Source organism: Microplitis demolitor, chromosome 2 (genome assembly GCF_026212275.2).
Source record: "Microplitis demolitor isolate Queensland-Clemson2020A chromosome 2, iyMicDemo2.1a, whole genome shotgun sequence".
In the NCBI taxonomy this organism is placed as follows: domain Eukaryota; kingdom Metazoa; phylum Arthropoda; class Insecta; order Hymenoptera; family Braconidae; genus Microplitis; species Microplitis demolitor.
In genome coordinates, this window is record NC_068546.1 from 16,503,289 (window position 1) to 16,575,377 (window position 72,089).

General features: G+C 33.6%; 3 protein-coding genes across 3 annotated transcripts; 2 read left to right on the forward strand and 1 right to left on the reverse strand.

Moving 5' to 3' along the window:
* Positions 1-28,021: 28,021 nt before the first annotated feature.
* LOC103572816 (uncharacterized) lies at positions 28,022-33,314 on the reverse strand. The gene is made up of 2 exons (XM_053737113.1): positions 33,089-33,314; positions 28,022-28,793 (listed from the first exon to the last, which is right to left on the reverse strand). The coding sequence occupies exons 1-2, from the start codon at positions 33,123-33,125 to the stop codon at positions 28,243-28,245; spliced, it is 588 nt and encodes a 195-aa protein (XP_053593088.1). The 5' UTR covers positions 33,126-33,314; the 3' UTR covers positions 28,022-28,242.
* A 6,089-nt stretch (positions 33,315-39,403) lies between these two features.
* On the forward strand, positions 39,404-40,847 carry LOC128667356 (E3 SUMO-protein ligase ZBED1-like). Its single transcript, XM_053737024.1, has 2 exons — positions 39,404-39,462; positions 39,908-40,847. The coding sequence occupies exon 2, from the start codon at positions 39,921-39,923 to the stop codon at positions 40,845-40,847; it is 927 nt and encodes a 308-aa protein (XP_053592999.1). The 5' UTR covers positions 39,404-39,462; positions 39,908-39,920.
* Positions 40,848-40,971: 124 nt separating this feature from the next.
* LOC128667357 (zinc finger BED domain-containing protein 4-like) lies at positions 40,972-41,823 on the forward strand. Its single transcript, XM_053737025.1, has one exon. It carries the CDS (start codon positions 40,972-40,974, stop codon positions 41,821-41,823), a length of 852 nt encoding a protein of 283 aa, XP_053593000.1.
* The last annotated feature ends 30,266 nt before the right edge of the window (positions 41,824-72,089 follow it).

Genomic DNA, 72,089 nt, shown 5'->3' on the forward strand with positions numbered 1-72,089 from the left:
TTCCATTTTTATAGCTTGTATCTCGGCAACAGTCAAAAATGAACTGAAGTATTAAAAAGTTCAGCTCAACTATTTTTTTATTATCTCCCCACCACTCTATTTTTTAATTAATTTGATTGGCTTAAAAAATTCCTTTGTTCTATTTTTTAACTGCGCAGTAGAATATTCCAGAGAGTTTATTTTTCGATGATGACTCACTCGATTCTATTTTTAGATCATGAATCATACAGTTAAATTTGTAACTGCGTAATAGATGACGTCAAACCTTCCGTCGCGCCATCTAGATCTTAGGTTATGGTGATGCAATATAGGGAATTTTTATTCTTTTCTAGGGAATTATTGACATTTTCTAGGGGATTTTTTCAAGTTTCGGGTGATTTTATTTTATAAGGTCGGTACTTTTGAGAACTAGAAACTTTCTACTGCGCAATTGATGAGTCATCCCCCATCTATAAAAGCACCGCGCGAGAGCATACTTCACAAAAAAGAAGTACGAGTTCCATCAATGAAGTGCGAATTTCTGCTCAAAATATCTCCAACGATTTGAAGTTCTTTGTGTGTGCGTTTTAAAATTTTTTTTCTAAAAATTTTTTTATAATAATGAAATTTCTATAAACAATGTTTTAAGTGACTATTTGAACAATGTATAAATAATTTCAGTGATAAATTTTTAAATGAACAATTGTAGTGATTTTTTAAAAATATATTAATTTATATATAATACTAATGTAGTGATTAACAATTTATAAGTAGTTATTTGAACAATATATAAATAATTTAAGTGTTTTAGTGATAAATTTTAAATGAACAATCGTAGTGATTTTTAAAAATTTTTTTCACTAAACTAATTAATTTATACATAAAAACTACTTAATAAACAATACTAGTGATAAACTTTCAAGTGTAATTATAAACATTAACTTAGTGATGAACTTTTAAAAAAATTAATCACAAAACGATTTTATTGTGGCGCTTCAGCGTCCAGTAGATTCAATAATTAAATCATTTAATGATTTACATGATCAGCTATTAGCTGAAGAACATTGTCAAAAGTGTTATCAAGTGTGCACTGATAAAATTGATTACTTCAATGAGATCTTGCTATATGCGCAAATAAATGTTCAAGTCAGAAGAAGTGTACGTGCAAATATTGTACTTTTATACTGGTATGCAGATCAATTTGCACAATTGAGTGGAGAAGTAACTGGTGGTGACTTACGTACAAACCGACGTCTCATCAAGTGGCAAGATCTTGAAAACGCACTCTCAAATAATATTAGATCAGGATGTGTGGTGAATCAAGCTCATACAGATCTTTGTGCTTTTCTTGATGATGCTCAAGACGTTACCATTGAAAAAGTTGAAAATATGCTCAGAGATGTTGCTGGGTTTAAAGTAAATGTTGAATTAATTTGTAAATTCAGAAATGTAAAAGCTGAAAATGTCATTGAAGTAACAAAGTCATTTAACACCAAGAGCCGAGACATTTTACCTGCAACATCTCTTGCTACTTGGTATGAGGATCATGTGAATGATAAATTGCTGAAGAAAGTCGAGGAATTCAATCAAAAGGATTCTGGATGGTCTTTAACTGAAATCCACAATTTGATAATTACAATGTCAAAATATACGCCTCTTCAAGCTAGAGATTCAACGTTCGTAAAGCTACCCAAGGACATACAAGCGAAAAAAGCAGTATTAAACATTGAAAATTTTGATGAACACTGTTTTTTATGGAGCGCAGTTGCAGCATCACATCCAGCTAATATTAATTCTGTGAGAAAAACATCATACCCTCACTTCAGCTCAATATTAGAATATGCAGGTATAAATTTTCCAATAACTTTAAATGATATACCGAAATTTGAAAAATTAAATAATTTATCAATCAATGTCTATGGTATCGAGTTGGAATTTCGCAACAGAAAATCTGATAAAAGTACAATAATTCCATTATACTTAAGTTTACTCATAAAGTCTGGTAAAAAAGTTATTCATCTCTTAATGGTACAGCAAAATATTAAATTGAATAAATCAGATTTTGATATTAAAAATTTTCAACCGAAATTTTACTTTGCTTTAATCAAAGATCTTTCACGGTTAGTTAAAACCCAAATTACAATGTCAAAATGCAAACTATTTTTTTGTGATAAATGTTTGAATCATTTTAGATTTGATTATTCATATGAAAATCACAAAGCTGATTGTTTTAAGATGAATAAAGTCCATATGACATTTCCAAAGGAAAAAGATTAAATTTAAAAATTCAAAAACTATCAATATAAAAATACCGTGCCTTTTGTTGTATATGCAGACTTGGAATGTACACTAGAAAAAACGCACGGAGATGATGAAACTCAGAAGCATGTTCCACATAGTGTAGCATTCTATCAACATTGTACTTATAATAATGAATTATCTAAATTTGAATTAAATCGTTCAACATCTTGTATTGATTGGTTTATTTGAAAGTTAGAAAAATTAGCTATTGAGTTTGAAGGATATTTGAAAAATCCTATACCAATGAAGCCACTTACTAAACAGCAGCAAGAGTCACATGATCAGGCAACTGTTTGCCATATTTGCGAAAAAATAATTACTACTAATACTGATAAGTGTTATGATCACTGTCATTTCACTGGTGATTATGGCGGCCCAGCTCATATATCTTGTAATGTTAATTATCCAAAGTCTCATGTTATACCCATAGTCTTTCACAATTTATCTGGTTACGATTCACATTTTTTAATTAAAAGTTTAGCTACATTCATTAAAGGTGATGTAACTTTACTACTAATTAATAAAAAAAAATATATATCTTTTACAAAATCAATAGAAAATACTTCAGTGTCATTATGTTTCATAGACTCATTCAGATTTATGGCATCCAGCCTTAAAAAATTAGCTTCTTATCTTGGTGATGATGAAAAGCTTATAACAAAACTTCACTATCCTGATCCAGATGAATTAAAATTAGTTACTCGCAAAGGCATATTTCCATATGAATATATTTCAAGTACTGATAAACTTAATGACAAATAATTGCCTGATCAAGTATCATTCTTCTCAAAATTAACAAATGAAAGTGTCTCTGATGAGGATTATTTTTTTGCTCAGCTAATCTGAAATAAATTCGACATCAAAACACTAGGAGAGTACTCAGATTTATATCTTAAAACTGATGTACTTCTTCTAGCAGATGTCGTTGGTAATTTTAGACAAAGCTGCTTCAAAACTTATAATCTAGATCCATTACATTACTATACTGCTCCTGATCTGTCCAATGATGCTATGCTAAAATACACGTGTGTGGAACTTCAGCTTCTGACTGATCCTGAAATGGTACTTTTTATTGAAAAAGGCATCAGAGGTGGGGTATCTTAGTGTACAAACCGTTATGCTGCTGCTAATAATCGGTACATGGGTGAAGACTTTGATTCAAGTAAAGCTGAATCCTATTTAATGTACTATCATGTAAATAACTTGTATGGTGCAGCAATGAGTATGCCACTGTCGACTGGTTCATTTGAGTGGGTGGAAAATGTTGATGATAATGTAAATAAATTTTTAAATGATAATGATGATACAGGATATATATTAGAAGTAGATTTAGAGTATCCTGAAGACTTACACGAGCTTCACAAGGACTTGCTCTTGTGCCCTGAGCACTTTGTACCGCCAGGATTCTAGCACTCGAAATTATCATCTACTCTGTACGATAAAAAAAATTATATAATACATTATAAAAATTTAAAAGAATGTCTAGAGTTAGAATTAATGTTAACAAAAATACACAGAGTATTACATTTCAAACAATCACTTTGGCTCAAAACTTATGCAGATAAAAATACTGACTGTAGAAAATTAGCAAAGAATGAGTTTGAAAAAAATTTTTATAAACTAATGAACAACGCTGTATTTGGTAAGACTATGGAAAATGTAAGAAAGCACAAAGATGTACAATTAAAAACTGAATGGGATGGTAGATATGGAGTCGAAAAAATGATATGTAAGCCAAATTTCCATAGTCTTACCATATTTGATAAAGATATGGTAATTGTTAAGATGAAGAAAGTAAAAATCTGTTTCAATAAACCGATCTTTGTAGGCTTTTGTATTTTAGATTTATCCAAAACATTTATTTACGATTTTCATTAAAATTATGTAAAAAAGAACTTTAAAAACGATGAGTCTAAATTAATGTACACAGACACAGACAGCCTCATCTATCATTTCACTGTACTATACATCTATAAAATCATCAAACGTGCAGGGTTGCCAGATGAGGCGATTTGTCGCCATTTAGGCTACACAGCAACTGATTTGGCGACTTAACTTTATCATTTGGCTCCCGGTAGCCAATTAGGCTACTTCGATTTTACAAAACAATTTTTTTTTTGCGTTACTAAAACTTGGTAACGTGAGACAAGGTCCAATGAATTGACCGAAAATAATTTTTTTTTATTTCCCGCTATTTAACAGTGCCACCATGAGTATATTTATTATACTAATAAATTTTGTATAACATATAACCCGTATAACATATATGATCTGTTCTTATTTAATAATTTATATAATAAATATTAAATTGATAAAAATTAAAAATGGGAAAAGTGATTATTACAAAAAAAAAAAAAAAAAATATCGGGAAGAATGGGAAAAAGAAGATTTTTTTAAAGGTGCGTTGATCCCTACATTTATTAATTATTATGGAATTTTTTGTATTTTGTAGTTGAGTATGTTTAACCTTTACTCTTCGTAAATTTCTACGACTAACAATTTAATAATTTACTTATTTTAGGATGGCTGTGTAAGGCTCCAGAAAGTTTAATCAGCTCTGCTCGAGGTGACGCCTATTGTAAAGTCTGCCGTATTCCGTTACGAGCTCAGAAGCATGATTTAAAAAAACATCTTGGTACTCAAGCTCAGACCAGTAAAATAAATGCTTTCAATATAAAAAAACAATCAACTTTAACTGGCATTGGTAAAATTTAAAACAGTGTCTATAACATTAATATTTTATATATGTTCTTATAAACGTTAATGTTAATAATCTTTTGATTATTTTAGGAGTATCTAATGTAAATGATGCATTAAAATTAGCAGAATTAAAATTAGTTTTGGATAATGCTGCTCATGGCTCTTTGAAAAGTGTCGATCACTTGTGTGAAATGCTAAAAGAAGTAGGTAAAGGAAGCCAGCTTACCAAATTAAGATTACATCGAACAAAATGTTCAAAACTTATTCTAAATGTCATTGCGCCTGGTATGTTAAGAGAGCTACTCGAAGATTTGGGTGAGGAAATTTATTCTTTGTTGCTGGATGAATTCACAGACGTGTCAACAATGAAATATATGGCCTATTGTATCAGATACTTTAGTAAAAAACAAAAGAAAATGTTAACATACTTTTTGGGCTTTAATGAAGTCACTGTAGCTACAGCAGACTAATTGTTTCTCGATTTCGAAGAATTTACAAATAAACTTGGATTAAATATGGAGAAACTTGTAGGCATTGGTACTGACGGTGCGAGTAATCTTTTTGGTGTGAACCACAGTTTGTATGTGTTGATTAAAAAAAAGTATCCACGAGTGCAGCTACTTAAATGTAGTTGTCATTCTTTGAACTTAGTTGCAGCTAAAGCATCAGAACAGTTACCCTCAAACTTAGAATTTCTTCTTCAAAATTCGAAAAACTGGTTTGCGAATAGTTCATTGCACTTGAATACATATCAAGATTTATACTCAAAAATGAATCCTGGGAAGAAACCTTCAAAACTGATACAATTAGCACCTACTCGTTGGTTGTCATTGACTGGATCTGTAACATCTAATTTAAAACAATGGGAAGAATTAAAAAGTTATTTCAATGTAATTAAAAATTCATCGACTAACAAGTCATACATTGCTAAAAGTCTTGCAGAAATGTACAACGACGATAGAAATCGTTTATACCTACTGTTTTTGGACCAAGTATTGCGTGAGGTAACGACGATGAATTTAGCATTCCAAGCTGCTGATGCTGATGTGACTAAATTATACGCGGATTTACGTTCTTTGTTATTATCTTTTTCCAGGCGTATATTCAAACCTAGTTTTCTTAGGCCATTGACATCTGATAAGTCTGCTACAATGCTTCATCAAGCAGATATTATAGCAGTACAACGTGCTTTATCAAATTCAAAGCATGCGATCGGAAATTCTTTATTGCATATTGATTCGGTTGATTTCGGTATACGGTTTGCAGCTTTGGCTAAAAAAAAAAACTATGCCCGAAAATCACTTACACGAAGTAAAACTACGATCGCTTCAATTTATTATAGTTTTATGTGAAGAGCTAGTCAAAAGATTGCCGTCTAATCTTGTTGTTATTGATAATCTAAAATATTTTATACCAAAGAATTGTTTAAGCTTATCAAATGATGTGATTGAGAATTTACCATGGGACTTGTCATCTGAAGATATAGATAAAGATGCAATTGAAAGACAGTGGAGGTTATTAAACACGTTAAGGATGCATGATATATCTGAAAAATTTGATGAAAATGTTAAGCCGATTGACTTTTGGATTGCTGTTCTGAGCATAACAAATAGTCAAGGTGAACAAAGTTTTAAAGATTTAGCATCCTTTGCACTTCGTGCGTTGTCTTTACCAATAAGCAATGCTGATGTGGAACGAACGTTTAGTATTATGAGCATTATTAAAAGTAAAACACGAAATCGTTTGCTGTTACCCATGCTAACGGCACTTATGAGAATTCGTATACATATGAGAGTAATGGGAGTCTGTTGTACCAAATATGCACCTCCAGAATATATGCTTAAGTTATTTAATAGTAAGATGTATGAGAGCTCTATCAAAACAATAGACATAGCTAATCGAGTTGAAACTGATGACGGCCTACTGGAGTCTATTACTTTGATTGCGAGTATTGATAATGATGATGAGAATAATGAGTATTGTACCGAATAACTTATTTAAGTTGATAACAAAGTGCTATATATTAGTTATAAGTATGTATTAGCATCGAAAATTTGTGATACTGAGCGTAATAACTTGTAATAGATTAATCAAACGTATTTTTTATATTCAAAAAATGTAATGACTGCAGTGAGAATTCTGCTTTGCTGATAGAATATTTACAATTGATTAATCATAGGTATTTTTTACTTTTAATAATAACGATAATTACTTGGCCAAGTCAATTAGATTTTTGCTGTGAATTGACCATAATTATATTTATAACTTTGTGATAGTAATAATAATTGTTTTACTATATCACTTAAATGAATATATAATACTAAGGATTTAACGTTTCCAAAAATTTATTAAATTATAATGGTACTAATATAAGAAATCTTTAATTATTAATAAACAACTATAGTTTGAGAAACCTTTATCAAATATAAAAAGATAAAAGTACAAATGCCATATGTAAATCTTATAGATTATTGAATAAAAGAAAAATTATTATTTTTTAAGATATGAAATTATTATTCTTTTACGATAAATGAAAACCTCTAATTTAATCATTTGTTTATTAATTATACAATTATTTTATACTTATATTCAATACTTCACAAAATTGACACACAATGAATTTGAATATTGGCGCTTATTTTAAGTTTCAACTTCAGCGCCACACTGTGTTTTTTTTAGTAACTCGATGAGCTCTGTGGCTCGGCTACTTTGAAAAAAAATTTTCTGGCAACCCTGCAAACGTGATGTCTCAAAGTTCGATACCTCTGACTACCCCGAAGATAATGTTTATAATATGCCATTAGCTAATAAAAAAGTCCTGGGTCTAATGAAGGATGAAAATAATGGTGAAATTATGACTGAATTCACTGAACTCGGGGCTAAATTATATGCATTCAGGACTTATAAGAACGAAAAAGATAAGAAACGTGCAAAGGGAGTCAAGGTTCCTACTCTGAGGACAATCATGTTTGATGATTTTATGCAATGTTTAGATAATCATGTAAATTTAACTAAGAAACAATACCTAATAAAATCAAACAAACATAATGTAAAGACAATTGTGCAAAATAAAATTGCATTGAGTTGGGCTGATAATAAGCGCCAGCTCATTGATGGCAGCCACGACACCCTACCATGGGGTTATAAAAATACGAAAATAATTGTAGATGATGATGATGATGATGATGATAGGATAATAATTATAAAAAAAAACCTTATGTAATTAAAAAAATAGAACTTATGTAAATTAAAAAAAAAGAACTTATGGAAATTAGTTTTATGGTTTGAAAATAAAAAAAAATGTATATATACAATTAAAAATATTGTTTTTATTTATTAGAATACAATATAAGTTTTATAGATCTGATTTATCAATCCAGGTGTTGTGAGAGCTGTCGAAGCCAAGCCACTTTACATATAATTTATTTCCACTTTTTTTTATAATTTTTTCTATTAGATAGACATCTGGATGCTTGACTTGGCTGAGTTCTTCAACATAAAATCCACCTTCAATTGGCTTATCCTGATAGTCTACAAGTTTGTATGTTGTTGAATTTGTATTCTGCACTGTCTTGATTGTAAAAATTTCAGTGGTCCAGTTGGGTGTGTAGCCTTTTTCAAACACATGTTTGTACTTGCTGATTCGAACTTTGTCTCCAACTTCGAATTTATTTTTTCGTGCTTGCCGCTGAGCTTAAAGAGGTTTGTATATTTTTTCAAATATCTGCTTCTCATTTTTAGCAGATACATCAATAGGTTTCAGTTGAAGAGTACGATGTTTTCTAGTATTATATTTATGTACTAAATCTTCCAATATATCAATCCACTTATAATTGCCATGAGCGGTGAATTGATGCCACATGTTAGTCTTGAGTGTTCGATTAAAATGTTCATATATTGATGCCTTCAAGTTGCTGAATGTTGAGTACATGTTGATATTTTTACGTTTCATAAGTTCTTGAAATTTTTTGTTATAAAATTCTTTGCCTTAGTCAACATGCAGATTTTTTGGTACACGTCCTTGTTGAAATATATATTTCATTGCACTAGTGACATCACTGCCACTTTTACTTTTAATTGGTACAGCCCAAGCATACTTTGAAAAAATATCTATGACAGTCAGCAGATATTTGTTTCCTTTATTTACTGTTGCATAAGGAATCATTTCAACTAGATCAGCTTGCCAAGTTTCATCAAGTGCTCGTATGTCAACATGATGACGTTGGTAATTTCTAGGTGCTGGTCTGTGCAGCTCATATGCTATTACCGATTTTTTGTCCTTCATTGTCAACAAAAATTCGAGCTTCCAATTCTTTTATTCGCTGTTTATTTCTATTAATTAATTCTTTTCGTGACTTTATACGTTTTATTATATTTTTTAATTCTTGATTTTCTTTTTTTAAAAGCGTCACAGCAGAGTCCAGTGTTACCACTTGAGAGTGCAAGTGTGAAATGATCTCTGACTGATCATTCCTCATACTATCATACAATAGAGACAGCTCTTTGTGCACAAGATCACGTGTAAATTTTACAGTTACCGCATTACTGTCTTCAGCTGGTTTACCAACATGACACAGTCTTTTGCTCTCAACATCATACTGACCATCAACAGTTATTTGAAATCTTCGTACAGGTGGCCCTGGTGGTCCACTGATTGCAGCACTAGTTGGTAGTGAACGTTAAAAAATATCGATAGTCATTTTTGCTCATTTCCATTTTTGCCATTGGTAAACGAAGACGGTCGACTTGCTTATTTGGATCATCCCAGTAGACATAATCCATACGTGCTTTTTTCTTTTTCGCAATCATAAAATCAGGTAATCCTTTACCTCTTGATAAGTTTGCATTTTTAGCAAGAAAATCAGCAATATAATTATTATACGTGATTGTCGAGTCTTCATAAAAACTACCATCTGGCTTATAATTTTTTCTATGAGCGTTTGTCATCTTTATAATTTCAAGATATTTATTTTTATCATTTTGTGTGACTTTCGAATCATCAGGTGATTTTTTAAATAATAATTCCAATAAACCAGGAGTCATTGAGTAAGTTTCATTTTTTATATTGATCTCAGTATCATCAAAAATTATTTCAGAATCACCAATGTAAAAATCATTGAAACGTCGACGGATGCTATATCTCATATCTATATCTTTACTTCTTTTGTAAACTTTAGCTAAATGAGACTTTATTTCACTGCTAACTGACTTAGCAGGGTTACTTGATGCAGCAGGCGATATTTGTGTTTCTTCCAGAGTTCCGCTTCTATCTTTAGAGATAATACTATCATAATTACTTGCATCATCAAGTTTTGTATCATTATTCACAGTTGAATTATTTTTTTTAACTTCTTGCTTGACTTCTTGTTTGATTTTAGATGATTCGACTAAACTCCACAGAGGTGTAACAATAGGCTTGAACATTTCACTCATTGCTTTCTCAGCTGTGTTTTTACCCAACTTTAGCATTCTGTGCTTCCGTAGGATAGCATCACTAGCCTGAGATATCTGACGTAAGACATCTCGTTGCTTTGAAAGCTCCTCGATCTTCATGTTGATGCCTTAGAGTTCACTTAATCTCTGACTACTATTTATCAAGTACAAGTTAATTTATACTAATAAAACAATCAAATCCTTTTCTATATCTTCCACTGTTCAGTTCACTGTCTTTGTCAATCACTACTAAACCATATTTACAATTCCAACATGTTGAACACAAGTCTTTGAATAAGTTGTATGACATGTCAGTATTTACCTGATCATCATACACATGTTTCAAGTTCATCTCATCTTGTCAAAAGAGAACTATAAGATTTGCATTGTCGCGTATCAAATGTTTAGGGATACGTGTATAAGTCTGACAGAGATAAAAACTGTCAACATCTTTATGACGACCCATACAAAAATATGCTTTGATATGATCTTGTTTTTCACAAGCGACATCATCAAATATCATCAATGAGTTTGGTTTTGCATCTTCCGGTTTCAGTACTTCTTCGTGCTCGTTGAATGTAAAAATCCAATACCTTCTATTGGTTTAAGTAGTGATTCTAAAAATTTATATTTCGGCTGGTTCAGAGATTTTGAGTAGAGATAGATATTATCAAATCTCAAAACGTTGGGGTGTATGATGAGTGAGAGCAGAGCATTTGTTTTTCCACAATTTGATGAACCACAAAATATAGCACGTACATTCTTTGGTAATAAAGCACCGTGTCTCTTGATTTTTTTCACTCCTGTACCTTGAACAATTTGATCAAAATTTATTACTGGCAACTTGGCCTTTTGACTTTTAAATTCCACATTGATAGTTTGCGATTACAACAACAACTCACTCAGCGAGCTATAAACACCAGGTTTTATATCATTTTAAGTTAGTCATGATGCTGCTACTATGGAGAGCAGACGTGTAGAGACCAGTGGTAGAGGTTTCGTAAACAGTATAATCAATCAGCTACCATTTAAACTACATATACCTGGATACCAGTACTGTGGACCAGGTACAAAGCTAGCCAAGATATTAGCTCGTGGTGATCCCGGAATTAATCCTCTAGACGCTGCGTGTAAAGAACACGATATCGCATACTCGTACAATCGTGAAAATTTGGCGGCACGTCACGAGGCTGATCGAATACTTGCTGAGAAGGCGTGGCAACGTTATCAAGCAAAAGACGCTGGTATTGGTGAAAAAGCTGTTGCGTGGAGTGTAAATCAAATCATAAAGATGAAAAAAAGATTCGGAATGGAGTTGGATAAGAGAACAGCTGGCAAGAGAAAGCCTAGTGTAAAGAAACAAGTAGCACTAAGACAAGTTGTCACAGCTGCTAAAAAGTCCATGACTTCTGGTGGTGATCCAATCAAAACAGCGTCGAAAGGAGCTCGTCAGGCAGTTACAAAATCTGGTGGGAAAAAAAATATCAAGCTGCCACGAATTTTACCAGCTTCATCTAAAGTTGGTGGTGTACTGCCATTTTTAATACTACTTTTTGCCGGCCTGAGTGCAACAGGAGCTTTGGCTGGAGGTACAGCTGGTATAGCAAAAGCTGTAAATGATGCAAGTGCAGCTAAACATCGATTGGAGGAGAGCAAACGACATAATTTAAAAATGGAACAAATATCCATGGGTAAAGGTTTATACTTGAGACCAGGATAGGCAGAGGATGCAAGTCAAAAAAACAAGTAGAGCTACCACATCAAGCACTCACAAACATCGATTTACTGAAATATGCTAAAGCTCTAAAAATTCCAAACTTTCGTGGTGCTTTTATGAGAAATGATTTACCTGAAACTGGACCAAGAAAAAATGAATCAGCTATTATTAATCTTGATGATAAACTCGGACCTGGTACACATTCGGTTGCATACAAGAAAAATAATGATAAAGTGGTTTACTTTGACAGTTTTCGTAATTTACAACCACCGCAAGATCTTATGGAATATCTGGTTGGTGGTAGCGTAAAATATAATCACAAAAGATACCAGGATTTTGATACGATTATATGTGGACATTTGTGTCTCAAATTTCTCACTGGACAACTATAAATTGAAGTGACTCTGTGTACAACACATCAGTCATGCCTGAGTCGTTCACATTAACACTGACAGTATCCACATCCGTGTTGAACGCCAACTACTTCCCTCCAATTGAATTATCACCAGCTAAAAATTATGTTCTGGGACTTGTAGAGTTATTAACATTTAAGTCAATACCCAATATTGATGTTGATGCTAATGAATTCTATGTCTCTTATCTTGTGGATAATATGGATATCGAAAAAGTTGATACAAATAATATTGATGAGAAAAAAGTAGTCAAGAAAAAAAGAGTCAAAAGAAATGCCATAATAATTGTAAAGTTTGATGACAATATCTCAGTGGCGGAAAATGAGTCAGTGAGTGAAAATATAGAAGCTGAACAATATGAAACTGTTGAAGAGAGAGTCTTGACGATACCAACAGGAAGTTACAAAATATCTGAAATTGAAAAATACATTCAAAAGAAATTACACAGAGTCAGCATCAGCATAAGTGCCAATAATAATGAATTGAGAAGTAAAATTAAGTGTGATCAATTTGTAAATTTTACACCTCAAGATTCTATTGGTAGACTACTGGGATTTACAAATCGAAAGCTGACACCACATAAAACTCACTCATTTACCAGTGGAGATATTAAAACTCAATGCTCTGATAGTTGAGTGCAACATCACATCAGACGCTTATATAAATGAACACAAAGTTCACACTATTCATGAATTTTTTCCAAGTGTACCACCAGGATATAAGATTGTTGAATTGCCATCACACGTCATTTATCTGCCGATCGCCGTACAAGCAATACAAAATCTTAGACTGAGAATTGTTGATCAAGACGGAAAACTGGCTAATTTCAGAGGTGAGACGATAACCATAAAACTGCATATAAAGTCTATAAAATAATGGGTATCGTGTATGAGACAAAAAGTGGTGCTGGGTATAAAACGACAGCAACATGGTCGAGCAACATCAGTCACCGAGTACCTCAAAAGGTGTTAACACATCAGAACGCTCAGTTTCTGCAAAGCCTAGGACTAAAATTACGTGGAAAATTAAGAAAGTAAACATTTATTTTTGTTGTTTGACGTGTACACGACCACGGCGGCAGAAATCTTAAACATTCAACGACAAATCATTTTTGATGAATCGATTGCACACTACGAAGCACATGCTCATCTCCCGTATGCTTCATCAACATTCAACAACAGTGATGAAATAAGAATTGCCGTTCAACATCAAGATTTGTGTCTACTTCCAAGTAAAAGTACACTACATGTGTACAGAAAATTCACAAAATCTGATGGTACAGCTGTATGTGCAACTACTCACATGGAAAACATGACAGTATGGCATATGTTTGACGAAATACGCTACGAGCTCAATGGTGTTGAGATTGATCGTAATAAAAATGTCGGTATCATAAGTCTCATGAAAGAATATACATCACTGAGTCTAGCTCAACAAAATACGCTAGAAAATTCAGGCTGAATTGTGGATGAAGCTGTAAAAAAATTGCAAAATGACAATGGCTACTTTGATGTATCTATACCATTGAGTTTCCTGCTTGGCTTTGCTGAAGACTACCATAAAGTTGTCATCAATGCAAAGCATGAATTAATTTTAATAAGATCAAATTCGGATTTGAATGCATACATTGTAGCCACACCTGCTGCTGGAGCTCATGCTGAAGCTGTTAAAATTACGCTGCAGAAAATCGAGTAGATTGTACCATATGTGACTATGGCTGATAAACAAAAAATTGAAGCTTTGAATTATATCACAAGTGATCCAGCTATCTTAATCAGTTTCCGGGCTTGGGAGCTGTACGAGTATCCACTATTATCTAATACTTCGAAGCATATTTGGGCTGTCAAAACATCTACGCAGCTCGAAAAACCACGTTTTGTAATCCTTGGATTTCAAACAGCAAGAAAAAATAATGCAACTAAAAATGCCAGCATATTTGATCATTGCAACATCAGAGACATAAAATTATTTTTAAACTCTCAGAGTTATCCTTATGGGAATTTAAACCTCAACATTGCAAACAATCAATATGCTCTGTTGTATGACATGTATATAAATTTCCAAATTTTATACTACAACAAAGAACCTGAGCCACTGTTGACGAAGAAGAAATTTTTGGAACAAACACCACTGTATGTTATCGATTGCTCGAAACAAAACGAATCGATAAAATCTGGACCAGTGGACATTCGTCTGGAATTTGAATCTACAAATCGATTTTCTGCGCAGACATCAGCTTATTGCCTCATTATACATGATCGCATAGTCGAGTATAATCCTATAAGCAGCATCGTACGAAAACTAATATGAAGACTGTTAAATTTAATCCAACGCCAACCATACATTACATGTATGTATGGAGATTTGCACACGAGCAAGACAAGGCGAATGTGAATAAGCAGCAAGAGATCGAGAACGATTTAAACAAAGAATTAATAAATTAAATATAATTATTGAACCTGTATTGATTAAAAAACTTAAATTTATAAATAAATAAAATTTATTATATTGATATATATTGTTTTTTATTACTTATAATCTAAAAATACATTTAAGTCTCATATAACCTTAAATATTCCTCATAACCTCAAATACAATAAAATATAGATATTTTTCTTAACCTAAAAATATACATTTAAGTTTTACATAACCTTAAATATTTTTTTATTCCACATAATTTCATATACATTATAGATATTTTTCTTAACCTAAAAATATACATTTTAGTGGAACATAATCTCAAATGTATAATAAAGTATAGATATTTTTCTTAACCTAAAATATACATTTGAGTTTTACATAACCTCAAATACATAATGAAGTATTGATATTCTTTTCTTTACCTAAAATATACATTTTAGTCTTACATAGCCTTAAATACATAATAAAGTATAGATATTTTTTATTTTACATAATTTCAAATATATAATAAACTATAGTTTTTTCTCAAACTAAAAATATACAGTTAGAGCAATCTTTTTTGAATGGATATGCAAAGCTATCAGGAATATCATCACGGAAAATATAATGACCCCGACATCTTTGATAGCCAATCAATTTTCACTATTTTTTAATCCTTCTGGTCGTTTATGCCAAGTGAATTCAATCTGTTGAGTTGCATTTTCAAGGATAAATGTATCATCAAAGCATGCGATATCTCGATCATCCATACACAGTTAATTCCTCAATTGATTGAAGATCTGAACTGACTTCTCGTAGGTTAGTTGAATTCCATAAAAATGCCAGAACCATCTTTTAAACTCTTGGACATTTTGAAATGCACAAAAAGTATCCAATTTCTTCAAGTGATAAGCATAATATAAACATTAATATTTCAAGAAATCGTTCTTTTCATAAAGTGAGAAAAATTCCATTTTTTCTAAATCAATAATTGGTGCAGCAGTGTCAATTAGATCTTCAAGCCATTTCTTCTTCTGTTCACCTTGTACGTAAAAGTATCGTGTATGTTTGACCATAATTTCAAGAATTTCTTTTAATAATTCATATTGTAGCAAATCGGCTATCCATGATCTTGAATGGTGATGCTTATGATAATCAACACTTTTCTGCATTACAACAACATCAACTTGATCCAAAGGTGGTTCAAACAACCAATGTTCACATCGTGCAAGTCCATATGTACCCACTTTATCACAAATATTAGTAGCGCAAAGTTCTTTTATCACAAATCTGCCATCAGGCATCTCGTAACCCACGAAATTATTAGTTCCATTATCACTGTTTGTTTGCTTTAAACAATAACTTAGTTGATATAAATGTGATTTCATGACACGCTTCTTCATCATTTTTGCGATCTTTAAAGTTTAATAATGATTCTTTCCAATAAGAAAGTTATAAGTCGATTCCTTGCCGTCGAATAGCTAATTCTTTGATTTTTTTCTCACTCGCGTTTCTATAATAATAGGAATTTGGAATAGCATCGCCCTCGAAAATATCACTTCCTTCGCTTATGTCTTCGAACTCAATTTGGGCCTCGTGGTTACACTCATCCGGGCATACGTGAAGTCTATAAAAAAAGTTAATAATTAAATAAATATTCATAGCTAAATTAATGAAACATATAATAAATCTTTACATACCTTGAACCTTGACGAGCCATTTTTATGACTTTCCGAGCATACGTAATTGCAGTTTTTCCGTTTTTTCAGTAATTTCATATAGATTCTTTGCCAACTTTCTTTTTTCGGCACAGCCTGGACACGATACTTCTCGCGCGCTTTCAATAATTTCAATATTTTCTGCAAACGCAATTATATCATTTAAAAATTTATCAATTTCCTCCGGAAGCACGTCACCAAATAACGATTCAATAATATTATCCAGGTTATCAGTGTATGGCCGGTTATGGAGGAAAAAAATTCTTTTACTTTCACTGAACTTATCCATTAGTACAGGCTGTTAACTGAAACGTTTCTCGATGTAGACTGGCTGCTGCGAGCTCTCGAGCTCAGCGCTCAGCTCAGTATCCCCACTTTAGGCTGAAAACACATTCAGACTTGTCGGATGACGTCATCATCTAGAACATTCTACTGCGCAGTTAAAAAATGTTACTACACAGTTAGAAATAGAAAAAAACCAGTTCAGACTTGTCGGATAACGTCATCAATGACGCATCAGCAAAAAAGAGGGGAGAGAAACTATACCACTAGATGGCATGCTCTTGCATGCTTCTCGTATGTACCCTTACATATCCCAGTTTCAATATATAAAACTTCGAATCATACATTTACGTGTAAATATTGCATTAATCAGAGTAGGCTACGGTAGTGTCAGCTCTGGGGTTAAGCACAAACATGATGCCAGAACCTGTAACCTGATAGGCAATCCAAGAACTCATTCTAGTCATTAATGAAATTGTACATAATTGTACATAAATTCTACATTATTAAAAATTGTATACATATGTTTTTCAAAAATTTCCGCTTATAATATACAAAAGGCGCCATCTATCATAACACGAGCTCCAAATGGCGGATAAGAACTCGGAGTGGCTGACAATTAGCATCAAACGGGTCCCAGATAAGCGTAACTCGGTCAGTAAGAAAGAATTGCTTATAACACGAAGCAGGTGCAAATTAGCATCACAACAACGCCAATTAGCCTCAAAATGATGTCAAAAAGGACCCAGATAAGCAAATCAACACATTATCATCAGTAGACAACTTACCACAAGTCGGCAAAACAGAACACACCAACAGCAGGTATATTAGCATCCAAGTAATGTCAAAAGGGCCCTAGAAAACTCAAAAAGATGTCAATTAGCTTCAAAATGATGTCAAAAAGGCCCTAGATAAGCACCCCAACAGCCGACACGTTATCAATAATCAGTAAGTTACCCCCAGTCCGTGAAAAAGAACACATCAACAGCTGGCGTATTATTGTCCGTCGGTACAACAGATTATTACCATCTTGCCCCAACTGATTCAGAAACCCTCTTGCCTACCTACTGGTTATTAAATTTATTATCTCTTTTTTTTATAAAAAAATTATGAATCTAATTGATCTATGGAAATTCTATTATCTACCGAAGTTATCACATTGTATAAAATGTTAAAGTATAATTTTTTTACTTTCTTTTCATTCAAAAATCGAAAAAATTACTGATAAATACTTAATAAATATCTATGAACAGTTAAAAAATATTTATTAACTATGAATAAATAGTTGTAAACTGTTAATAAATATTTATCAACCATTCATGAATAATATTTAAGAAATTATTTATTTACTGTAAATAAATATTTACTAAATCATCAAATGTTTAAAAATTGATTCATCAACAATTAATAAAAATTATTAAATATGAACAAATACATTTATCAGTGCATTCAATGGGATTCAAAAATTTATCAATGGGTTTATAATAATTTAAACCTTAATTGATATTTATAAAATTGTTTTTTCTCCTCACACTAAAGTCCTCTTTACACTCAATTATTTTTAGACGACATTGATTCAGAAACACTTGAAGAAAATGCGGATCGTGAATTCGTGTGTGATGATAAAGAGTCTTCTATTGATCACATCGGCCTTAATATGGATAACGTTGGAATAATTACCAACAATACTTATACATTACCGAGACATTTTCGTTGCGCAAGTCACACCCTCAATCTTATAGCGACCACAGATATATAAAGAATTATGAAAAATTCTAAAGAGTTAATTAAAATACACACAATTAGTGTGAATAAATGTACAGAGCTTTGGAAAATGTTGCGATCACCAAAAAAAAATGAATATTTAAGAACGCATCTAGGTGTTTGTTTGAAAAAACCTGTCGCTACCAGATAGTATTTTTTCTACGGCTGTATTGTTCAAACAGTAAGCATTCGAAGTAAAATTCAAGATAAATCTAATTATTTAACGGAAAAATGTTCGATGACTCTGATTTTGAATATTTAAATGTATTTAAAATGTCTATGAAAGACTTACCTGAAACTATTGACAAATTACAGGCCGACGACTGTCATTATGGAGTTCTATTTCCCGCCATTGTAAAATTGAAACACAATGTTGATGTTTTATATAACGATTCTAAAATTACATTTTGTAAACCTATCCTTCAATGTATCAGTGGAAGTATTGTAAAAAGGTTTAATTACTTATTCAAGCTAGAACCTGCTAGTGTTGATGCAGCTACTGTAGCCATTAGTCACCCTGCGTACAAAGGAACCTTGGTCAGTCATTTTAGTCAGAAAGATAAAAAAATTCTGTACGATTTTTTCATCGGCGCACTGAAGGAAAAAGCTAAAAAAAACTACTGCGTTAGATGAACCAGATAATACTTCAAGTGGATTGAAATTTGGAAATAATTCAATTATTCCTGAATTTAAAATTACCAACACCACCGGTGAAGTAAATATTGGGTAAAAGCCGGATAGTTGCCACACTTTTTAAAATGCTCCTTCAAAAAATGTGTACCAATGCATTTTTTATTCAAAGTGTATTCTCAAACATAGTTTATTAATCTTCTATTATACCCTATCTATAAAAAAATTATAAATATTATAAATTTTGAGTAAATCCAGATTACTATGACCTCTACAAAAGAGGATAGTTGCCTACTATAGTGGATACTAGCCTAATGTTAAAAATGGTCGGGGGGATACTTGCCTAATGTGAGGATAGATGCCCGTCTGTTTTTTTTCAAATAAAAATGAACTTATATTAATTTAAATAATCAATTTTTATTGTTAAATACACTCTTTTATTAAGTATTAATTAAACTTAAATTATAATTATAAAATTATGACAATAATAGACTCCAAAATAGTAAATAAGAGTCCAAAATAAAAATGCAATGTTATTATCTATTTTGAAAATAGAACAATAAACAAAATTAGAATTTACTTTGGCATTAGCCTCTATTAAATAAGTATTCAGTCCTTATAACTTACTGAGATCCTTTATTATGTAGTAAGTACTAAATTATTACCAAATTAAAACTTAAAAATACTAAGGTTTTAATTTGTAAGTTAGTGAACATGTATTTTTTTAATTAAATATTAGTATTTATCTTAAATATTAAAAATATGGTAATCAACTTTGGCATTAGGATTGATTCGGGATATTTCGTTGATACTTTTTTGTTTTTTATTTAATTCTTCGAACGCAAGTGTTAAACTATCTTCTGTCCAGTTGATGTGGCGCGGCACTACGCCTGGCTTTCGTTCATACTTGCGAGGCATTTTGCTGTTGAGTATTTATTTTATTTAAGATAAACTATAGTAAAACCAAATAAAAAATCACCAAGAAAAAATAGTAAAAGCAAATGAAAAAAATAACTAAGAAAAAAACATCTGTCTTTGCTTGTAAAAAATGTATAGTTACGGAAAGTTTCCGCAGGGCAACAATCCGCAAAAGACAGTAGGGCAACTATCCGATTTGATACGGATACTTGCCGAAAAAGAGATTACTTACCAATATAATTCTGGCGCTCGTCAAAGTATCGCCGCGAAAGATGTTTTCTCACACGGACAGAACACGTGCGCCTACTTCAACGGCTTATGCGGCACTGAGGCCTGCGCGGGGGACGCTTTTAATTATGATCAAGAAGAAACACTGTCAATACGTCTAACATAGAGCATTTGAAACTGAGGCATGTATCCGTCCGAGGCAACTATCCGGCTTTTACCCTACAAGCAATTAACTATTTAGGGTGCTTAAATCAAGATATCAAAGTTTTAAAGGATTTTCCTTTGATACAAAAAGTTTTTTTAAAATATAATACTCCACTGCCTTCATCAGCACCTGTCGAGAGAATGTTCAGTTTCGCGACAATGCTAAATCTACCGAAATTCAATCGATTGACAGATGAACATTTCGAACAACGAGTACTCGGCAGGGCAAATGAGTGAAAGTCATATGTTTAACTTCGTCTAAAACTTGTTCAAATGGTTTGAAAATAGTTAATTGATATCTCGATTTGTTTGCAATAAATCTGAAAAATTTGCAAAATTTTTCAATTGAATATTTCGCAACCCTGGACAGCAGTAGTTGGTATGAATATGAAGAATCCGGGAAAGAATAATCAGACTTGATCAGATATGAGTCTTCAGGCCTGATCAGACATGGAAAATGATCGGGGATGATCAGGTCTGTTCATATCTGATCAGTTATGGTTATGTCTGTTTATGCCCACCCAGGTAAAAAAATTATATATGAAAAATGACCCTACATAATTTTGTATAACTATATATATAATTTTTCCTATAAAAAAAAAAAAATCGGGCGTGTACAGATACCCGTCAAAAATGAACCACACATGGCCGAATCTGAATGCTCCAAACATGGCCATGTATCTAAATTGGCCAGGTATGGTCATACATAGCTTGATACGGCCATATATGACTTGATATGACTATGTATAGAAATTTTAACTAATTTAAAGAAAAAAGTTTTTTTTTCTAAATTATATTGGCGACGCAGATATTATCAGATATGCGAATAATTTAATTCCTAATCGAATTAGGAATTTTTAATTCAGAAAAAAAAAAACACTAGACTTATTAATGATCGCACCCGCTTTATAGAATTTGAACCCGAGTCAAAATATAACCATCAATATGCTGTTACTGATATTAAAAAAATATCCTACTTTTAAATCTACAACATGCTGTTTATAAGTAAGTGTAATAGTCAGCTTAAATGTTTTATATAAAATATCTGTACGTCTATATATTACAATATATGCCCATGTATGGGCATATATGATACATAAGATAGTATTAAAACAGATAGTGCGCTATCAAATATGATAATAGGCAACCACACGTTAGAAGTATGCGAACAGTTCGAACTCACAAGTTATTTATTTTGCATCGAATCAAGCTATTCATATTTGAAAATTATTCGAATCTTTTGAATGGTATGTGCACTAGACTGTGTCAGAAAAAAATATTATTTTTTATTTTCATTAAATACATCTAGACTTTAATTATAATTGGCATAAAATCGCCTAAAATTCAGAATTTATTAGTTTTACGCAACAAATTTAAACAAAATTTTTGTATATAGTTCATACATGCCCATGTATGAACTATACATGACTGTGTGTGGCCATATATAATTCATTAATTATGGGCATACATGATCATATATAGTCATACATAACTATGCATGGCCATAAATGGCCTTGTTTGATTCATATATAGACATGCACAATTTTATTAGAAAGGCTATGCATGGCCATTTATATTTCATTTTCACGGGTAAACATATAATTGAAATTGGATTCAATTTAGTTTAACAGATTCCCATTTTAAGAAATATACATTATACACGGAGAAACAATATAGCAACTCTCTGGGTTTTACGCAGGAAGATTCTGTTGCCAGTGCCTTGAGCAACACTTCTGGTCACTAGTGTCTTTTTCTATGTATGGGTCTTGCGCAAGATTATGTGACAAGAAATCGTCATCAAGACTTGTGCATTACTTGCTCAAGGTGTTGTACAATACACAAACAGTATTGAAAATATCTTAGATACGGTGCAGTTGAAAAATTTTGCCATGCGCAACTATTTTCAACTATAGTCTTGCTCCAGAATCGATTTATAATCTGACATGAATTTCTTGTGTAAGGCCTGCACTAGACTTGCTATTAGAATCTAGACACAAGTATCTGCAGCAAAACACATTCGTAGAAAAAGACATTAGCAACTATCAATTTTGATACCAGATTTGCTCAAGCCTCGAACAAGATTGTGTTATGGGTATCGTCAAAATAAAAATAAATTTATAATTATTCAAACTTTTATAGGAAAATATTTGATTATCCTCGATTAAAAACTTCGATTAAGTCCGATTGAAGCTGGATCGTATTAAGAGTTATTACTCAAATTATTATTAAAAATATATATATTTTAAACTTGTGACAAACAAATAGCTCAAATTAAACTTGTTTGACTCAAATTTTACTCAATTAAGCCAAAATAAGGTTAAATTTGTCTTAAGTGGATGCTAATTAAGTTGAGATATCCAAAAGCAAGTTTAAAATAAATGATAAATACATTTTAATATTACTGCTTAAAAAGAAATCGAAAGACTTTGATAGCTGCTTCTACAAAAGCAAAACAATATTGAAACTGAAAAAAGTTACTTTTGTCGATTTTTTTATCAAAATACTGTATCTTTAATTCTAACAAATTTAAATATAAAAAATATAGTGATGTGAGGGAATAGTTATTTTGCAACTCGAACTGTTACGTTCTGGCTCAAATTAAATTTAAATAAAAATTTTAGAAAAATTTTTTTTTTGAAGTATCGAATTAGTCATTCGCCACAATAGGCGAATAAACGGTTTGACTCTTCTTAGAATCATAAATAAATAATAAATTAGTAAATCGTTACTTTGTTGGCGAAATTATTTCTTTTCACCGCCAACAATGTAACGGAAATCTCTTGCGACAAGAGAGTCGCCGTGGCTCGCGAATATTCTAAACAGATGACGATGCATGAGATCCGGGCCACGACGATTCTCTCATAGGAAACCTGAGATGCAACATTAACATTTTGATAATGTATTAAACCAAAGAGCGACAGAATCAAGGCAGTCGATCACAAGATCTAGTAGAGCCAAGAACTCTGCACAAACCAGCAGGGCTTGATCCTGTCACTCGGACTTTAAGGCAAAATATATATCCGTATTTTATTAAAATACACACTCCTTATTTAACTTTGGGCGCTGCTACCGGCAGCCCAAAAATCACATACCTCGTATTGGGCACTGCTACCGGCAGCCTGAACGCTTCCTTCCCGAATCCAAAATTCACGTCGAGAAGCACGAAGTCAGAATGGGCACTACAGCTTGGTCGCGGGATTCAAGTTCATCGCGGACCTCATCAAAGGTCGTCCGAGAATTAAGTTCTTGTTGAGCCATCAAGCTTATGTGTTGTTGAGCTTTCGAGCTCGTGTGTTGTTGAGCCGCCGAGCTCATGTGGTGTTGAGCCTTCGAGCTCTTGTGTTGTTGACCCTTCGAGCTCTGGTGGTTTGATCGACCAATTGAAATAGCTTTCCTCTACGAAGGAACCGAGTCTTCGAGGCTCGTCTTGTTCACGCTCAAAGGAAGCATCAAAAGGATTATTTAGGCTGATTTATGGGGCCCATCGTCTCCACCATGGTGAGTAAATAATTCTTTTTTACATAAAATAAAAGAAGGTCAACAGCTGACGCACCTGGGGTTTATTGACACCCTTACGACGTCAACCTGGTCAAATTAAAAATATGTCTGATTAACAGATAAGCCAGAATGTGACATCAAACTCATAAAAGTTACCTATTCCCAAAAGCTGGTAAAACCAGGGTTGTTGAATAATTTAAATTTCCTTATTCATAGTTATTTATTTCTTTTCACACAAAGTACAAATTAACTCAAGAAAATGATATAATAAAATTATAGTTACAGTACTATCCATCGTTCAGTACAGTACAATACGTCGTTGAAAATATCTTATGTAAATCAGTCAATGTATGTCTTATATATACTTTAGGGTGGGTCATTTCGAAGCAACATTTTTTTTTTAAGTGCATATAGAAAAAAATCATATTTCAACACAAAAAAAATTTTTCACGCTAGAAAAAAAATTATAGTTCGATTACATTCCTAGCTCATTGAAAAATTTGATTTCTCATTTAAATAACACGGGAAAATTTTTTTTTAAGCTCTGAGCGTTTTTAACTTGTTAACAAATTAATAAATCGAATTGACTAATACATGTTCTTATAGTGAATTCAGCGCTCTAATACGAAAAAGTTATATTATCATTTTTTGATAAACCAATCTGTTCAAAAGTTATTGGAGCTCGAAATTAAGTTATAGTAAGTTTCGAGATCTTTTCACTTTTCCGGCAAAAATATCAGACTTATCACAAAATGTTAAGGGATCCTTTTTGGTGACAATTTTATTCTCTACAAATTATTTTTCCTAAAGTTTTCTCAAATTCTGCATTGCCTTCTAGCAAATTTCCTTTTAATGTCAAACACTTAAGAAAAATAGTGTTCCGATTGATTTCAGAAGCTCGGCATTCAAATGAAAATAACTAGACAACAATGAACCTCTATGTATGCTCAATGATTATCACTGGTCTTGTCATAACGATAGCACCCACAGTTTTTTTTGGTTCTTAATGAAATTTTCTAAACTTATTCTATAGGCGATTATCTTGATCAAATTCAAAGATGAGCTTAGTCGGTCGATTATGAAACACACTGAAACTACTAAAATTCATCGGTAAATGTATGGATATAGCAAAAAACGTGAAATTTTGACATAAAATCATCATCATCTAAGAAATTTCCAATTTGAAATGATATTTTCAGAGGTCCTTTTTTGTAGATAATTAAATTTTCAATAAGAAACATGCACACGTTACTATAATTCATCGTTACAAAGTATAAAAAACGTGAAATTTTGATATAAAATCGTCATTATCCCAAAAACCATTAATTCTTCATAATTTTGTAAGAGAACCTTTTTTGTAGAGAATAAAATTTCCTATCCAAGTAAGGACTTAAATGAATTTTTTTTGACTTTGGACTTTCACCTCATTTGGCGAGCCTAACATATATGCATAAAATTTTTGCCTTTCACACACATTTTTTTTAAGTAGATTTTTCAATTAATCGATATAATAAGTTAGTTTTATACATACACATCTTATAACGTTCCCTACTATTTTACGCGTCCCACGGCGGAGTGTGGTGGGCGCTCAATAGCCGTTATGGCTCTCCGTTGGTTGAATGAACTGAAAATAAAATAAGAACCAAACCCAAAAATGTCCCACCTGGAGATATCCTGAATCTCCCTGGACTCGCGACTCTGTTCAGGCGGGGTTAGATAACCTACTTGGGCGCCAGTTCGTGTGCCCCACAAACAAAATCAACTCAAAAAAAAAATCACAACGGAGAAAAATGAAAATGAAAATAAAAGAAATAACAGGATAGCGATTTCAGAGTTAGGAATAAGAATAGCAAGAAAAGATAGCAGTAATTAAAATAATAAAGTTAAATAAATACCGGGTTGATGACCATTTGTTTTTAATTATCAATTAATTAATTAATTAAGCAACTATATCGCATATTCACATAAATAATAATTGGAAAAATAATAGTAGCTCACTGACAAAAACAATAATAATAATAATATGCGTATATAAAATTCAAAAAGTGATAATACTACATAAACAATAAATGTCTTGGAAAACAAACGCACATATGGTAATAATTAATATTTCACTCGCACGTAAATATACGTACATTCATTTAAATTATCTCCAGTAACACTTCCCAGTAAATTCCACTGGTGAATTTACGGTATTTCAAAATAATAGTATTTTGGACGCAAATAATAAAATAAATACCACCTATTGGGTATAATAATTATGACTGGTATTTATACCTTGATCACTCTCACGTGATAATTAAATAATAACTTGATGATTCATATTCAAATTAAATATAATAATAACTCAAATTAACAATAATTAATAACTCAAATTAACAATAATCAATACGCAAATTAATAATAATTCATAATCAATATTCAGTTAAATAATAAATAATAACTCAAATCATCAATACTCAATACGCAGATTAATAATAATTCATAACCAATATTCAATTAAATAATAATTAATTACTCAAATTATTAATACTCAATACACAAATCAATAATACTCAATAACAAATTAATAATCAGCGCTTTGTAATGTATATATATATATATATATATATATATATATATATATATATATATATATATATCAGACTATCGAGACCCAGTCGCATATGATTGTCATCACGTGACATAAAATAATAATAATAGCAAAATATTTTCCCAAAAATAAATATTCACTGTTCAAATAATAATAAATATTTGCGATTAAAATTTAATCATCCACTGGGCTCGATCACTACTAATTTTATCATATGCTTGTAGAAGTCTAGCAATAAATAACTTTCATCTACGTGATATTCGCACGCTTGGAAATGGCCACCAACGCGGGAAAGCAAAGTTACACGCCAATGAATTTACCAAAGGTACTTACAGTCATCGTTGTAGAATAACCGGCGAACAGGCTCCATTGTTATTTTTATTATCCAATAAATTCAAGAAAATTAATTATCACTCTTCGACAATAACAATGCCGAGTTCGATGGCAATTTTTAATTACTATTTGTACACTTACTTAAATAGCGTTTGGAAATAAATTTTATTATGCAGCAGCACACCTTGCCCGTACAAATGTTTATCCACGTCTCACCATGGCAGCACGTGAGTTTCATGCTGGCCCCTCGACCAGCCATATTGTATATCTGCATCTCAGTTTAACCCAATGGAGAACTATCTCTGTCACATGTTAATTTCAAATAATACCAACGATAACGTACCCGATGTCAATTGTGTAACTTTGCCAATTCCCGACGTCAAATGCCCAATTACTCCTCATATTAATAATTAACAGTAATTTAAATTGCCAAACCAATTAATGATTTATGCATGATAATTATAAATTTCATTCATAATATAATAAATTTGTTGATGACAACTGTTGCGTCGCCGCGCATGCGCCGACCAACCACAATAACTACAAGCATATAAATAAAATGAATAATTATCTCCCAGCCTCATAAAATATACTTGTAACATCAACAGGATCAGTAATTTTTGCTGCCTTCAGCGCAGTTTTCACCTAATCAATCAATTAAGTACAAGTAGCGTAATAATTAAAATAAAATCTTACATATAAACAAAATAATCATAATAGTAATGAGTGAAGAGACGTGTGAGCAGCGTGTGCTGCTATCTGTTGCTCACCGACCCGATGTGAGACTGCCGTGATATTTAAATATCGTGACACCCCCCCCCTCCCCCACTAGACCGGTCTTAGCCCTATGCAAGACTTCTGGCCGAGACAACAGCAGTCTCTACATCCATTGGCGTGTAGATCAATGTAATTTAGCACTTACCTCCTCTTGCTAACTCTAGGTATAGGAAAGGTAAATATATGAGTATGATACAGGACCATTAGGTGTGTAGCGTTTAATAGTGATAAATACCAAATACAGGACACCAAGGATTAACACAGTATAATTGGCATCCTACCGACACGCTCAAACAAACAATAACATAAATTCGAAAAAAGAAAAATCCAATGGGAACACTCGGGGTCTAGCCCTCAATTCAGTCCATAACACTGAATAACCTCTGGGTCCCAAGTGAATTTCGGAACTTTGGCCAATGCCCACAACTGCTCGTATCCTGTGCGCTGGCATTTCGGACACCGCGTTATTCCGTGAGGAGTGTATGGGGTGGGGTAAACCCGTACGCTGCAGCACACCATACACCGCTCTCTAACGACTAATCTTGCACGTCCATGGGGTCCATGGCAAACATCCGTGCCGTCGAAAAAGGCGACGCATTCGTCGCAGAAAGGTTTCAGCTCGGCCGGTGGTTTGTCGCACTCCCGTGCGGTGTGGGTCCATGAGCAACATCGTGCGCAACCAATGGGGACTACTCGGGCTGCCCACTGCCGTTTCCAGGCCTCCACCTGGGTGAAGAACAGCCCCCCTACGACTGCCTTCCACTCCTCCGTCCATGGTTGACGTTCGCGTTCCCTCTGTTTCCGCAACTCGGCTCTCAGCCGCTTCCAACCGGTGTCTTTTTGCTCTGCCGTCAAAACCGGGGCCGCCACCCCGTAATGCACCCAGTTCCTGGCACACATCAAGTCTGAAAAAAACATTTGATTAAGTTGGTTATCCTAACCCCACTAGAGGTATCGCAACAAAGCAACAGAAGTAAGCAGTAACCAATGGTAAAACCAGAGTATAGCATGAAGTAAGCGAAAGACAGAAACACACACAGAAGCTAGTTAAACATAAACAAACCACTGAAGATACATCACGCGACCGCCACCAAATTCATGAACGCCAGAGCGGTTGTACCTTCAACCTCTTGTGCCACATTCTCAGCCCGCTTGAACAACTTCAGAAATTTTATGTGACTACGACCCACCGATTTACCATCCAGAGTTATCAATTCAACAATCACTGGTGTGACCACCTTATCAACCACCAATGGACCGACAAACCTTGGAGCCAGCCTCCGAACCACTTGGTCGCTTTTCCTAGATAACACCTTGTTTGGCCGATACACATGATCCCCAACTTCAAAAACCCCCACTCGGAGAGTTTGATTGTAGTACCTGGCATAACGTTCCGAAGCCCGACGGATGTTCTGGTTGACCACGTCTCTCAGCTCTACCATTCGATCCATACGTGCGATCCAAGATGATCGGTCTACCTCAACCTCGAGTTGAACGGCATCATTCTTTTGCCCATAGCATCTCATGGGACATGGATCTCGCCCAAAGTTGAGGAAAGCTGGGCTCACTCCCAGGCTTTCGTGATTGGCCGTGTTGTACGCGAATTGAAACTCATATATATGCTTATCCTACTCCTGATGGTCGTCTTCCAAATAGCTCATTATCATGGTCTTGATGTTGCGATTGACGCGTTCCACTGGGTTGGCCTGAGCATGAAACGGTGGCGTGGTCATGTGTTGTATCCCACACTCTTCAATAACGGCTTGCACATCTTTGTTCTCATACTCTCATCCGTTATCTGTCCAAAACACCTTTGGAGTCCCCCAACGGTTCAGAATTGCTTGTCTGAGCCCATGGGCCACTGTTTTTCCGTTGGCTGCCCGTACTGGAACACACTCAATCCAGCGTGTATACAAATCCTCAAAAATTATCAGATAAGCGAACCCTGACTTTGAACGTGTGAAAGACATGGTGTCTGCAGCCACCACTTCCCATGGTTCCATTGGCGTGCGAGTTTCCATCAATCCCATAGGCTTCTGTTGGACCGGATTAGCCTCGATACATGTTTCACACTCCGATACGTACTGACGAATGTCTTTGGCCATACCTGGCCAATAATACCGTAACTTGATACGCTCCCGGGTCTTTCGAATGCCCAGATGGCCTGATTGAGGATGGTCATGGGCCTGTTGAAGCACCCACCCTTTATCCGCAGGTGGTACTACCAACTTCCAACTCTCGTCACCCTCACCAATCACACTCTCCATTGGCGCAGACACTCGTTTATACATTCGTCCATTTTCCAGGCGATATCCCACTATCGCGTTGGGATCGGCTTCCAAAATTTGACACTTCTCCGCGTACCAGTCATCCTCAGCGTCATCTTCCAGGACATCTAACTCGTCCACCAGGTTTTCATCCCCCTCGAATCGTCGAGATAATGCGTCTGGGGCCTCATTATCCGACCCACGGCGATACTCAATGCGCATGTCGTATTCAGATAATTCCAGGGTCCATCTGGCCAATTTACCTGTGGGGTCCCGTGTATTCATCAACCACCGGAGACTGGAGTGATCTGTCACCACCGTGAATGTGTAGCCCTCCAGGTATGGACGAAGTTTCCTCACTGCCCACACCACAGCAAGGCACTCCTTTTCTGTGGTACTATAGTTGGCTTCCGCTGGGGTTAACGATTTGCTGGCACAGGTGATCAGTCGTTCTTTATCAGCCTCTCGCTGAACCAGTACTGCCCCCAATCCCGATTGACTGGCGTCTGTGTATAACACAAATGGTAAAGAGTAGTCAGGCGTACTCAAAACTGGTGCCTCCACCAGGGCCTGTTTCAACGTCTGGAATGAAGCCTCCTCGACTTCCGTCCACCTCCATTGGGTATTCTTGCGGGTTAACCTGAATAGGGGTCCAGCTACGCAGGCAACATTCTTCAGGTGACAGTGATACCAATTTATCATTCCACTGAATCGTCGAACTTGTCTCACCGTCTTTGGTGTGGGATAATTTACTATGGGCTCGATCTTTTCACGAATGACCTCGTCTGACCCATGATGGTTCAACCATCGGCTACGCAAATATTCCCGAAGAGCTGGCACGTCCACGTATTCAGGAATAGTATTTGAATCCGCTGGGATCTCGTCAATTGATGGACTCCGTCTTACGTTCAGAGCCCCTAACGCCCTCTGGTGGTACTGATTCAAGCGATTCCTTAGAATTTGTGGTGACTCAAATGTCGATAGCCCAAAAGTGGACAATAACATTTTGAGTTTGGACGGTGGCTGATCCATTAACCAAGTCAGCTCTGACGGGGGAAGTGTATCATCCCCATCATGGTCTTCACCGTCCTCCAAATCCAGAGTCACATTCTCTGGGCGTCTGTCCACCGCTGCCAACTCAGCTGCCAATGGAATAGGTGCAGGCTGCTGTTCCAAATTCTGTTGACCCGTTGGGGAATCATCCCCATTGCCGCCGCGCATTCTCTTACACGCCTCCAATAATGCACATGATTGGTCCTAAATGTCGCGCCACGATTCCATTTTACGTCCGAATTAATAACCAAATTAATAAATAAATGTGAAAATATTACCCAACAAAATAAACAAGCGTTCGGAAAGCACAGCTCGAAGTAACAAGTAAATACAATAAGATCAACCCTCTGGTGAAAATATTAAACAACAAAATATAAATACACAATGGAAAAAACACAACCCGAAGTAGTCTCTTGGAATCCGATTCTCCGCACCTAAATCTGAAATTCAAAATAAAAATCGACCCGTACGATTTAATGGCTCCCTGGCCCCACGTTGGGCACCATATAACGATCCCTACTATTTTACGCGTCCCACGGCGGAGTGTGGTGGGCGCTCAATAGCCGTTATGGCTCTCCGTTGGTTGAATGAACTGAAAATAAAATAAGAACCAAACCCAAAAATGTCCCACCTGGAGATATCCTGAATCTCCCTGGACTCGCGACTCTGTTCAGGCGGGGTTAGATAACCTACTTGGGCGCCAGTTCGTGTGCCCCACAAACAAAATCAACTCAAAAAAAAAATCACAACGGAGAAAAATGAAAATGAAAATAAAAGAAATAACAGGATAGCGATTTCAGAGTTAGGAATAAGAATAGCAAGAAAAGATAGCAGTAATTAAAATAATAAAGTTAAATAAATACCGGGTTGATGACCATTTGTTTTTAATTATCAATTAATTAATTAATTAAGCAACTATATCGCATATTCACATAAATAATAATTGGAAAAATAATAGTAGCTCACTGACAAAAACAATCATAATAATAATATGCGTATATAAAATTCAAAAAGTGATAATACTACATAAACAATAAATGTCTTGGAAAACAAACGCACATATGGTAATAATTAATATTTCACTCGCACGTAAATATACGTACATTCATTTAAATTATCTCCAGTAACACTTCCCAGTAAATTCCACTGGTGAATTTACGGTATTTCAAAATAATAGTATTTTGGACGCAAATAATAAAATAAATACCACCTATTGGGTATAATAATTATGACTGGTATTTATACCTTGATCACTCTCACGTGATAATTAAATAATAACTTGATGATTCATATTCAAATTAAATATAATAATAACTCAAATTAACAATAATTAATAACTCAAATTAACAATAATCAATACGCAAATTAATAATAATTCATAATCAATATTCAGTTAAATAATAAATAATAACTCAAATCATCAATACTCAATACGCAGATTAATAATAATTCATAACCAATATTCAATTAAATAATAATTAATTACTCAAATTATTAATACTCAATACACAAATCAATAATACTCAATAACAAATTAATAATCAGCGCTTTGTAATGTATATATATATATATATATATATATATATATATATATATCAGACTATCGAGACCCAGTCGCATATGATTGTCATCACGTGACATAAAATAATAATAATAGCAAAATATTTTCCCAAAAATAAATATTCACTGTTCAAATAATAATAAATATTTGCGATTAAAATTTAATCATCCACTGGGCTCGATCACTACTAATTTTATCATATGCTTGTAGAAGTCTAGCAATAAATAACTTTCATCTACGTGATATTCGCACGCTTGGAAATGGCCACCAACGCGGGAAAGCAAAGTTACACGCCAATGAATTTACCAAAGGTACTTACAGTCATCGTTGTAGAATAACCGGCGAACAGGCTCCATTGTTATTTTTATTATCCAATAAATTCAAGAAAATTAATTATCACTCTTCGACAATAACAATGCCGAGTTCGATGGCAATTTTCAATTACTATTTGTACACTTACTTAAATAGCGTTTGGAAATAAATTTTATTATGCAGCAGCACACCTTGCCCGTACAAATGTTTATCCACGTCTCACCATGGCAGCACGTGAGTTTCATGCCGGCCCCTCGACCAGCCATATTGTATATCTGCATCTCAGTTTAACCCAATGGAGAACTATCGCTGTCGCATGTTAATTTCAAATAATACCAACGATAACGTACCCGATGTCAATTGTGTAACTTTGCCAATTCCCGACGTCAAATGCCCAATTACTCCTCATATTAATAATTAACAGTAATTTAAATTGCCAAACCAATTAATGATTTATGCATGATAATTATAAATTTCATTTATAATATAATAAATTTGTTGATGACAACTGTTGCGTCGCCGCGCATGCGCCGACCAACCACAATAACTACAAGCATATAAATAAAATGAATAATTATCTCCCAGCCTCATAAAATATACTTGTAACATCAACAGGAGCAGTGATTTTTGCTGCCTTCAGCGCAGTTTTCACCTAATCAATCAATTAAGTACAAGTAGCGTAATAATTAAAATAAAATCTTACATATAAACAAAATAATCATAATAGTAATGAGTGAAGAGACGTGTGAGCAGCGTGTGCTGCTATCTGTTGCTCACCGACCCGATGCGAGACTGCCGTGATATTTAAATATCCTGACAATCTTGTAATATATGTTAGTGTATAGTCATGACATGAAATTAAACTCATTTTCTAAAAGTAAGGGTAAACAAGGACAACGATTATTTTCGATAGAGAACTTTAGATAGTTGATTTCACGTAATATTATATAGGTAATGTACCAATTTAACCTTCACATAAATATGGTATTGAAAACTTGATTAGTATGAGATCATGATTGTAATCCCTGTTACAATGGCAAGACCAGTTATAGTTATAGGACGTACAGGTACGATTGAAACATCATAAATAATAAAAGAAATACTATTAAAACATAGAATAGCTATGAAATTTACAGGTTATTTCGTTCACAATACAATACACGTGGCAAAATTGTATTATAATGGGAAATGCATAAATTATGTGGTATGAAAACCATATTTTTAACATTTTTTGATTTCATTGAAATTTTCAAGGCTATCAAATTACTGGAAACAATAGTCAAAACATAAAGTTTAAGGTCATAAATTAAAGATTATTAGACATGCTTCCAGATACTTTTTACGGAAATCGTCTGTGAATGTTAGCTTTTAAGTTCTATAAGCTTTAACAGTGATAAAAAACTGAATTTTACGAAAAATCATGAAAATTTCAAACAGCCATAATTTCAAAATTATTTGAACGATTCAGCCCATCTTTAATTTTAATCAAGGTAATCGCCTATAGAAAAACTGTAAAAAATTTTATTAAGGTCTGATAAGAACTGTGGACGCTATCGTAATGAGAAGACCAGTGATAATCATCGGGATTAGAGATGCATTTGATGCATCATGAATAATAAAAGAAATACTTTTAGAATATAAAATAGCAGTGAAATATACAGGTTATTTTGTGCACAATAAAATACAACTGACGAAACTGGATTATAATGGAACAAGCATAAGTTATGTCGAATGAAAACCATATTTCCAACATTTTTTGATTCCATTAAAATTTTCAAGGCTATCAAATGATTGGCAGAAATGGTGTAAATATAAAGTTCAAAGTCATGAATTGAAGCTTATAAGGCAAGCTTTAAAATGTATCTTACAGAAATTATCTATGAGTTTTAGTTTTGAAGTTATATGGACTATAAAAGTAATTAAAAACTGATTTTTTCAAAAAGTCGTTAAAATTTCGAACAGCCATAACTTCTAAACTAATCGACTGATTCAGCCCATCTTCGAACTCAACGGTGGTAATTACATATAAAATAAGTGTAGTTACAAAGTTCTAGAGCGTTCGACACACACACACACACACACACACACACACACACACACACACACACGCGCGCGCGCGCACACAAACACACACAATTATAGATACATGCAGACACTTGGGCATCGTTCTGAAAATCGTCAGAATAGCTTCCTAAGACCTCTAAACGACGACATCTAATAAAAACTTGATTTTCGAAAATCGAGATGAAAACAACAACTTCCCAAATTTTTTTAAAATCATCGATTTTTTTAGCGGGAAGTTAAAAAATTATTTGCTCGTTAACTGTGAGAGTTTCTTCCATCGCGTCAGTTATGTCGGGCACAAAAAAATGGCTCTTTGTTTGATTTCGTTTCATTTTGGCTGTTTCCGTCATTTCTAGAGGCCATTTTTAATGTATATAGATCTACAAATAAATAGTGTTCTAAAAGTTGTTTGCAAGTGTAACCGTATACTTATAGCTTAATTAAAATAAAATAATGTAATAATCTATAAATAATTATTCATAAAGAATATTTATAAAAAAAAATTTATGAAGAATTACTATTTAATTCTTCGTATTCAAATAAATAATATTTTATGTTAAATTTAACTTGATATATAAGGGTCATTGCATGCCAAATCGACCAATGGTTGGAATCGACCCCTATTGATTTGGATAAATTTTGATCGGAAGTTTCTTATTACTATATGATGCATTTCTGCCAAAGGAAAAAAAATTAAAAATTCTTCTTCAAAGTTATGGAAAATTCAAAACTTCGCGATTTTTCCAGTTTTTCAACTTTATTTATCGATATCTTGAAAACTATGATAGTTATCATAACGATCCAAAGCTTCTTTTGAAAGGGATATTCGAGGCTATGAAAAAATGAATATTCCAAAAAAAATTCTGAAAAATGACAAATTTGTCAAATTTTGAATTCTTGAAATTCGTCAAAAATCACGATCGACATTAAATTTTTAGCTCAATTTTATTTGTCTAACACCTTGTACTTTTTTAAAACATTCTGAAATTTTCAAAACTGTGTTTTTTGTTTTTGCAAAAATATGAACTTTTGAATTTAAAAAACATAAATTTATTTTTTTTCTCGATTTTTTTGTTAAGTAAAGTTAAGCAATCACGTAATTGAGTAAATTTCAGCAATAAAAATTTCACTTATTGTCATAATAATGTGAAAAAGGCCATCATTGACGGTTATATTCTTATTTATTTGATAGATTTCAAGAAATAAGAATATATCTGTCACTCACGGTCATTTTTCACACTAATATGAAATATAATAATTATATTTGATAGATATGAAATAAATTAGAATATAACCATCAGTAATGGTCTTTTTTTACATTATTATGTCAATAAACGAGATTCTTACTGCTGAAATTCACAAAATTAATTGATTTCTCAACTTGACTTAACTAAAAATAAAAAATAAAAGTTATTCGATAAAGTTCAAAAATTCATATTTTTTAATAACCAAAAAATACAGTCGATAGATATCAAATAAGTGAGAATATAACCGTCAATAATGGCCTTTTTCATATTATTATGACAATAAGTGAAATTTTTACTGCTGAAATTCACTCAATTACGTGATTGCTTAACTTTACTTAACAAAATAAATTTATGTTTTTTAAATTCAAAAGTTCATATTTTTGCAAAAACAAAAAACACAGTTTTGAAAATTTCAGAATCTTTTAAAATAAGTACAAGGTCTTAGACAAAAAAAAATTGAACCAAAAATTTAATGTTGATCGTCATTTTTGACGAATTTCAAGAATTCAAAGTTTGACGAATTTGTCATTTTTCAGAATTTTTTTTTTTGGAATATTCATTTTTTCATAGCCTCAAATATCCCTTTCAAATAAAGCTTTGGATCGTTATAATAACTATCATAGTTTTCAAAATAATAAAGGAATAAAGTTAAAAAACTGGAAAAATCGCGAAATCTTGCATAGCTTTTGAAGAACAATTTTCAAATTTTTTTCCTTTGGCAGAATTGCGTTATATGGTAATACGAAACTTCTGACCTAAATTCATCCAAATCAAAAGGGGTCGATTCCAACTATTGGTCGATTTGACCCATGGAATGACCCATATATATGTGTATATATATATATATATATATATATATATATTTATTTATTTATTTGATAATTATTCATTAATTCTAAAATTTGTAGTTAAAACACTTAAAGTAGAGATCATTATTTTAAAGATACATTGAGAGAAAAAAGTGTATATTTCCAAGTAAAGTTTTTTAATTTAAGTATTAGCTTACTTAAATAGTGCCAAGAAAATATTCTCTTAATTTTAGTAAAAATCCATTGCCTGTAGAAATTCATGAGCAGATCTAAACAATTTTTATAAAGATAAGAAATATTATACTTCGATGTAGTAAATTTTTTCTGGTTTTTAGTATTGTGAGTTAAGTAACGATGTTTACTCAAATTTAATTTTTTTTCTCTCAGTATAGAAGAACTGTTGCTACTTAAATAATAAATTAACATATTGTTTTTTTTTTATTGAATAAACAAATACACCTTATTGAATTTTTATAAATTGAATTTATAGATATTATGAGTAGTTTTTTCAATTTTTAAAATAACAATAAATTTTAGTTTTAATCATTATTTTGGTGGGTAATATTTTTCATTTCTTCATCATTTTTTCTTCTCATATCGTTTAGCATATTATTTGTTGCTCTCACAAATAGTATATTACATACCTCGGCCAGTAAAATAAGAAAAGTCTCAGATTACATGTTATTTGTTAGGCGTTAATTGTTGACCGTTTACTTGTTGGCCGAGGCGAAGCCGACCTATTTTTCTGCTCGACGGAGCCGGAAAGTTGCAACTTTGTTCAGAGCAGAGGTCCGAAAGTTGCAACTTTCCAGCCGGAGGACAGAAAAATTGATTTCTTAAAATCCGGAAACTTATTTATTTTCCAGTTTCTGATTTAGATATGAATAATAATTAGGTTTTTGTAAAAAATTCGATAACGTATACGGGGCATTCCACGCCAAATCAGACGGTTTTAAGAATTCCAATTTCTAATTTCCGTTATTTTTTGATATTTTTTAGTACTCATCAATAAACGCATTCTTCTAAATTTTGAGATTTTTTTGATCATGGGTACAAAAGATATGATATTTTCAAAAAAACCGCTCTTTTCATGGTTTTTTGCTCACAACTTTTTTAAATATATTCCATTCCATTCTGATTAGTCCTACTGTGACGAATACTCTCCAGATAGCGAGCAAGGCTATCAGCGATTTAGAATAAATATTCAAGCGAGCAAGGCTTGAATATTTCTCCAGCTTCATCTCTACACCATCAGTTCTTTTCAGAACTATCTCGTTAAGTTCTGACTAGCTCGTCTCCGGGCTAGTCTCACAAGAACTTGTCAACTCACGAGACCTCCGGGTCTCCAGCTAGACTTCTCTAGCAAACCAAACGGTTCTTGTAAGAACCAGTAGTCAATTCAGTACAAAGTTCTACCGGCAGACTACTCGTCGAACATTTTTTGATACTCCGTGCTCCGCAATGCGTTGAGTCTAGACTGATCGATCACTCGTGGATAAGTTGGCCTCTTGACGATGTGGTTGAATTCAACTTCAATACAAAGAAATCCGGCTCGAAGGACCAAAAAATGTTCGACGAGTAGTCTGCCGGTAGAACTTTGTACTGAAGCGAATTCTCACGTTGATATTTGGTGGCCTTGAAAAAGGCCGTTGGGGTCTTGAGAAAGACCGTTTGAAAAAGAGACGTTGGAGCTGGAGACGACGATGTAAATTGACTACTGGTTCTTACAAGAACCGTTTGGTTTGCTAGAGAAGTCTAGCTGGAGACCCGGAGGTCTCGTGAGTTGACAAGTTCTTGTGAGACTAGCCCGGAGACGAGCTAGTCAGAACTTAACGAGATAGTTCTGAAAAGAACTGATGGTGTAGAGATGAAGCTGGAGAAATATTCAAGCCTTGCTCGCTTGAATATTTATTCTAAATCGCTGATAGCCTTGCTCGCTATCTGGAGAGTATTCGTCACAGTAGGACTAATCAGAATGGAATGTAGTCTTGGGTAGTTCGCGAACGACCTAGGTCGGAAGAGCGCTCCTTTAGGTGAACTATGCGAACTAGTTCGCCGATGATCTCGCTCTTAGTTGTTTTTATATTTTTTTTAGCGTCGGTTTTACCAGACACTGGCGCTATGTGACCAACCGAGTTATTTACTTTTTCTGTGCGCGCCTTGATATTTCGATATCGATTCTAAACAACTTCACACCCACATCTAATATATAACGGACTTTGAGTAAATTTTTTGAACTAACAAATAAATCTGATTTTATGGTAAGTTTAATTAAAATTAATATTTTACTCTTCTATTTCCATTAATTGTTATAAATAATTGTTATTATTATATATCACGTTAACTAGCGACATATAACCTATAAATTTCGGTTGTATTATTTTCATTGTTTTGATTCATTCAAAAAATATGAAAACTTTTTTAGTTAGTTTTCTTTTATATTATTTCATTTCAATTTCCATATCATCAAATAGTCTTCAATACTTAGTTTCATAAAAAAATAAACTTGGGTATTTTTGCAAAATAAAATCAATTTTTATTGAATGACATTTATTTAACTCATCTTAATTTTGATTATTCAATATGATATTTCCGTAAGAAAATATCTAGTACTAATTATGCTTTATTTTCACTAATATCTATAAACATAATAAAAGTTCTATTAATTAAAATTATAATTCAATCAATAAAATTTATTTGTTTCAGATTGATTGTAATAATGACATCAAGAAGAAAACACAGTTTTTTATGGATGCATTTCACTGAAGAAACTGAGAGTAAGAAAGCAAAATGTAAATATTGTTCGTCGTATATTAGCTTTGCTGGTGGTTCAAATGGCAATCTTACCCGACATATGAAAACAAAGCATCCTACAATTCCTTTAGCTCCGGAACGGCAAGATTTTATAGATTTATCTGATTCAGATCCTCCTCAAACAAGTCAAACTGCATCAAGGAATAGTAATTCTCAATCCTTAGCAATTTCATCATCGTCATCGATATCAGCAGTATCATCGCTTCAAAATTCAATAATTCAATATATTCATAAGAAACCACCCATTCGAAAAGTTCAAGAAATCGACCGACAAGTTGTCAAGATGATTGCTAAGGGACATCATGCTTTAAGAATAGTTGAAGAACCTGAAATGCGTAAACTAATTCAACTAGTTTCAAATTGTCCTGGGTATCAACTTCCCTCTAGAAAAACAGTATCAACTAATTTAATGTCTAATGTCCATCAAGAACTACAAAGCGAGGCTCGAATAAAGATTAAAGCTGCAGTTGCACTATCTCTGACTACTGATGGTTGGACGTCTAGTAATAATGAAAGCTATATAGCTGTAACAGCCCATTTTATAGATGATGAAACCAAGCTTTGTTCTATATTACTCACTTGTGAAGCATTTAATGATAGACATACAAGCGAGAATTTATGTGACTTTTTGAGGAATGTCATGATAGATTGGGATATTTTGCATAAAGTTACTGCTGTTGTTAGTGATAATGCATCGAACATTATAAATGCTGTTAAACTTGGAAAGTGGCGATCAATTGGTTGCTTCGCTCACACTTTAAATCTTATCGTCCAAACTGCTACTAAAGAAATATCTGATGTTTTAGTGCAAGTTAAAAGTATTGTTGAATAAATCTATATACTTTAATCGAAGTACCCAAGGACAAAACAAATTAGCCACCACGCAAAAACAACTCAATTTACCCGTTCTAAAATTGAAACAAGATGTCCCAACTCGCTGGAACTCGACTTACGACATGCTTCAGCGAATAATACAGGTGAAGGATGCTGTGATTACTACGATTGCTCTATTACGTCCCGATTTAAATATAAAGCAAGAAGACTGGGAGGTCATAGAGGAAGTTTTACCTTTGCTTAAGCCATTTTATGAAGTAACAATTGAAATAAGTGCCGAAAAAAATGTAACCTTATCTAAAGTAATAGTATTTAACAATTTAATTCAAGATTTCTTGAGGAAATATTTTTCCCAGAATCAAAAAATTATTTCAGTGCAATCAGCCTTGAAGAAAGGTATGGAGACTCGATTTAAAGAGTTGGAAAATAATATTTTATATGCTGAGAGTACAATTTTGGATCCTAGATTCAAAGCAAGATCATTGAAAAATCAAGACTATCGTGAGCGCGCAATCGAAGGTCTTAAAAATAAAGTCGGTAAAACACCATTGCAGTCGTTGCAATATAATAATCGAGAAAATTCTTCTAACACCACAACTGCTCTTGTGCCGGTATCATCAGTAGATGAAAATGGAAATAAAAAAGATTGTGTGAGCATATGGGATGAATATGATAGTGAAATAAGTAGAATAACAAGACCTGAAAACAAAACTGTGGCTAGTATTCGTGAAATTGATAAGTATCTGAATGAGGAGTACTTGGATCGTAAGATGGATCCTCTGCAATGGTGGCACGAAAGACGTCATACATATCCTCACTTATATGCATATATTTTAAAAAGATTTTGTATCGTCGCAACATCTGTGCCTTGTGAACGAGTTTTCTCAGGGGCAGGACAAATTATTACTCAACGACGCAAATTATTGAAACCGAATAAAGTTTCGACACTCTTATTTTTACATAGTAATATGTAGAAAATAGTCTTTAAAGTTCCTAACATGTGATGGCTATCGTGATATTTTTAATCTGATACTATGAATACGACGGATTTTTATCTAATTATTAATATAAATTATTTAATTTATTCATTTTTACTTAAGAAAGAAATCTTATGTGATATAAAAAAATGTCAACTTTAATTGTAATGATTCGCACTTTTCAAGTACTGTAATATAATTACGCATTATACTAGGAATAAGACTAGCTGTTGACTAATGATTAACATAAATTATTTAATTTATTCATTTTTACTTAAGTAAAAGATCTTATGTGCCATAAAAAAATGTCAACATTGATTGTAATAATTTGCACTTTTTAAGTATTGTAATATAATTACGTACTATACTAGGAACGAGACTAGCTGTTGACTAATCATTAATATAAATTATTTAATTTTTTCATTCTTATTTAAATAAAAAATTTTATGTTCTATAAATAAACAGAACCTGCAATAATCATAAATATATTTTTTTCTCTATTTATTGTTTTTATTAAATTATTTAAAAAAAAAAGAACTAATGAACTAAAAGAACGAACTAGTTCGCCATTGGATTATGAACTAAATTGAGCGCTCTTAGTGGTGACCGATTAAGCCCAAGACTAATGGAATGAACGCCGCTCTCAGATCACCTTGTTTTATACCCGAGAGTCCGGCTTCTAGAATGTTCTCGACGGAGTGGGAGACATCGGTATCTGCGCTCCAATGAGATGCCTGGCTTTCAAGGAGAAGGGGAAAAGTTAAGCGCTGGCCAATGAGATGTCTTAGTTGAGTGTGGAGGGGGTCGAGTTAACTCCTATTGGTCGCTCGCGTACTGAGAGCGAGCAGTCTCTCTCATGGTCCGTGCGAAGTTAATAAGCCATGGAATCTCTCCATGGTCCGCGTAACGTCGATGACTTAATTTCGAACATATTCAAAATGAAAAAACTCAAAGAATAAAAAAGTTTCGTTATTCCATGTAATTTTAGAAGGAAAATACGAATAATTTTTTAATTTAATAAATGTTTTGATTTATTGAGAAGCAACTATTTCGAAACAAAAGAAACATTAGATTTGCTATATAATTCAACTAAGGCCATTACAGAAGCTCTAAAATATCATATAATTATACGATAAAGCGATAGAGCTATATTAACTAAGGAGTACTCTAGTTCAGAAAACAATTGTTAATGTAAAATTTTTAAAAGAATATGGAAACAATTTAAAACGTTTGAAATACATTTTCGTCGCTTTTTCGAATAATTATATGATATTTTAGAGCTCCTGTTATGGTTTTAGCTGAATTGTAGGAGAGAGTGGGGTCAATTGAACCAAAAATACTTTGACATTTTTTTTTTTATATGAATAAAAGCAAAAAGATATTTTTTTTTTTTGACGAAATTAAAATTCATTATATAGACTATCATTTCTCGTAAGCACATAACTTGACAAATGATAAAAATTTTCAATAAATACGAAATTGTACAACTGCATCAAATGGTTCAATCGTCCCCTTTGCGGGGGCAATTGAACCACTTGTCGGGGACAATTGAACCAAGAGTATTAGAACCACAAACGAATGACTTTAATGAATAATTTACTATTCATTACAGCTTAAAACTAAAATTACAACACTTCTAATAATATTTATTATTTTATATAACATTATATGTTAAAACAATCACTTTAAAAACTTCTGTCAATATAATTATTTTTTTTCTTGGTTAGTTTAGCTTGTTTTCACATTCTGTCAAGATGCGCGCGCATGTCTGCTGCTCACAGTGTGATTCGTGTAGTTCAACCGTCCCCGAGAGTACTGGTTCAATTGACCCCATATGATTTTATTGAAATAATTAGTTTAAAAAAAAAATATTCAAGAACTATTTTACTAGAAGTAAAGTTTGAAATTTATGACTAATATATGTAAGAAGCTATTACAAAAAAATTTTTAAGATAACATTTGAAAATTAAAAAATTATTAAACAATTTGTCAAGAGCTGAAAAACAAAGTTCAGATGCCTAAAAACACAAAAACTCGAATTTTTTAAAAGTAAATCATCATATTGGTTCAAAATTTTGGTCAGACTGAGGTTTAGTGTATTGAAATATAATTCCATGAGGATGACTTATTTTTATATTTTTTTCGATTTTTTAAGCTTACTGGTTCAATTGCCCCGTGGTTTAATTGACCCCACTCTCCCCTATAGCAAATGTAATGTTTCTTTTGCTTCGAAATAGTTGCTTTTCGATAAATCAAAACATTTATCATAACTGCTCATAAATAGCATTAACTTTTGTTTACTGCTTTTAAATCTCTACTAAGAATAAAAAAATATCGGAATCAATTTTTAATATGTAAGAAAAGCAAGTGTACAGTGTCAAAAATCGGTACGGACATTAATTTATAGCGAAAAAAAAAATTTTTAATTTTCAATAATCGAAAAAAAATAGTGAACACGGAGGTCCCACGACCGGAATGGTCTTTAAAGTTGTGGAATAGATAGTAGTTTGTTGACACAAATTTTCAGGAAAATCAAAATATGCATGATTTTCAGAAAACGACTTTAAAATTTTAAAACTCGAAAATAACGCAGAAAAATTTTTCTAAAAAATTATTTGTATTTTTTTTCGAAAAGTACATGGGATAACGAAACTTTTTTATACTATAAGTTTTTTCGTTTAAAATATTTTTCAAAAAGTTATGAGCAAAAAACCATGAAAAGAGCGGTTTCTTTGAAAATTTTATATCTTTTGAACCAATGATGAATAAAATCTCAAAATTTTGGAGGATAAGGTTTTTGATGAGCAATAAAAAATATCAAAAAATGACGGAAATTAAAAATTAAAATTCTTAAAACCATACGATTTGGCGTAGAATGACCCATACATTCAATTATGTCAAAATAAAAGATATATTTTTTTCTTATTTTTGTGACTTGAAAATTTGATAATTAGAAAATTGAACTGACGTATAGGAAATACTTTTTTTCCATTCAAAATGCAACCTGGTTCATTTATGGATTTATAAAGTTTCCGTGTTTATATTAAATTTTCTTCCCGAAATCTGAGCTTTATAACTTTTTATATATTAACTCTATACAAATTATATTTCAAACCATTTTTGTAGATATTGTTATGTTTTCTAAGAGCTGTTATTAAAAAAAGAAAATATAATGTTAAAATTTTTTTAAGATTTTTAACGAAAAAACTGAAAAGAAAAAAAAATTGAGTTGATTTTATTTAAAATGTAAAAATGGATTGTTCATATACTAGCTCAACTTTAAAGATCTGAAAATAAAATCGTTAAAGGATTGTTTTTTTAATAAAAGTAATTTTCTAACGTTAATAACACCGGCCGACAAATAATGACTTTTTGAAAGTTGTTTTAATATGAGTGATAAATATCACTAATTTATGGTGTTTTAAATACAAAATCACCTACACAATTACTCTATCACATCAGATTTTTTTACAAATAAGAAAACCGTTTTTTTTTTGTAATTTTAAGAAAAAAATCAATTATTATATTATAAATACATATATTTGAAAACTTTTACAGAAAATATAGTGTACAATAGTTGCTATGAAGCTATTTTGAGTGACATCTTTTGCGTTTAGCTGTAAAATTACGCCTAGGAGTAATTTTTTTATGGAAATCGTCAATAATATCACGTTTTACTGACCAGCAGTAATCAGCCATCATATTCACATTCCATCGCCCTTGGTACCTTGTTTCCATAGTTTTAATGTCTTGGTGAAACCTTTCACCCTGTTCTTCACTGTAATCACCAAGATTATCCGGGAAAAAATCCAAATGAGAATCTAAAAAATGGAGTTTTATGCTCATATTACACCCCCATTTTTGATACTTATTTAATAAATTTGCTACGATATTTTTATAGTCAGGGTGTTTGTGATTTCCTAGAAAATTGTTGACAACATCTTTGAACGCCAGCCAAGCTTCCAACTCAGTTGTATTTAATGTTTCATCGAATTTTTCATCGGTCATCAAAGATCTTATTTGTGGTCCATCAAACACTCCTTCTTTTATTTTTTGCATCTGATAACCTTGAAAATTTTTAACTCAAGTATTTAAAACTGTCATTCTCTTTATTTAATGCCTTAACGAACTGTTTCATCATACCAAGTTTAATATGAAGCGGAGGTAACAAAATTTTCTTAGGATCAATTAAATTTTCTCGTATAACATTTTTGGTTCCCGGTTTCAGAGTTGTACGAGGATTCCATTGTTTTTGGACGTAATGTTTTGTTCGTGCCCTGCTGTCCCACTCGCACAAAAAACAAGGATATTTCATGTATCCTGACTGCTGACCTAACAGCATAGTTATTATTTTCAGATCTCCACAAAGCTGCCAACCATGTTCTTCATATTTAATTTTAATTAGTACTGTTTCTAAATTTTCATAAGTTTCTTTTAAATAAACAGAATGAGCAACGGGAACAAAAGCATACTGATTAGTGTTGTGTGATAGAACACCTTTTAAACTCCGTTTTGAAGAATCTATAAAAAGTCTCCATTCTCCAGGAACGTATCCGGCACCTAACTTCTTAATGAGATCAGGAATATTATGACAATAAACTAATGATTCTTCTTGATTAAAAAACGGTTTAAATTCCTCTTCACGTTTTCTGTACCAAGCAAAATGTGTATTAGGAGCTAATAAATTTTTCGCATTAAGTCTAGATCCCAGAAGTTGAGCGGATTCTTTAGAAAGATTTAAATCTCTAACTAAATCATTTAATTCACCCTGTGTGAATTTTTGAGGCTGATTTAAAATGGGTTCAAAAACTTCATTAGATTCTTGACGCCCTATATTTTGTTCTGATGATGTTGAGCTAAGATCAGATCTTGAACTTGGAAGAGGCACTGGTATTTCTGGGCCGTGCGGAACAGGACGTGTTACTGAGGGTACGTTTGCGTAGACTATTTTATTTTTGTTTTTAGCATTGAAACCTTTTACATTGGTACAGCAAAAATAACAGTCATCAAAATGATTAACTTGCTCTCTCCATATCATCGGTCTGCCAAAAGGTAGAGATAGTTTTTTGCGGTATGTCCACTGCCTTAATAGTTCAACACAAATAGTACACACAAAGTTCGGAGTCCACGGTCTGAGTTGAATTTTGAAGCCAAAATAAGAATTATAAGTGTTTTCCACAAATTCAGTAATTTTCAACTTCTGCTTTGAAATCATAAAACTTCCACAAATGTAACAAAATGTATCCGGACTATTACGAGACGTTCTCGAAGACATTATAATTTTTCGACGTTTTTCAACCAAAAATCAAGAATTAAATATTTTGAACACCAAAAATAAAATGTTAACAATTTTTTAAAATAAACACACCGATCTTAGTGAAAAATTTGTAAACAAAGTAACTATAAAGGCTTATTTCCATGTAAAACGTTCCGAATGGGCGTGTCGTGGTTCCAACTAATATATATATTCTCACGAGATGTCGCTTAATTCAATAAACAAGCGCCATAACTTATTAATTTAATTCATATTTACTGAATAATCAAAAATAGCGCATATATTCGTTTTATTAAAAACTTGATGTGATACGATAAAATGAGGTCTGATTTCGTTATCAGCACTATAAAATTAGTGAGGAAAATTTATTATATCTCAGAAAAAAAAATCATGTCGGGCGGTGTAATTATAACAAATTTTTTTTTTTTGACATAATGTAGGGTACATAATTCCTTCAATTGCTTGAATTTCTATTCGACCTCGCTCATCACGATCTGGGGTGTTTTTATTTATCTTGCTTGAACTGCCTTTTAAATATGATTTTAAAAGAATTTTTTTGATAAAAACTGATTTTACAAAAGAGACTGCCATAGATTGATAAGTAAATTGGGCATCAGCAGCTTTCCAACCATACAGTGAAATAAAAACACCACTACCTGGATGTGCCAATTCTTTCTACATAAATGATTTTTAATTAATCTATCATAAATGCCAATAAATATCGGTGACAACCTTGATGTAATTGTAAATAATAATTTCTACTTAAATATACGCGACAGTTGAGAAAAATAATCAAATTTTACTACTTTTTATAAGCATGTCACTAGCACAGAAATATTTTCAAAATATTTTCGATAATGTTTAAACATAAGTATATTAAAAATAAATATATAGAAAACATTCATTCGAAATGCGTTGATAGAAAAACGTTTCAATTAAAAAAAAAAAGTTATTGATTCAGTTTAGCTATTTGAACAATGTTGTAAAATAAATTATAAAACTCTAAAAATATTTATTTCAAATAAAGTCTAGAAAATCCTACAAAAAATTTTTTATAAAATGTTTTGTTATTTTTTTTTGCTGTTTGGCAGAGAAAATGTTTTGTAACTATTTTCATCGTGATTTTTTAAAAATATTATGAGAAAGTTATTTTTAAATTATAAAAAAATAAAATTGGAAAAAAACATCATATATTATTATTACTATTGTTATTAGTAGCAGTTTTTTAACTTCCCGCTAAGAAAATCGACGATTTTCAAAAATTTCGGGAAGTTATTGTTTTCACCCCGATTTTCGAAAATCGAGTTTTCATCAGATGTCGACGTTTTAAGGACCTAGGAAGCTATTCTGACTATTTTCGGAATGATGTCCGAGTGTGTGTATGTATGTAAACTCTTTGTAACTTTGGAACTAATGAATTGATTTGAATGGTTGAGGTGGCAATCAAAAGAGCTTGTTGGCCATCAACTTTTCTGAAAATTTCAGGTTATTTGATCGAATAGACTCGAAAATATTTGCGAATTACGAAAAAAAAAAATTTTTTTTTTAGTTTTTTATTGATTTCTCAGAAACGACTTATACGATCGACTTAAAAATCTAATCATCTCTAGTACTCAATAAAACGCGTCGATTGCCACCTCAAACATCAAAATCGGTTGATTCGTTCGAGAGATATCGCGGGAGAAAAAAATAGTAAATAATGGTTTTTTCCAAATATTTTCGAAATGACTGACCCGATTAATTCCAAATTTTTTTTTTTAGTGTTTTGAAAGTATTTCAAAAACGACTTGATGAATCAATTCAAAAATATGATCAGTTATAGAACTCAATAAAACATGTCGATTGTCGCCTTGAACGTCTTAATCGGTTTATTCGTTCAAGAGATATCGTTTGAAAAAAAATCGTAAAAAACGTTTTCTTTCGAAAACAAAGGCATACAAAAGTATTTTCGAGCTCGAAGAGAAAATGTATCTACAACAATTTTCTGAGCTCAAGGAGCTCGAAATAGGCGGGAAGTTTTGGGGCTGGCCCGCAGGGTCAACCGACAGACCGATTTTTTTTATTGGAATTAGAGCGAGGGAAAAATGCATTTACGCACCATAAGAGGCAAATCTATTCTGGAGAAACTGGTGTTCTGTTTTTTATATCTGTAGTGTCTCCCATGTGCCGGACTCTTCCTCTAAGGATTTTTATTTAAAAATGTTTCATATAAATAAGTTAAGGTATCCTTATGGGCCCTACCGGCTAAAACCTCACTCCCTTCCCCTCCAAGAACCTATGGCGCGGGTCCGTGTAAGCATTACTTCGCAAACCATAGTCCTCCTCTTCATCTCTCCGTCACTATTGTTCTTCTCTTCGTCGCTATTCAATCTATTCTCTCTTCTGCTTCTGTAACACTTACGTACTCTGCGATGGTCGTCCAATAGTCCTCCGTTGCCAACTTCGACGATATAACCAATTTAGCTTCAGAGGACACTTCCTTCTCGTTCTGAAAACGCAGCCGTATTTCAGACTAGCACCGACAGAAAAAGAAGGTGTGCTCGGCAGAGTCGACAACTTGCGGATAGTATTGACAATAAGGATCGGTTCGAATCCCCATGCGATACAAGTGATCATTAAACTGTCCATGACCGGACAGGAACTGAGTAAGGTAGTAATTTACCTTCCCTCCTCTCCGCATTATCCAATCACGGACTCGTTTAATGAGCCTATATGTCCAGCGTCCCATTTCCGTAGATTCCCATCGCTCTTGTCAGAGTCTCAGGGTTTTCTTGCGTTTTCGAGCCCTAACACTTTCCAATGGTTCTTCACCTGCCCGACGGGCATCCCAGATGCGCTACCTCTTAAGCCCCAAAAGGTCGATTGGAATCACACCCGAGATGACCATCACGGCTGCTTCCGAAACTGTTCGGTAAGCGCAAGCTATTCTCAGCGCGCCTCTACGTTGAACGGATGCCAGTCGTCAACGATATTTCTCTACTTTAAGTGACTCACACCAAATTTCTGCTCCATAGATCATTGTCGAATTTGAGACACTTATGAGAGCTCGGATACGGCTGGTCCTTGGTCCTCCGACGTTTGGCATCAAGCGGGAAAGGCTTACTACCAACGTTGCCGCCTTATTAGCCGGCATTTATATTTATTATCTCACGTGGGCTACTGGATACGGCTTACCGGATTGATCCACGTCTTCGTCGCGAATTTTTATACGGTATTCGTTATAATCTGGGAGCCAAGGCCCCATACATCATTATCTACTTCTTTGCAGACCGCTTTTCAATATCTACCTTTGCTCTGCTTGATCGCCATGACCAGTCACTTTTTTCGCCGCTTTAAACTCTTCGTTCTTCTGCTGCCCAGTATCACGCTTTCGCATCCTAAGTGCTTGCCTCCGAAGACACAAACACTCAACTCTGAGCAGCATGATCTCATCAGTCCACCAGTAAGCTGGTATTTTGCGTGAGCTCGCGGATCGTCGAGGCATCGCAGCGTCGCAGCCTGAGACGATAGCCTTCATCGTACGTTCAACAATCATCTCTACATCTTCGCACGTCTCAGCAGACTCATCTAATGCTGAAACTCTTCATCCAGTCCACTTCATCGATCGCTGGTACACAATCGCAGGGTTTCCCCGTAGACTATGTACCGTATACGAGATGTATTGATGATCGCTAGCCGTAAACTCCTCCAAAACGGCACAATCTGAGATCACCGCAGCTATCCGTTGCGTAGCAAAGGTGAGGTCAATTATTGACCCACGTGTGCCCACCTTACGGAAAGTTGTAGTGTTTCCCTTATTCATGATGATAAGATCGAGACTTGCCATCATGTCCAAAAGCTCAGTACCGCGTGTGTCGGTCCATTCCATCCCCCAATCGATGGATTTCGCATTGAAATCACCACCTATCACGATTTCTCCCTCAAGATTGTGAACGACTCTTTCGAGTTCATTCACTCTCCTTTGAAAGGCCGCAATAGGCTCATTGGGTGTGAAATAGCATGACATGAAGGTAATCGCTGGCGTAACTACCCATACAATCCCATCCCTGGATCCACTATCTTTTACGGATACAGACCCCAGATCCGGAATCCAGATTGCCGCTGTGCCCGATGGGTCACAGAACCAATTTGGTCCGGCCGCTTAATAGTATTGCTCTGAAACCAGAACAATATCCATTCTGCAGTCTTGTCTCCGTGCCAGAAGTAGATCCAGCGATGTTCTACACCGCTGTTAATTCGCCTGCAGCACCTTAGCCATTTTTCTGAGAAGTGCATAGCCTCGACCCGATTACGTGATCAACAGATCGCCCGTCTCCTACTGCCGCACAGAGGTGGCAGCGTGGTGGATTGGGGCAGGTCTTGGCCTGGTAGTCCTCCTGGCCGCAACACCAGCAAAGACCCACTGATCAACCTCCGCCTTACATGATTCGGTCGAATGACCAAGGTCATGGCAGCGAAAGCATCGATCGAGCCGTTCCCAGCGGCGGATACGGCAGACCAACCAGCCCACTTTGACCTTTCCCAAGGTCTCTAAAGCAGTGGCGACTTCGCATCTTGCCTCAATGAAGGCACGGACAGCTCCCCATTTATTGGGTTTAGTTATATTAACATTGAGTTCGTCCGCACCTACATTGGTGCTCCGACGCAAAGCCTCCACCACCTCCTCAACCGTCGTTGCCGCGTCCAGCCCGCCAATAACCAACGTAGTGGTCGGAACAAGATGGCGCACAGCAACGACTCCACCAACCGCCTCGGTAGTCTTCTTATCGAGAGCAGAGCGATCTTTAACAGATCCCTCGAACTCAATAAGAAGGCCACCTTGCCTGGCTGTCCTTATCGATCTTACACTAGTAGCAAGATCCTCCGGGGAAAGCTTTGATCGCAGTGCTCTCAAAACTTCTCCAGACGATCCTGACTCACCTGGTGTGATCAAAACGGCCTCCGCCCGTTGTCGTGTCCTCCGCCGCTTGGCCTCCTTGGATGCTGTGGTCCGTTGAGTCGCTGGTCCTGTTGGTCCTGGTCCCGCCGGTCCACTGTCCTTGGCTGCCTTTTCCTTCTTTCGTTTTTTCCTTTTCTTCTTCCTTCCCTCAACAGCGGTGAAAGGGGCACCGATGGTCATTTGATCTCCCTTCGCCGTCTCCTTTCTCTTCTTTTTCTCCCGTTCTGCCTCCTCAGGAGAGGATAACGGGCGCTTCACGGTCGAGGCCTCATTGCCGAGTGCCGTTACTTCCGAGTAGGAACGACCAACCAACTCTTCAGGCCCTTTGGGTGGGCTGGACGGCTTATCGTCTTTCCTCGGGGGTACCCTCTTCTTCTTTCTCGGCATTTTCTTCTGGGCTGCCTCCTTCTGAAGTTGCTGTTGTCGCTGCAGCTCTTCAGTCAGGCACCCACGCTCCTCCGCCTCCACTATCGCGAGTTTCCTCTGCGCATCCTTCCACGTCTTCCAGTGCGTCAAAAGCTGCGTAAGAATCAACGCAGCCTCCTTCACGCCTGAAGTCACCTCAGACGCCACAGCGCTCTTTTTGGCGATGGTCCGGATGGTCTCCTTTAAGACCTCTTGAAGCTCCTGGAGCCCGGAGTCCTCCCTGGAGATCGCCTCATCTCTCGTCGCGAGACTCTCTGTCAAAAGCAAGCCAAGATCTTTGCCAATGCTTTCGCATTACTTCAGTCTGTCCTCTACTGCGCTCTCTGGCGTTCCTTCGCGTTTTACTTATGCTCTTCGAGCTTCTTCTGGCGAATGATGGTCTCAGTCATTTGCATGATGGCTTCCCAGCTGGTTCTGTTCACGTACATGAGCGAAAGTATGGTCTCTGGAGACGGCGCCGCTCCTACCACTTTTCATGCAATTCTTCATTCGTCTACCCATCTCTTGCAATGAAAGAACGTATGTTCTACGTCGTCTGTCTGCAATTTCACAGTATTTACAATATGGGTTATTGCGCAAGCCCATTCAGTGCAGGTAGGCGTTGAATTATCCATGCCCTGTGAAGAACTACGTCGTAAAGTAGTTTGTTTCGCCATGCTTGCATTCTAGCCATCGATCTAGATCTGTTATTATACGGTGTGTCCATCTGCCCGTCGCTGAGTTACTCCAACTTTCTGCCCACGCTTCTATTGTTGCTCTCCTTTCTCTTTGCCTGCTGTCGTTGTTAAGCTCCCCCGCTTCTCGAAGTTGTTTGAGTTTTTTGCGCTCATTGGCCATTAATTCTATGGGAGTAGCTTTGGCTATCACGAGGACTGCTGCTTTAGATACAGTGCGGTACGCACACGCGACTCGTAGCGCGGCCCCTCTCTGCACTGAGCTCAGCTTCTTTCGGTACTTTTCGTGCCTCAGTTGGTTCGCCCACACTTCGGAGCCGTATAGAAGGATGGAATGCACAACGCTCAAGAGTATACGCCTCTTTGAGTACCTGGGCCCGGTCGTATTAAGCATTATTCTTGAGAGGTTGGCGACGGTCTTACTTGCTTTTTCCGCTGTTCTTTGGATGTGCTCTCCAAATGTGAGTTTTGCGTCTAGTTGGAGACCCAGGTATTTCACCGAGGGCTTCGCTTCGATGGTTTCTCCTGCGATGTCGACCGTAAATGACTTTGGGAACCAGCGCTGCCGAGTTAGTACCACCATCTCAGTCTTGCTTGTTGCCAGTTCTAAGCCATGCTGGCTCATTCAGTCACTAATTCTCCTGGTCAGTCGACCGATTTTCCTTTTAGCATCGTCCTCGTTTTCAGCTATGATTAAGCCTGCGGCGTCGTCAGCGTATCCGACCAGATAGGTACCTTCTTCCATCTCAGCGCCGAGAAGATCATCGTACCGGATGTTCCATAGATCTGGTCTCAGCACAGCGCCCTGGGGCACGCCTGCTGTAACCTCGGTGACTTTTGTGCCTTCCGTCGTGCTGTACATAAGATATCTGTGTCTGAAATAATCGCTAATCATATTCCAGATGTACCTGTCGACTTCGAAGTTTGCTTCTAGCGCAGCTATTATGTCTTCCCAGCCCACTGAGTTAAATGCATTTTTAACATCGAAGGTTAAGAAGATACATACGCGACGAGATCTGTGATTTCCTGCCCATGCCTTTTCGACGATGCCGAGGACTTGCTCAAATGCTGTAATGGTGGAGTGCTTTTTCCGGAAGCCGTACTGGTTTGCTGAGAGTCCACCCATTTTCCCCAGAGCACTAGTTAGACGAGTCTTTACGAGCTTCTCGAGGAGTTTGCCTGCTACATCAAGCATACACAAAGGCCTAAATGAAGACGGCGTGATTGGCGGGCTCTTGCCCTTGTCAAGCAGTACAAGGCGTTGTAGTTTCCAGCGCCTGGCAAAAGTGCCTGCTGAGAGGCAAGCATTGTAGATGGTATGGAATATGGCGGGAAATTCGGCTGCTATCACTTTGATGACGTTCACGGGGATGCCGTCGGGGCCAGCAGCTTTACCAGCCTTCAAGGTTTTCGAAGCATCCTGAATCTCTTGTATCGTGAAAAGCGGTATTTCCCCAGGTTATGGGGATTCTCCGAGCTTTCTCCGTGGGTGTTTAGGGAACAGGCCCGTTATAATTGTCTCTGTTGTTTGGGGATCCATAACAGGTGGCCGGTTTCGCACACCAATTCCCTTCGTGACTATCTCGTACGCGCGCCCCCATACGTCTCTGTCAAGGTCTGCGCATAGGTGTTGCCACTTCTGCCTTTTGCTGTGTTTGATAGCCCTCTTTAAGGTTTTCTTGGCCTGCGCAAATCTTGGAATGAGAGGACTCAGTTGTTCCGCAGGTGGCCGCCGGCTTAGCCTCACCACTTTGCGCCTCAGAGCTAGGCATTGCTTCCTGAGTTCATTGATTTCAGGCGTCCACCAGTAGTTAGGTTGACGACGACCTCTAGGTTTTACGACAGGCATCGACTTCTCACACGCCTTGACGATTAATTGCATGGCCTTGTCTACAAGCTCTTCTGCATCTGTTTGTGTGGTCACGTCCGCATATTGGGCACAGATTAGAGGCCATTTCAATGAAAGAAACTTCACCAGCATGGTTGGGTCAAGCTTTTTGTCATTCCATCTTCTTTGCTGGGTAGTACTGCACGAGCTTCGACGGGTTTCAGGGCCTGTTGTGAATTCAATCATTTGGTGGTCGCTAGCGCTGTATATCTCGAGGACGGCCCATTTAGCAATAGAGGCAGCGATTCCGGACGAAGCGAACGTGATATCTAGTATTGATTCACGGCATCCAGCTCTCCGAAATGTGGATGAGTTGCCACCCGTAAACTCTGCTATCGCTGTGGGAAAGGCGAGCATAAGGCGGCATCATGCAACAACAGCGCATGCTGCCCGCTCTGCTCAGCAATCCAGGAAGAAAGCATTGATACCCAACACGTGCTTGGAACTGGACGATGCACTGTATTCCGCAGAGCTCTAGCACGGAAACTGACTGATACAAGATGATCACTTTTCTTCAGATTAACCTACAAAGAAGCTGGACCGCACAAACCCTCTTGCACCAGTACATAGTTGAGCGGAATATTGACGTGTGTCTTTAGCTGCTATCTGTCACCAAATGAAGGTCCCGACATTTTCCGCCATAAACTCGCAAAGTTAGAAGACGCAGTACGGGAGACAGAAGGGGAATCAATCATCGCCGGCGACTTTAATGCTAAATCCGTTGACTGGGGTATGTCGTGGAGTGACTCCCGGGGCGATGACGTAGTAGTAGTAGTATTAGAAGCAATTGATCCTGTGACTGATTCCTAATAACCTTTGTTATGGACAAGATAAATTTACCTGTTGATTTTCATTTTCATTGTTAACAGGATTTATTTCATTATTTCGCAAGTTTTTTATGTCATATAATTCTTGAAATATTTTTAATAGCAACTTCTTCAAATTTTGTTTATCTGATAATATTATAAGTTGTTTATAATTAATTTTTCAATGACGCCATAAGTTAATTAGCAACTATTAATTAAACATTTAAATATTTAACATTAATTTAACAATTAAATAATATTTGTTTTATTCTAATTTTGATACCATTTGAATCAGCTTGGATGTTAATATCACTCTTTTTGTTTTCAATTTCATCACTACTTTCAACAAAAGAACTATAACTGATGAAACTATGGTGAGATGTGCTTGCTTAAGAATGATTTGTATAATTGATCTAAAACTAGTTTACAGTAATTAATAGTATTTTAATTAATTATACAAGAAAGTATTTTTTTTTTAAATTGTATAATTATTACTAATGTTCTCATATAATGGGTATTTTTTGGAGTAGAAAATTTGTCTTTCTTTATTTTAAATTTATGATTTTATCTTTTTTATTTTTTTTTTTTTCTTCTCAACATTACCTCCGGACAGATTGGCGATACAAAACATTCAATTATGAAACTTTACTCATTTTTGTTATGAGAACTAATTTAAATAATTAAATTAGGCCAGTATATACTACAGCATATACTATAGCACCCCCATTTTTAATAATTTTACAAATTTTTCATGCGCAAAGGGCACTGCCAGAGAACAAAAAGTTGTAAGAAATGCCATGATTTAGTAAATGATATAATTTTTCTATAGCAATGATTAATTTTTTCGCCACCGGCGGAGCTTCAGTCTGTATTTTTTACTATAGTTTCATATGAAATTCACCCTGATAGTAGTAGTAAGACACCTTGTATCGGTTATAGAATCTGAAAGTTGCTTGCTAATAAAACTGAAAGACATATGAAAATTATTTTTTAGCTTGTAAGTGTCAGACGACACAATCGTCATTTTTATACGGTATAAATACATAAACACCGTATAAATACTGTGCCAACATTGTATAAATACTGTGCGAAAATTGCATAAATACTGTGGAAACATTGTATGAATACCGTGTAACCACTGGGTAAATGAGGTATAGCAACCGTATAAATACGGTATGGTCCCTATATAAATTATGTATCAACACAATTTATTTACAGATTTAATACGGTAATAAAATTTCACAAACATACCGCATTTATACCGTGGGGATACCGCAATAATACTTATACTTGAAAAATACTAGGAAATTACCACGAAAATACCGTTATGGCAACTCTACGAGGGTAAACTTTAATACGGTTAGGTCACCCGAAAGTCATTAAAAATTTCAGAAAATGGGTGGCACTGTCTGATCAAATGATCGAAAAAAGCAGATGTATTGGTTTGAATACAAAATTTTCAATTCCAATATCGTTTATTCTTTGATCATTTGGATTTTCATCATAAAATGTAATAAAGTTTTTTGACCTACAACGATTGAGTTTCTGAGAACTGAATACAAAAATGGAGTACTTTATAAATATATAAAATTTCTTATTAACCTAATTTCAACATCAGTTTTTTGATAAATTTGTTAAATTTTGGCTTAATATATATAACACTCTGTGCGGATTAATATCTATACATGAATTAATTCCTTGTGGCGGTAACAAGCTATCATTATAAAATTTCCATGATCCCGACAAGCTTTGGCAATAGGCAATTAATATAATGGTCGGTTTGGTATCCAATTATGCCGGATAAGCTGAAATCATAAAGAAAAGTGTATGTTAAAAAATTTTAATTAATTGCGCACAAATTAAATAATAAAAATATACAAACCGGTAAGATAGTTGCTTTTTTTCACCGTTTAAACTTTGTTCTGATAGCGTAATATGTTTTGGGAAATCTCGTAATTTACACTGTTTCGATGGCTTATTATTCCCTAATCATATGTCCAGCTCAATATGTATGTATTTATTCAGTGTTTTAGTGCAAATTCTATTAGGCTTTTTTTATATATTCGGCAGTACAAATTCTCGATAACACCTTCAAAAACGATTGATTCCTCAAGAGATTTATTTCCACAATCAATGAACGTATTATAATTAACAGTTACAGTTGGTACATTTTTTCGAAGGCCTTCACATGTTGTAGATAAGCATAAATATTTTTCAAAGACACTTGGCTCGTCTTGACACAGTCTATTCCATAAACTGCTTACATTATCAAGGCAATTTATGACGCGTGATAGAGATTTAACGTCAGGCTTCTTGTCCTCGATTTAGGTCTGCTTTATTTCATGATCTTTGTAAATAAGAAGCTATATTTTAAATCTGTTAAAATAAATCTTTTCACAAGTTTCTTTTGTTAAACCTGATGACAAAAAATCAGCTACGAATAAAAAAGTAATATTTTTAGATTTTTCTAAAAAATTTAGAAAATTATGATTTTCCAAACCATCATTATATATAATATGAGCAGTGCTGTCAAATGGACATGTATTGAAAATGAACCAATCTTGATTACTAATTTTTATCGGGCCAGATATGTTTCCGATCAGCAATAAATTCCTTGCTATTTTAGAATTCTTTTGTATTATCACATTATTACCTTTTTTGTCATTCTTACACTTTTCAATTGCAAGTCCATCATTAATAAGTGTTATGTCAGGAAAACTTTTAAAATAATTGCCCTCATTTTTGTATTTTTTCGTTAAAAAAATTGCAAATTTTCTAAAAAAGGTAAGTTATTGGTTTCGGTCCGATTTTCGAAAATCTAGTTTTCATCAGATGTCAACGTTTTAAGGTTCTAGGAAGCTATACTGACTATTCCCGATTGGACAACCGCGCGCGCGCGTGTATGTGTGTGTGTGTGTCTGCGTGAACTTTTTTTGTCTCACGATAATCTTGGAACGAATTAACCGATTTGAACATAATTGGTAGCAATTGAAAGAGCTCACCAAAGCTTAGAATTGGGTAGATTTTGGGGTAGATCGATCATGCAGTTTACGAGTTATACGAAGAATAAAAATTAAATTTTTTTTTGTTTATGGTTTTTTGCGTATAACTTATAAACCACTAGCCCAATTTGCCTAAAAATATATTCAGTTTTAAGTCCAGTTGAGCCTTTTAGACTGCCACCAAGAACGTTCTTTTTTTTTTTTTTTTTTCATTTTATAATTTTTTGTGGTGATTTAAAGTGAAAACTGCCGTTTTTTGACAAAAAATTGCGCCATTTCATACGTGGAAAACCCCTTTTTATGTAAAAAAAATTCTAAAACTCATCGTTGGGGGGAGGTATTTTAATGTTAAAAGTGAGTATCAAATGTGAAATGAATCGGTAATGTAGTCTTTAAATAGCAGTGCTCATGGAGTTTGAAAAAGTGATTTTGAGGAAAATGCGTTCGATGCTCTAGAACAATAAAGCGAAAAAAAATTTTTTTTTGGTATTCAACTTACTGGAGGAGGAAGCGTGAGAAAGCCCCCTGAGGTAGGAAGGCCCTCCTGAAAATTTAATCAAAAAAAAAATTTTTTTTTTAACTTAGGGAAGGATAGCGTAAGGATTACTTTGATTAACTCGAAATTTTAGGATAATATTCTTGAAATGTTTAACTATAAGAAAACAAACAGAAACTCAACTTTTTAAAAGTGCTAACCCCTACTTCCCCCTCAAATTGATTAATTAGTTAAAAAGTTATTGAGAGTTCACACACACACACACACATGCGGGCGCGCGTGCACTCGGACACCATTATAAAAATAATCAGAATAGTTTTCCGAGACCTCAAAACATCGACATCTGACGAAAACTGGATTTTCGAAAATCTTATTGAAAACAATAGCTTCCTGAATTTTCTAAAAATATTCTATTTCTTTAACGGGAAATTAAAAATCATTGTTTTTTTTTCAATTCAATTAAAATTTCTATATATATATATATATATATATATATATATATATATATATATATATATATATATATCCATTTTAAGTAAGTTATGGTCATATGTTGCCAATTTCTATGTATGACCATACTTTATAGGAATAAACGATAGGTCTAAGCTTGGCCGAAGCATGGTGAAAGATTTATTAACTCTGGGGGAAGCTTGAAATCTAAGCTTGGCCCAAGTCTGTTTAATCATCAAAATGATAACACTGAGCCAAGCTTGAGTGACAGTATTGTGCCAAGACTGCATCTAAGTATTGGCCCAATATCGAGAGCCAGTATTGTGCCAAGAATGTAGCTAAACAAGCAGCTATATTTATTAAAAATAAATTTAAGAAAATATTAGTCGACATGTTCGTAATGGTAACATATGGAAATAAATTCGTGCAATAAAGAAATCGGGTAGATTAATGAAACTAATGTTTTTTGACATTTGCTGAGTCTCAAACCTGGTCCTTCATGACTGCTAGACAAGTGTCTTATCCAATCGGCTGTTACGCTATACATAGAAGCCAGAGGTTTTTAGGTACCATTTGTTATTTAGACTCTAAACCAGGGCTTGTTACTTAAGTATTGACTGAATATTGGCCCAAAACTATCAAGCCAAGGCTTGTCAATTGAGTATTGGCTAAGCCCTGCCTAAAGACTGGCAAACCAAGATGTGTCAATTAAATATCTGTTGAATATTGGCCCAACACTGACAAACCAAGGCTTGTTACTTGAGTAGTGGCTGATTCTTGACAAAAGACTGGCAAGCCGAGGCTCGTCACTTGAATGTTGGTTGGATCTTGAACCAACCTTTGGAGGCCGAGTCTGGGTAGCCCAGTAATGTACTGAGACCAGTCCCGTTATCAATATTTTTTTTCCTGCAAGGGATATCAAGTGATAACCATTTCATAATCAAGTAACAATCTTACGCATGTTTAGTCCCAAGTCTACTAGTCTATGTATTTCTATGACCATGTATCTTGCTGCAGACGCTGGTCCAAAGTTTTATATTGCAAGTCTTTTGCAAGACATAAAAAAACTTTGTGCTACGTTATACAAGAACTATGCTGAAATATTGAACTTAATTCGCTCAAGATGTCTTGATACAGTTCACTTGAAAATATCTTTCACTAGAAATTATCTGCTGATACCAAGGCATATCTTTTGCCAAATCTGCTCAAGGCGTGTCATATTACACTATCTATCTCACTCCTGCTTTTATCACTTTATCCCCTCCAGTACCACACGTTACCAAATCTCAGTGGTGTGTGATTGGAGGTACAATGCGACGGGAAAACTTTGTCAATATGGAGTTTATTTTTTAAATAATAAATGTCATAGTCATGACAATATGCTTTTGCATATTTATGAACTGATTATTAACATAAAAATAACATTCAATTCATAACTCGTAATAACATTTGTGAAAATAAAACATTCTCTGGATCCCGATTATTGTTTAAAGAAAGAAATGTACGTTCATAAGTGAAAGATTAAATTTCCATTGTATTTAGTAAATAATAAAACATTGTTACTTGAATTGATTTCAAATAAAACTTCTATATTTGTCATATTGAGAGTTATTTTATTTTTGACACACATACAATAAAAAATATTTTTGTACCAACGATTAATTTTTTTTCTGAATAATTAAATATTAAATTTCCCCGGAAAAAAAAATTAAATATAATTAGATATAATTATATAAAATTCTAAATAATTTTGTATAATTATATATGATTATATCTAATTTTTTAAAAAATTTCATGTTTAATTGTGTATAAAAATATGTAATTATATATAAATATATATAATTATATAAATTCATATATAGTCGTATATAACTTTATATTTATATGTAATTATATCTTTCTAATTTAATTATGTAAAGATATAAAATTATATTATTTTATATATAATCATCCATGTTTATATATTCGATCGAAAACTTTTTATATAATTGTATAAAATTTTATATGATTGAGTTCTAAAAAATTCTATCTAATGAGAATTTCTGAGTAAATATTAAACTGTGCGGGTGGAATCATTACATTTTTTGAAACAATTTAGATATCATCAAATAATGCAAAATTATTCGGAATAATTGGTTTTGTAATGATTTATAAAATTTAATCGTCTATGAAATTTTTTAATTCACCGCATTCATAAATGTTATAAAATTATACAACCTTTTAAGTAGATTTTGTAAAAATCTACCTGTTGTATTTGTCCTCATGACGCAACTTTACAAAAATTTTAACATTTTCTATCTATTTGAGTCAAGTAGATTCCAAAAACACTATTGGTGAAAAAGTTTATATATATATATATATATATATATATATATATATATATATATATATATATATATATATATATATATATACGATATAACGCGTGGTTCTCCCACGATAGCGTCCACAGTTCTGTACCGATCTTAATGAGATTTTTTTTGCATACTCTTCATCTGAAAAGCTTGGTTCAGTTTGAAGATGAGCTAAATCGGCCGAAAAGTTTAAAAGTTATAGCCATTTAAAGATTTTTTAATTTTTCAAAAAATTCAACTTTTCTTGATTTATCTTTAAATAACTTTTGATCCTAAAGAGATAATCTATTTTTTGGGGATTGAATATTTATGTTCATTCGAATTGCTTTAATTTCAACTATATTGCTTACTCTTTAGATTATTTTTTCTAATACTTTGATGAATTTCAAAATTTTCAGAAAAATAGAAAAAAACATTTTTTTTTACTTTCTCATTTAATAACTTTCAAGTAATACATATAATAGTTTAATCTTGTTGATATTTTTATGTAGCTTATCTAATGAGCTTCATATTTCAGTAGTATTTTTTTTATATTCAACGTAAATTACCTATTTATTTATTGAAATTTAGCTGTTGCATTTGTTTTTCCACTTTTTAATAAATTCATGTAACTGTTCTAATTTTGATTCCTGCCGTGTAACACTTTTAAAATCTCAACATTAAAGTATACATAAAGTATTTTTTTAAGATTGACAATCATAAATATAATTGATTTTATAAGCTTTAGATAAATCTTTAAACGCCACCGCCTACCTTACAGATTTAAATAATTAAATAAATAATAAAAAATCTACTTCCATTTCGGCTGCCAAATAGCCTTTTTTTTAAATTTCCAGAAATAGACTCACAAGGCCAAAAGCAGGATGACAGCAAAAAAATTTTGAAGTTTTAACAATGAATTAAGTTATAAAATCTAAGATATAAAATTTTAGAAATTTTGGTTAAGTATAAAAAATTTTAACTTCTGAATTTTTTTAATTTACCAAAAGAAGTCATTATCGCCCCGCTATTAGTTGGTATACCGCTAATGGTCTCTTTACTCTATGAACAATAATATAATTTACTACAATGCTAATAACAGAATTCATTATTTATTGATGTCTTCAATTTTCTTAAGTTCATTTGAATTCGAATAAATACAATTAACTTCTTGTGTCAAGTGTATGATATAGCACTATGGATAACAGCTCAGACTTCTGACCAGAAGAATCCGGGTTCGAGTCTATAAGTCGGCAGGATTTTTTTTTTTTTCATGACAATTATTGTATATACTTCTTTATGAAATTATATATAATTATATAAAATTATATTTAACTATATAAGATAAGATCAAACCAAAACTCATATCTGATTTTATCGAAGCAATTATATAAAATTTTATGGAATTATATATAAAGTTTTTTTTGCGGGTCTCTTATTTCACGAAGGTATTAACTTTTTAATTGATTATAAGAATAATTTTTTTAATGTAATTACAAAAAACTATCAATACCTGCACTTTTTTATTATAGGAAATAATTAAAATTTTCATATATTTTGAAAAAAATTATATGATCATGTCTTAGGGTATCTCTCGTGTTATCCTAAAATGAAATGAAAGAATAAAATTTTATTAAAATCAAACCATCTATTATATCCACAACTAATTCCAAATCATGAATTAAATTTTATTGTTGCTTGAGTTGTATTTTTTATGTTGTTTCTTGGTTTCGAATTCTCACATTCATTAAATTTTATCTGCAGTCGAATATATCCAAAACACCGATATTATCTATGTTATTTTTAATTTTGTAATTAGTTCATAAATATGCAAATGCATAATGTAATTACTACAGCATTTATTATTTGAAAAATAAACTCTTAATCATAAAAGTTTTTCCGACGAATTGTACCTTCAATCGCGTACCACTGAGATCTGGTAATGTGTGCCAATAGAGGGGATGAAATGACAGAGACAGGAAAGAGATAGACTTTGTAATATGACACGCCTTGTGCAGATCTTGCGCAGGATATGCCCAAGTACCTGCAAATCATTTCTGGTGCAAGATATACCCAAGTAATCTATCAATACATCTTCAGTAATATATATTTATCATTCTTGTGCAGCTCTTGAAGTATAACATGGCACAATATTTTTTAACATGTCTTGCGCAAGACTTGCAACATAAAACTATGGACCAGTGTCTGCAGCATAAAACATAGCCCTATAAAGACATAGACTACAAGCGGATTTGAAGCCAGACTTGTGCAAGATTGCTACAAGACTATCTTGAGTACGTTGTCTTGGATAAAGCCATATAGTCTATTAAAAGATTCCTATGATTAGTATCTTGACCAGCAACTTGTAACGGAAATTATTACATGGGTACTATCTAATAGGGTGGGCCGAAAATCCGCCTTTTTTGAATTCAAATTATTAAAATCAAAAATATCGTTTATAAGGCTTAAAACCAAATGTGTGCGAAAAGCAAAAATTTTAGGCAGATATCTTAGGCTCGCCAAATGAAGTGAAAGTTCTAAGTCGGAAAAAATTCATTCAAGTACTTAGTTTGATAGGAAATTTGATTCTCTACAACAAAGGTACTTTGATAAAATTCTGAAAAAGTAATAGCTTTAGAGATAATAACGATTTCATATAAAAATTTCTCTTTTTTTGCGATCTCCATACTTTATAACGATGAATTATAGTAATGTGAATATGTTTCTTACTGAAAATTTGATTCTCTACTGAAAAAGTCCCTTGAAGAAGTCATGTCAAATTTAAATTTTCTAAGATAATGATGATTTTATATCAAAATTTCACGCTTTTTGCTATATCCACATATTTACCGATGAATTGTAGTAGTTTCAGTATGTTTCTTGTTGGGAATTTTATTCTTCACAAAAAAGGTCCTCTGAAGAAATAATGTCTAACGGAAATTTTTCAAAATAATGGCCATTATATTAAAGATACTAATGTGTTTTAATGTTTTTTTATAGTGAGTAGTGATTATTTGTGGATATATTTTAAAGAATATATAATTTTCCATAAAAAAGGTCTCAAGAAGAAATTGAGTCTAATTTTTTGTTTCAGAAACAATGTCAATTTTATTGAACATTTTAGCATACCTAACTTCACTTATATTTTCCATAGGAAAATAATAATTTAATGAAGAATATAAATAAAGTAATATATACGAAATTGATAATATTTCTAAAACAAAAAATTAGACTTAATTTGTTCTTGAGACTTTTTTAATGGAAAATTATGTGATCTGTAAAATATAGCCACAAGTAATCACTACTCACTTTAAAAAAATTAAAAACCATTAGTATCTTTAATATAATGGCCATTATTTCGAAAAATTTCGATTTGACATTATTTTTTCAGAGGACCTTTTTTGTAAAGAATAAAATTTCCAAAAAGAAACATACTGAAACTACTATAATTCATCAGTCAATGTATGGATATAGCGAAAAACGTGAAATTTTGACATAAAACCGTCATTATTTCAGAAAATCTCAGTTTGACATGATTTTTTCGGAGGACTTTTTTTGTATAGAATTAAATTCCCAATCAGAAACATACTCATATTACTATAATTCATCGCTACAAAGTATGGGGATCGCAAAAAAAGTCAAATTTTGACATATAATCATCATCTCAAAAACTATATTGATTTTTCATAATTTTGTCAAAAGACGTTTTTTAATAAATGTTTTTTAGGCCATTATTAGTATAAAATTTTATATTTTTTATTATATTTCTTTAAAGAAATTTTATAAGTTTCATGAAATTTTATAAAAAGACTTTTATACGTGAGGTAAAAATTATTAGTGTAAAAATTATCACTAAATTTTTCAACAAGAGCATTCATATAAAATTTACCAAAACTATGTTTGAGACAGTTATAATTATTATTGAGAAAAATCCATTTAACACATACAATATCCGGACGAATTGTTGGTTAGACAATCGAGATGGCATCGAGAATGGCATTCTCAGTGTGCACCTTTTTCCATTTTTACCTATATATATATATATATATATATATATATATATATATATATATATATATATATATATATATATATATATATAAGTTTGTATTGATCTGTCTTACGACTCTCAACGACTCAAACTACCAACAAGTATTTCAATATCTGCTCCAATATAGTCTTAAGTGAGCACTGAACCAAACGTGTGTGCCGTTATATTGGATTCCCATCACATGTTTTTATGCTTTTTTTTTACCACTGTAATATACACTATCACTAAATTCGATATTCTTACTATCATATTATTATATTTCCAACAATTTTTCAATTTATTCGCATCGCTGTGAAAGAGAATATATATCTATATTAGGGTGCTCTATTTAAAACGAAAATTTTTTTTTAGCGGACACAAGAAAATTTTGTTAATTATGGTGAGAAAAAAATACCCTTAAAATTTCCACTCTTACTTTTCATTTTAAGTACTTCTTCTCGAGCATCAAAGTTTTTCTATTTAAAAAGCATGTAAATCAAATAACTTTTCTTTTAAATCACAATAGCTTAGCCCGATTTTGAGTTATCGTTTTGAAACCAGTTTTTATTTGTAGAGTAATTGTTGCTTTTTAAAAGTGTATAAAATGGCTTTCGTTTAACTCGATCCATCTCGATTGTATCAGCTCCGAAAGTTAATTTTTCACATTTTTCATTTATTTTTGGTAACAATGAAGAAACGGCTCATCTTACGAAAAATATGCGGAGGACTAATCTTTTAGAAAATTTTGTGCTCTACAAAATTGCTCACAACACTTATAATGCTAAAGTCCACTGTTCATGAGATACATGCATTTTAACATTTTACAGTAAAAAAGATTGTAAACTTACTATAGTACTAATCTTTTTTACTGTAAAATTTTTAAATGCATGTATCTCACGAACAGTGCAAGTTAGCTATATTAGTGTAATGAGCAATTTTGTAGAGGACAAAATTTCTTAAAAGATTAGTTCTATGCATATTTTTTGTAAGATGAGCTGTTTCTTCACTAGTTGCAAAAATAAATGAAAAAAGTGAAAAATTAAATTTCAGAGCTGATACGATCGACATGGATCAAGTTAGACCAAAATCGTTTTAAACACTTTAAAAAACAACAATTACTCTACAAATAAGAACTGGTTTTAAAACGATAGCTCAAAACCGGGCTAAGTTATAGTAATTAAAAAAAAAATTTATTCGATTTACATGCTTTTTAAATGGGAAAACTTTGATGCTCAAGAGGAAGTACTTAAAATTAAAATCAAAAACTGAAATTTTCAGGGAATTTTTCTCTCACCATAAATAAAAAAATTTTTTTGTGTCCGCTAAAAAAATAATGTTCGTTCCAAATGAAGCACCCTAATCTATTCTAACAAAGTGAATTAATAAACCGGTAGAATTTGTATAGTTAAATCTAGAATTTATTTACTGTCGATAACCAGTCGATGAACTCGTAAGTTGTGGGTTAGTGATGCGACTAGTCACCAGGTGTCGCATGGATCACTAAGACCTGAATGTTCGTCATTTCCCTAAGTTAAGAAAAGTGGGAATAGGTTTCCGGGGAAGTGAACCAACGTGGTACATGATATAAGGGACTGCGGAACGTGAAATCAGGCAGAGTTGTTCAGACGATGACAGCGGCAGGACGCATTAAATAATTCAGACAAATATGTAAGTCTACGTCCGCTTCACCTGGAACGAGGTGATAAAATCATAAATATAAAGTTTTGTTATTAGGCCCATAATCCGATAGTTGCATTGATTAATAATTAAATAAAATACTAATGCGTACTGTTCATTGACAGATATTCAATCAAATTATTAAATTAATTGGGAGCGAGACGAGAAGGGAGAAAAGACAAATTGCGAGAGATAACCAGCCGATACGGAACGAAGAGCAGCCACCACGAGAGTTAAGAATTAATAGCCGCATAACAGCTCAATTCGTCAATCAGTTGCTGCTGTAAAATCTGGAGGTAAATTTATAGTTAATTAAGGCCTCTAATTTAATTATTAGAAGGCCGAATTAATTATAATAATTTACTTAATATCTTTCCGTTAGTCTCGTAAAAATTAATTAGAAACCCAGGCCCGTCGGTCATGTCAACCGTGTGTCTCACGTTATCGAAAGTTTTCTTGCTGCTAATATTCGCCATCTTGTCTGTAACTCTAAATTTATTCTATTCCAGTCTGTCGGCCGGAATAAAATAAATTTCCGCGTAAATAGTCCGGCAAATAAATTAAATTAAATTCGATATTAATAGATAAATTTATTTCAGGCCTGTCATTTCAGGCGAGTGACGCCAACTCACTGGCCGACTATTCTAGTTAATTTCTAAACGTAATTCTCGTCATTCTGTGATAGTAAAATTATTTGAAAATAATTATATTTAAAATTTCTAAATTAAGTAAATCGGAGTTTCGAAGACGCTAGAAAACTTACGATGAAATCGTTGTTAAGTAAATTAAGAAAACGGATTTTTTGTCATGAGTAAATTAATTAAGTATGTGAATTTTGGAAGCACATGTAATGATAATTATCAGAGAAAAAAATTGAGTAAATTAAGTATATGAATTTTGGTTGAGCGTGTAATGATAATTGTCAGGAAAATTTAAATGGTTAATAATTCAAGTAAATCAATAAAAATTAATTAATCAATAAATATATATAGTATAACGCAAAAATTGTACGCGCTATACGTTAACTTTTGCGCTACAACTTCGTTCTCTGCCCTTAGCTTTTAGTCTCAATATGAATAGGGCGCCAAGTAATTTTTATCACTGGAATCACCAAACCAGTAAATCTTAAGAATTAGATAAATTTTTGAATCTGTGGAACTATCTTAGAACCACGCATAAATAAAACTGGATCATATTTGATCTGTGGAATTATCACCAAAACCACGCAAAACTAAAACTAAAATGCTCAGAACTTATAAGCAAAAACAAAAACAGAGACTGGAAAACTAAAAACAGAGTTACGGTATGCCATGGTGTCGCTCAGTGTGTAGGTTTATGGAGAGAGGGAGTGGTCCGGGTTGCATCATTCCAAATTCACGTAGAGTATTAGGGGATTTGTAATTTTTATAAAACAACAAATAATCTCAAAATCTTTATTTAACAATAAACAAAATACTGTAGCATCGTACAAATAATTTTACTTCTTAACAAAATACTAAAGCTAATAATAATGGAATTAACCTTAACAAAAAGTAAATTGACATCTAAATTATGCGTATCGAGACCTCATGAATAAATAAATTAATTAATTAAGTAACTGGAGCCAGCCGACACTCGATTAGTATTCGGTGAACTAGACCAATAATTATGGATCCGATACTCTAGAACATTTTCTTTAACCAAATCATAAAACTAACATACATTGGTCTCATATTGATGTTAATTATGTGATAATTAGTTTAGATAATAACTGAACATATTTCTTATAATTATTTTTTATAAAATAATATTGAGAATAAAGCGTGAACATGACTCTACCTGTGACAACATTCTCATAATCCTCTCAGATCTTACATCTTTTCTTTCATGGAAATAGTAGCTTAATACCTCAAGACTTTGATTCGAACTCAATTAATTATTAATAATTAGTTCATAGCTGATTACTGATGGATAAAATATCAAGTGTTACATCCAATTAATGTTTTTTGATTAATTTATTTTATTTCATAAATAAATTTACGAAACTCTTCTTTACAAAAGCACGCGAAAACGCAGCGTCAGTTTTACCACCATTAATGCGTATAAAAGTAGCGTGACGATTTTTGCAATAACGATTGACGAATAAATAAAAACTTATCGTCATTTTCCACCAATGACAACAATTTAATTACTCCCATCAAACATCAATCAAAAGTTTTTAAATAGCCTGAGCACCATGGCTTAGAGCCTTAGTACGTATATGTTAAAAGTAATTAAAAATAATAATAATCAATTAAATGGTATTACATCTTTTATAAGTGAAATCCATTGTAACAATTATAGTGTATAAGTGCTGTAATTGAAAAGATAAATAAAAAGACAAAAAATCAATATCTTAATTTAGTGAGTTCATTTGAAAATAGCACATAAGACTTTATCCTACAACCCCAGCCGCGTCCATTCAACCAAATCCATCCGGAAGAGGCCAAGTGAGCTGCAAAGTTCTGGAGGAATAAAAGCCTGCCGTGTTCGAATAAAGAATCAGCTAAAGGTAAGTGAGAGACAATATTAATATCTTTGCTCTCCGTTGATCGATTGATAAATGCAACGTAAACAAGCTCGAAGGCGTTTGGGTTCACTCTCTTCGAAAAATCCACATTAAATAATAAATATAGGAAGTGAAAATCTTCCTCGTATTCTTTACTGTTGTCCGCAACCTCCATATCGCTCGTTAAATTTTTTTATCGCTTCTAAAGGAAGAAATCCCGGATAATTAGTTTAAATTACAGCGGCAGACATAACACAAGCAACATCTTACACTGTTTTAAGTAATACTTTTGTAACAATAATCTGAATCGGTAGCTTTCCGCAATGCCATGAACTGTAGCGCCATTTCTGGACACGTCTGCTTGCTTCAAGCGACCAGAGTCAAATGCTCGAGTCCCTACTCTCTCTCTCAACTCATAACTCCAACTCTCTACTGAAAGAATCAACGGGCCAAAATCAAGTTGTTTTTTTTCTCTTCAGGACTCCCTAATTTTATTTATGGATATCCCAGTGTGTGCGCTCTCCTGGACTTGGTTTCGGTCGAGATCGCAGACCAAATTTCCAAATCTAAGTGTCCGGCGGTTACCCTCAGCAGCACACTGGTCAAAGCTGTCCACTGAGGCCTACCAACAAAACCCAAAACTCCAAGATGACCAGAAATTGCGGATTCCACAGCGATAGTGGATACTAAATTATCGCTGAGTCCTGCCAATCATAATAACAAAAATAACTGATCTTATATACCTAATCCATAGTCCGTATTTTGGAGCGCTAGCATTTCAGCTAGACCTACGCACTCCACATCGAAGTCTCATAGGGTCAGACAAGTATCAGATGCAACTGGGTGGCAATTACATGAACTCCACTCCACGGTTGCTCTGACTTGTCCACATACTCAATACACCCGAAACTGTAAATCCAAAACTCCAACCCCATCATTTACCAAACTTCAATCTCAAGTCATATATCATAATAATTTTCCATAAATCTGATTCTACTTCTTTACTCTAATTTTTCTTCTCAACAGTTGTGACTGTAGCCAGACGATACTCTTTATTTCATTCTTAAACTATAACTTAAATTAAAAATCTGTATCAAAATCGTTAATTACTGTAAGCTAAACTATAAGTCTTGAGTTACCATGCCCGAAAATACAATACAATCAGTTGGTGCTTGTGACGTTTAATCCAAGCCTCGTACAAAACATAACGTCACAATATATATATATATATATATATATATATATATATATATATATATATATATCAGGGATAGGGAGTAAGAGTTTGGCTCGTTTTTGACATACTCCTCGAGCGAGCGACACGAAAAATGATGAAACTATACTCACTCTTGAGTTATCCCCACTGCTGGCAAGTCTACTCAGACTCTAAGTACGAGCGAGGGAGATTTTTGTTATTTTACTCTATGAGGAGTAATTCATAGACTCTTTTCCAACGCTCAACTCCTTAAACGAGCAGAAGAAAAAACTCCTCAACTCGCTTCTAAAAGGAGTCTACAGGCCCATGACCTTGAAGCAAAGACTCCTCCCACCCTTGTTATTTTGACTACTCGCTACACTTTAACTATCTATATATGAGTGCCGAATACTTGCGCCCTCAACTAGCCGTGAACGAAACTAATTACTGATATAGCTGTTTTGAATATTTACCAATTAGCCCAGTCAATGCGCACGAAAAATTTTAGCGATCGTACAAACAGATTTTAAAAAATTTTTTGTACT

What these genes read in the sequence shown, in the direction of transcription:
- LOC128667356 (XM_053737024.1), top strand. Translation starts at nt 39,921, where the DNA reads ATGACATCAAGAAGAAAACACAGTTTTTTATGGATGCATTTCACTGAA.
- LOC128667357 (XM_053737025.1), top strand. Translation starts at nt 40,972, where the DNA reads ATGCTTCAGCGAATAATACAGGTGAAGGATGCTGTGATTACTACGATT.
- LOC103572816 (XM_053737113.1), bottom strand. Translation starts at nt 33,125, where the DNA reads ATGGAGCCTGTTCGCCGGTTATTCTACAACGATGACT. An exon ending in GTTATTCTACAACGATGACT is followed by an intron (nt 28,794 to 33,088) that starts GTAAGTACCTTT and finishes TGTTTTTTTCAG; the next exon opens with ACTTGATGTGTGCCAGGAAC.